At 38.5% G+C, this 50505-nt stretch overlaps 2 protein-coding genes across 2 annotated transcripts; one reads left to right on the top strand and one right to left on the bottom strand.

The window, feature by feature from the left end:
* Positions 1-9211: 9211 nt before the first annotated feature.
* Positions 9212-35999, bottom strand: DCAF13 (DDB1 and CUL4 associated factor 13). Its single transcript, XM_079301407.1, has 12 exons — positions 35842-35999; positions 34657-34856; positions 33467-33574; positions 31657-31746; positions 30613-30768; positions 29845-29922; positions 25939-26021; positions 23996-24160; positions 20797-20932; positions 13116-13279; positions 10459-12321; positions 9212-10425 (listed from the first exon to the last, which is right to left on the bottom strand). The coding sequence occupies exons 1-11, from the start codon at positions 35909-35911 to the stop codon at positions 12234-12236; spliced, it is 1338 nt and encodes a 445-aa protein (XP_079157533.1). The 5' UTR covers positions 35912-35999; the 3' UTR covers positions 9212-10425; positions 10459-12233.
* Positions 36000-36015: 16 nt separating this feature from the next.
* SLC25A32 (solute carrier family 25 member 32) lies at positions 36016-49882 on the top strand. The gene is made up of 7 exons (XM_079301409.1): positions 36016-36247; positions 38942-39092; positions 40326-40411; positions 41628-41788; positions 47223-47336; positions 47726-47871; positions 49284-49882. The coding sequence occupies exons 1-7, from the start codon at positions 36031-36033 to the stop codon at positions 49417-49419; spliced, it is 1011 nt and encodes a 336-aa protein (XP_079157535.1). The 5' UTR covers positions 36016-36030; the 3' UTR covers positions 49420-49882.
* Positions 49883-50505: the final 623 nt, after the last annotated feature.

Genomic DNA, 50505 nt, shown 5'->3' with positions numbered 1-50505 from the left:
CACAAAAAAGTATAAAAAACTGAGTTATTCACTAAAATAAAGTATTGCTTCTTATGTACAAATCACTGGACTCCAAGAGGTGTGTAGGACAAATCAACATTTGACAATTCTGGATGCAGAGGGAAGCACATAGGATGAGGAAAAGGCTGAGGTGCTTAATGCCTCATTTGCTCAGTCTTTGATAGCAAGACCAATTGTTTTCTGGATATCCAATCCTCTGAGCTGGAAGACAGAGATGGGGAGCAGAATGAAGGCCCCCATAATCCAGGAGGAAATAGCCAACAACCTGCTATGTAATTTAGGCATCCATTTAGACAGTCTATGGGGCTAGATGGAATCCACCTAAGTTTTACTGATGGAGCTGGCTGAAGAGCTTGCCCTGCTGCTTTCAGTCATTATCAGTAGTCCTGGGTAACTGGAGAGGTCCTGGCTGACTGGAAATTAGCAAATATCTACAAGAAAGGCTGGAACAAGGTTTAAAGGGACTACAGGCCCATCAGCCTGACTTCAGTGCCAGAGAAAGTCATGGAGCAGATCATCTTGAGCATCATCATGGGGCATGTACAGGACAAGCAGGGAATCAGGCCTGGCAAGGTTGGCTTTATGAAAGGCAGGTCCTGCTGGACCAACCTGATCTCCTTCAGTGATGATGTGACCTATTTCATTGATGAGGGAAAGCCTGTGGATGTTCTCTGCCTGGACTTCAGTAAAGCCTTTTAGCCTGCAGTAGCAGATACTGCAAACAGCTACAACACTGCTGGCTCACATTCTGGGAGCAAAGAGGACATGCTGGACACATGGCTGTTTGCTTCTCTCACAAGGAACTACTTCTCATTTCTAGTCAGAAAGTTGCCTCCTGTGACTTTGTCCACCTGATGTAGCATCTTCAGCTTTCATAGAGTTATCTGCTATTGCCCTACACTGTTACTGTCTCTGATTTCATATTCAGCAAGCATTTAATTCCACTGTTTTATGCCGTGTTTCTTTCTGTTGTTCATAAGATGAGAATGACATGCAAAGATGTCTCAGCTTTGCTTTATTCTCTCACAGAATATCTTAGAAAGAGAAAAAGGTAAACCTCTTCACAAGCTGACTAAACTATTTCATAGAGAGGAGTACATTGTTTCCCTAGTGGATGATGCCCACATGTCCTTCAAAATGATATTTTGTTGTGATCTGACCTTTGAAGCAGGAAAAAAGTAACATGAAGAAAGTATCACAATTTGTTCTGTTTGTGTATCCTTTTTTTTTTTCCAGTTTGGTTCTACATCATGTATATACTGATTGCCTCTTGTACTTCTCCAATTTTGGTACAATGAATTCCACATTATTTTTGAAGAAGAAGCAAAATTAGCACAATACTTTTTTGCCAAAATGGTGACGTTACTTGAAGTGAAAAATATATGACAACAGTGTAGGGTGCAACAAAGCTAATCACTCCAGAAAGCAAGATCTGGGGTGGTAGGAAGCAACATTTGCTTGACTTAAGAAGGTATAGAAATTTCTACAGGTCATGGACTCATGAGTCAGAATCACATATTTAAAACAAGCAATGGTCAAATTTTGATTTACAGAGGTCTTATTCTATTGAGAGTTTGTGTTAAGCAGACCATAAACTATCTGAACTTCACTCCTGTGCTTTATAACATCATTGAGACCTCTTGTTATAGCCCATTATGTGTCTTTATTTTTCTCATGTTCTCACACACACAAACATTGGTGTCTGCATGACTGGAAGGATTACTTAAATACTGAAAGGATTTAATTTATCAGATTTCTAATCACATGCCATTTACAAGTATTTTAATTCAAGAAATTATGTGAAGAAAAAGAGATTTATAAAAAAAAATCATAAAATAGTTCACCAGACAACATATAACAGTCGTAGTAGTTTATATGAAATTAGCTGATGGCTGAGAATCCTCTAAGCACCAGCTATGAACAAATAGAGGAAAAGCTTAATCAACCTGCTTAATTCCAAGTACAGCAGAATACAAATTGCCAGAATTATGCAAAGTACACAGGTGCTCGTGCATGCACATTCACCCCACACAGAGGCAAACCCACATTTCCCCCATTTCTGAATCTGGTACCTTGCTGTGTTGGGTTCCTTAGGAGAATCTGATCCAAAGTTATGTCAGCAGGATTATGTAAGCTCCCGACAGGTCTACCAACATTGGGTAAATCAAAGATAGAGGCCAGACACAAATTTCTCTTGATTCTTCAAGCGTGGGAGTTGGATGCAAGACTGACCACCTTCCTCTAGAAATATTACTGGCTAAGTCTTCACTTTGTCTCCATGACAATATCCATCTCAGTTCCTTGGATTAGTGGATAGCCCCAAACGAATCTGTGCAACAAGCATCAGTCCAATCCCATCTCAGCAAGGAGCTCAAACCTTGAAGTGTCTGCAGCTCCATGTTATGTGCAAGATCCTGGCATGTACCTACAATGCTGCAAGCTGGAAAAATCAGCTCAAGTTAGGAGGGAGATGGAAAATTACAGTATTGATATTCTCAGGCATGAGTGGGTACAGATGGTCAGGAACAGATTGTATCAAATTGAAGAACAATAATAAAATCATGAACTACTGAGGTTCCCCTGCTGGAGGAAAACAGATAAGTTGCACTGATTGTGAGTGACACCACATAAAGAGCCCTGTGAGACTGATGAGGAACCAATTAGCAGCAAAGTAGCAGGTACACAGTCCAAGTCTGTGAGGATGAAAACCCTCCAAATGCTACCATGACACAAAACTATTTTCTGAAACATCTTACAGAACCTTATTAACAGTAGCACACCCTGCCTGACAGGGCTGGGCATAAATGGGGAAGTAGGGAGAACTAATTCTGGACTGAACATGACTTGGGTATCTGGAATCTGTTCACACAGCAGCACCAATAATGACATTATCCAGCTTTGGTAATTAAATTACCTCTTGATGGCAAGAACATGTTCTGCCCACAAAATCACATCAGACTGGTCATAATAAAATATGGGCACAACATGGTTTTAACCTGTAGTAATTTTTATTTGTTCCTCTGAATGTTTGGGCATGTAAGTTTTGGGCTGCCATTGTGGAAAATAAATTTAAATCAAATACTTGCAGAAGAGGTGAATAAAAATTTGGCCACTCAAATGTATGGTGTTAAGATGTCATTTTTTAAAAAGCAATTTTTCCACTGAAAGGCATAATTTTCAGGTTTCAGAAACAAAATTTGAGTATCTTCAGCAAAATATGCTTGTAGAACTAAGATTTTCTGGTATTTTTCAATAAAAATAGAAGGGCTGGGTCACTGCAGTGCTGTGGAGTGGCAGTGTCAGAAAGGGACCAGCAAAGCAGAACTTCCCAAATGGTCAGGACAAAATCCCATTAAAATGGAAAAAAGGAATAAATGTTTATGAAGAAAATACTTCAGTCATTTGGCAAAAGACTGCCAATCATATTGGCAGGTAGCAAAAAGGGGGCTCCTGATTTTAATAGTAGCTAGAATTAACTAATAAAAAACAAAGGATAAAATACCATTACCATAAAAGAAACCCTACCCCAAATTAAAGAGAAGACTTCCACTTCATACTGAAATTGTCCCATCAATTGAAAAATAATCTATTCGGCTAATTTAAATAAGAAAATAACTGTGAGAAAATAATCTTACATTAACATGAAAATAGCTTAAAAGTGAAGAACTAGAAGGCACCACACAGTGTAGGTTAAAACATCAGATCTGCTCAAAGGCAGCAAAAAGAATCACAAAATGATGCTCTAAATCTTGAATTGAACACAAAAAAATGAATCCACTTTAGAAGCAAAAGCCTACAAAACTATCTGAAAGACAATTTTAGTGACTCTAAGACTGTTAAAACATCACAACCCTCTCCAGAAAATTATTCTACATACTTACACTGAATTGGATTTGCAACATCACTGCACCTTCAGGTACCTTAAGAACAGCAGATTACTTCTGGCAGCTGATTCTTGTGCTGGCTGTATTTTCAGGCTGTGCACTGTCACTGAACAGCCAATGCACAGTGGCACACATGGCACACACCAAACAAACCTTGACTGAGGTCTTTGGTATTGACTTTCAGAAAGCTTTCAAGAGGACCTCTGGGTTTTTTTAGTGAATCTGTACAATACCCAGAAAATGTTATGGTTTTCATTAAGACACCAGAAGGACCAAGATCTCTAACCAGCTGGCTTGAAATTAATACTGAATTTATTGTATTTTGGAGGCAATACATCTTCAAGACAGTGAAATTCTGTGGTCAGGTCACGCACATGTAGGTCTGGACATTGCTGATGGTATCTACTTCCTGGAGACATTGATAAAAAACATGCTGCTTAAGAACTGTCAGAACTGAATAAAATGTCCTGAAGTCACAAAGTCGATAAACAAAGGTGGTAAAAACCTGTGTGACCTCAGAGAATTGTATTGCTCCATAAGAGGGAAGTCTGAACTCTTATTACCTCACTAAAACAGCAACTTTTGCACGATTTCAGCTGTGAGCAAATGACTCAAGTGGAAAGCTTTGCTTTGCCATGGCCGGGCTCCAGCAGGGAAATCTAACGCCCTCCATGACAAGCTGAGAGTCTTTTGTAGCTATGCATTAAACATATATCTGCAGGTCAGGAAGGAACGGATGGAAAACTGCTGTCAGCATTGGTATTCCCCTTGGCTACTCAGAAACAGCTACACAGAATAAAGCAGGCCCTGATCTTGGCCTGGACATTTTGGTCAAAGACATCTGACCTTTGGCATCCCCAAAGACAAGAAAACCAGTGAGACATTTTCAGCAGAGTATTCACTAAAGCAGCAGTTTTGCAAGAAAATTTGGGAAATTGTGACTGTGTTGGCTTCTGGCAGTACTTCCTCAAGGCAGTTGAAGTTTAATGCTTCTGGTGATATGAAAAGTAGGTTGAATTAAGACACGCAGATAAAATGAGAACCTGACAGATTTGCTGTTTCTTCCTTCAGGTATCTCTCACTGAAATATTTATCTGGTTAGTTTAGCAACCTACTGCATACTATTTTAGCTTTTCCTATCTTATAAATAAAATCTTTGGTTACTAAACATTTTTATGAAAGTAATTTTAATAGATTTTTCTAAGAATTTTGTTCTGCCACATTTTTCCGTGTCTGCTACTGGGACTGCAACCTTCAGTGTGACTATCCATTTGAGTTTTGGCTCTGTTCAAAATTCACTGTAACATTTCTTCAATATTCTTCAGCTCTGTCAAAATCTCTGTCTAGGTCTCTTCACACAAAGGACTCTCCATAGAATAAGGAACAAAACACATAAAGGTATTTGTCTTTTGAAGCAAATTACTACACATTGCCACAATTTAAAGAATTGTCACTGAGCCAGAATTCTGGTTTTATTCCTTTATTCCTGAGGGGAAAAAACCCTCTTCTGACTAAACCTTAGTTTCAAATCACATTTAGACACCCAATTACTGAATTAAGTTTATTCCAGAGTTTGACATCAGTATCATAATCCAGTTACCTACCCTATGGTGCTTTAACTTGTGATAGTGAATGTTTTCTGTTCGAGATATTGTACCGCAGCTACTGGACAGCCATAACTGATAGGATTATGTAAAAACAGCAGCTTATCACAAATGTCCTAACATTTTCTGATGTTAAATACTCACTTGAGAATGATGCAACTGCAAATATTGCCAGTGGTTTTGTTTGCCAAGGTTATATTTTGCCTTAAGTGATGCAAAAGAACACAGGCTCTATTCCTGAAATAGCTGGTCTATAAATATGATACCTTTAGATACCCAGCTGAGCCAATGATTCTTTTGCCTTCAAACTGAAATGCTGGATTATCCCATTTGTGAGGAAAGAAAACTAGCCATTTTAGATATTTCACCTTACATTCTTATAACATAAGAGGGATTGAATTTTCCCATTCGTCTTTACTCAAACGGAGTGAGTAAACTGCTGACGTGCTGCTTTCTTTTTGATCTCTGCCTTATGGCTCCCCCATCTCCTGCCACGCCAAACTGCACCCCTTTGGCCAGTCTGCAATTATATTCTGTAATAATCTTTCCCCTTTGGCTCTCCTGGTTTCTCATCCTCCACGAATTTTTGAGTCCAGGTTTCCTTCCCCTTAATGCATCTGAAATACTGTGCACACCACAGTGCAGGTTCACAGGCATCTGCAAATGATTAAAGCAACCACAGCTCTTAAAAAGCAAAGCAATCCTCATTTTTGGAGGAATTTGGGGTAATATTGCCCCAAATATTATACAGTAGAAATAACCTCAAGAAAGAAATATGTAAGTTTTCTGATTAGCAAAACCTAAGTCATACAGCCAAGTCAATGATGACCACAGGGAAATTAAGAATTTCTAAGGTGCTATTTTGGGAAGCAGGGATGTGAAGACAACAAAAACAGAAGAGAAAGAAAATCATAATGCTGGAAAAATTGGAATCCTCAGATCAAAACAGTTTTACAAATAGGAAGAAGTGATTTCATCCTCAGGTACTGTTTGATCTCTACCCTAGATCTCAAAGTGCAGAGAAACAGCAAGCAGCTGTTCTCACAGGACAGAGTGAAAGGGAAATGAGTAATGACGAACGCTGCTGCTTAGCTACCCAGGGATGTTTGCCCCAGATAGCAAAAGCAGGAGTGCCCAGACTGGAACTCTGCAGCTGTTGATGTGGCTTGGCTCTGTCATGAACTAGTGAACTTGTTTCCAGCAGTTGTTTGGTGCAATGGCCTCTCTTAGCAGAGTAACAGATCCCATATCCCTTGCTACATCCCACAGCCCCCTCGTACCTTAAGCCACTACAGTTTTCATATGCTGTTTTGTAAATGATTGGCATTTTTCAGGTTGTTGGAAAAAATGGTCATATTCTACAATAAGGCTCTTAGAAAAAAAGCCACATCTTCAAATAATTCCACTCTGACTGAATACAAGTTAGAGGCTTGGATGTCAGTATTGTAATAAATACATGAACACAATATGTCTACTGAATCTATATTAAATCTGTGGGTTTCTATTGTACTATGGTTTTTAATCACATTTTTACAATGACAGTCAAAATACCAACTCCATCCATTTATCTTCTTAATAATCAGCAATGCTCTTTTGTCTGCTGAAAGATCTTTGCCCACACAAGCCATAAAAGCAGAAAACATGATGCAACATGCTATAAGCTCCTGATCATTTCCATCTACCCATTGTTTGTTCCTGCTGAAACTACTCCAGCCCTGGACAAAATGAAATCATTAAGTATACTAACATTCATTAATATAAGAACAATTTTAAAAAATCAATATATTCTACTATGTATTATAAAAACTTCAGATATCATAGATCAAACTTTGAATGCATTGGAAAACAGTAGCTCTGCCATAGTCTAACAGTAATTACTCACTACCTTTGAAAGTAAGTCCTTAAAGTTGTTTCAAACTGTGTATAAAGCACACAGTCTTCAACTGAGAGGAAATGTGTTTTTTTCATTTAATATAGCAAGCAATGACACTTTCAGCAGTTTTTAGTTGGTGGTATTTGAACTGTGATCTTTGATTTTGTCCTAGAATTCTTCACATACCTTCTAAAGCCCCAGAAGTCTTGGGTGAACACATCACAGTCTTTTCTTTGAAATTAAAGTCCCTCTTCTTCAAACACCTTTCCACCTTTGTCTAGTTTAACAACTGAGCTTGTTTCCCACAAACCATTATCCACGGAAATTTCTTTGTCTTCTGTTACAAATCATTCATCTTTCTTAAAACATTTTTAGATTTTTAGATGCAGAATTGCAGAAGGTGCACAAGGTGTTTGCTTGTCACTGGTTTTGCCTAAACCTAACTGCCTCTGTGTGCAATTCTACCCAAACTTAGATACTCAAAAGTTAACTAGTCATATTTCACATCATAATGTTAAGTATAAAAGTAAAGTTTTAACTGAAATATAAATGTCTAAAGCGTGGGATAAACTTCTCCTGAAATAAGTATTTACCTCCAGCTGTTCACTGGGGCTGCATTGTAGACATCCAAGGTTAAGCAAGATGAATTCTACTGCCTCTACCACATTCTTGGTCCAGTCACTGGGAAAGTACTGCAGAGATACTTCCATGTAACAGACTAAGTTACCTGACTAAAGGTTACCAGTTAAACAGAAAGCCACATCAAGGACCAGAACAATTAGCAAAAGGCAAGTGCAGATTCACCAATCCAAAACACATGAAAGGGCAATGATACAGATGACTGCCACTAGTGCAAAACCCACTGAACAAGTATAGGGAACTCCCTAGAAAACTCCACAAACTGAGGGATTACCTAAAGGTTTAAGACTTCAGAGGAGTAAGAATTTAGAGGTTGTGTAAAACTTATTAGAGGATTATTTTTTAGTGGATTGCAGCAGTGTGGAAGTGTGCCAGACTTCCTCTGGGATGTTTAAGGTAACCACCAGAAGTGTGTTAAAGGGAGTGACTAAGGTAGGCTGGAGAGAAAGAGGCATAAAAAAATCAAGGACAAAGAGGATAAAGGGGACCAGTGCCATGTAGACAGTTTACCAATTACACTGCACTGCTGCATGCAGTCCACCCCATATTATTGTTGCACCCTATTTCTCACTAGGCTTGTGTGCATCTACCTTTCAAGGCTAGCAAACCTCAAGTGGGATTAGCCCACAAGCAGGGCAACAGGAGTATGATCCCTGGAGCAGGACCATGTCTGAGGAACTTGAAGGTCCAGGGGCTGCAAAGGGGAAACATGGGTTGGTTGCCAGTCAGTGCCTGGAGTGTCTGGCAGAGCTGCACTGCAGCTGTGTCCACACCACAGGTGAGGCTCAGCCTGGCCAGCTGGAGGAGGAGGGTGGAGCAGCAATACCCAGCACAGGCTCTGTTTGCACAGGTGCCAACACAGGCACTGCACTCTGCCCCTGGGGATTTGTGGCTGGCAGTATTTATTGTTTGCATTGTGTTTAGGTGTGCACACCGCTATTGTTTTATATTGTTACAAGCTTGATGATACAGGAATCACAATAGCCTGGAGTCCTTTAGCTTGGGAGGGGAAATAAAAAAAGCCCTCATGCCAAAAGCCAGGGGATTCTGCTACCATGAGCAAAGTGAAGAAGGGCCACACAGACACAGGCAAAAACCCCTCCTGTTGAAATTTTCAGTTGGTCTGAAAGGTTTATGTATTTCCACACCTGAATGGTCATTTAGTTTGTTTTAGCTATTTGTAACATATGGAGAGTAAAAGAAATTACTTTATTCAAATATCTGTTTCATTACATAGTCTGGCTATGATAGAATGGACATAAAACATTGATGACTCCATAGCTGCTGTATCATGGAACAGCTAAACTCACCAAGGCTATGAATACTGTTTTAAGTATTGATGCAATAAAGGTATTATTTTTCTTTCAAAACACTGCTAAATATCTTCCCAAAGAAAGAACATACACAGAAGTTTTGTTGTTTATTTTTTTTTTAATCAACAGGTCTGTAGGCAATACGTTGGTTTAGAAAATAATCCGTCATCTTCCTTTTTTTCTTTAATCAATGACACCAAAATTTTAAAGGGAAACACTACCAGTTTCCTTAGATTTTCAGTATTTTATCTGGTACTAAGGACTTTATTCTCTATATACCTGGGTACACATACATGCAGATGCATGCATCCATAGTCCTTTTATATACAATAACTTTGATAAATCTAGGTAACTCCATTAAGGTGACTAAGATGAAGTCTGATTACACCTCTGAAATCACTGAGGGGAAAAAATAATAAAAATCCCTGCAAATAAAAAGTGATTAAGGGCTCCAACTCCTTTATTTTAATTTCTAAGCCATTTCAGCAATGGCCTGTAACAGACTTACATGAGCACTTCTTGCAAGCACCACCTGCCAACTACAACACTTAAATAAATGTATTTGAGTATTGTGGCATTATGTACTTTATGTGGATGACCACAAAAAATGTCAAACTGTAAGGATTTCCAAAGGGATAAATCAACAGCAGCTAGCCCAAGAGTGCACAAATCCATGTTCAGGGATCCTCTGAACTGATTGACTGAAACCACCATCTGCAAAATTCCAAATGACTGATTCCCAACCAGAAAGCCCAAGCTCAGATCTACACTGATTTTACAACTAGCATGTTTCTAGAAGTCACAGCAAGACTTGACTTTGGAAAACAGACTTTTTCCTGGGATGCTAAGAGGGTGCCCCACTTGATACCAAGACCAATGCCTGTGTAAAAATATATCCAAAGATTTTGGAAAAGGAATTCATAACTAAATGCACAGACTCTGAGTAACTGTCCTAATGTTAAAATTCTTTTTTTCAGCATAGTTACAACCTTTCTAGCAACTTTTAGCCAACCCTGATCCTTTGAGTTGCACCACTCAGGTCCTCTTTGAAAAAAGCAAGAGTTCACAAGGTCTTAGAACACGAGGAGATCCTTTGGACACAACTCAGGCCAATTGCTCCACACCAATACCACACCAAAACCTAACCAACTTCAGACTGAAAGCTCTCCTTGCATTCAGACTTCTGCACCAAAGCCAATAAATTCCAAGCAGCAGGGCTTGTTCGCATCAGAGGTTACCATGACTCAACAAATCAATAATCAACAACTTCAACTCATGCAAAACTGACAAGGATGAAAATTTTTAATCATCTTTCAGGAGATTAGTCTGCTTTTGCAAATCGTGCAAGACTTGACTACAGCTGTGTCACAAGCCATATTTTGGACTGCATTTTCTCCCTCAATTTTTTCAGTATTTCAGGAAGAAAATAAACTGTATTTGGCACAGAGTGCACTGTATTAGTACAACAGGCACACAGCCAGCATCAGCCTATTTCCTGATCTGTTCCACTTCTTCTCATCATCCTACTTATAGCTCTTCAGATCTGCCTCTCTTCCTGCATCACCCCATAAAGGTAAGTGATCCAGAGAGTCAAAGTTACATTATGGCCTCTTATCACCAAAGAGCCATAATTTTGCCATGATGATTCAGGAATCTTGCACAAACAGTACTGCAAGAGACAAGTTAAAGAGTAAGAACCAGAAATACATATGGATTAGTGTCAGCAGATATATTAAACAGGATACTATCCAAAGGCAAGTGCTCCAAGTGCTCAATTTCCAGATTAAAAAAATTAAGTATTAAGTTTACTCTACTTGAGTTTATCAATTCTTTTTGTACATAAGCTCAGGGCAAGGCATCATTACAGACTGTAGGGTTAAGACTTAAAAAGATCTTTTTGTACAGATGATGTTAAGCAAAAGTACAGTTGCTATATTCTCGTGTCTCTCTTCAGTCTAGACAGCCTAGTTTAATTCCAGCATAGTTTTCTGATCACCTTGGTAGCTTCAGTAGAAGACTGTTTATCCCACTGGAAACGAAGCAACATGTTTCCCAGGCAAACTGTAAAGGAACTTTGGGCTACAGAGACCTTGTAAAGTGTAAAATTTCCATTTTTCTTCTATAAATGTAAAATAGAAAGCTTATAATAAATCTCATCCAAAGGAGTTTCTGTGGTTTATAAAATTGATGTCATTTTTCATCCAGATTTTGCAAGGTTTCAAGAGAAAAAATTATTCAAGTAAGTAATCATCAATATTAGCAACTTCTGAACAGTCTGAAGTTTGGTCAAGTTATATAACAATAGTTAAGAAGACAGAGTAGAATTATAAATATGTTTACAGATGTCTGTATATACAGATGTTGAATTTCTTTTTGGATAAAAGAAAAATAATATTGTACTATAAGCAGTATAATCCAGACAGTTGGAATAATCAAAATCTAGTCCATTGCTTAAGGTCACTTTATTAAATTTGTTTAAATAAAATTTTTTTAAAAAGACAGCGTAAAGACAATTTTTGTAACTCTGTATGGAGCAAGTTTTTTGCTTTGACGAGTATTAACCTATTACATCCTTTTTTTGTAGTAACAGTACCAAGGAATAGAATGGAATTACAGATATTATCCACCAAGTTACCTGCTTGTATCAAAAGGGTCAAACTCCACTGCAATAGGCAGTGTTGGGCCAGTAACATCAGAAAAATGGCAAAAAAAGATTACAGGGAAAATTCCCATGACTACTCAAAGCAGATGATGACTTGAGAAGTCACAGGATGCACAAACTTGGAAGAAAAGTCATGCTTCTGGAAACATATGCTGTCTTACCAAAGTCCATCAAATTTTGTACAGTGTATTCTTTTAATAGTGACATTTTTCTTTTATTTTGTACATGTGAAAACAATTATTTCACTACTGCCACAATATGCTTCTTCCTCTCTGGCACCAATGGCACAGATCCCGGCTTGCTGTGCTTACGACGATTCAGCTCCCTAGAAATAAAACAGAAAAATGAAACTCAGTAGTCAGCACAAACATTTAAGAAATAATGTCTTCCTCCCCAGGCTAATGGAGTTATCCTACAAAGAAAACAAAAAAAGTTAAGAATTGCTCTGTTTCTAATAACCAAAAGCCCTATGCTCCTTTGGGAAGAAGGACCATCCTTTGAAAGTAACTTTGAAGTTGGCTAATTTAGAAAAGTTTCAAATGAGCCTTTCCTTGGGAGCTCAGCTTGATTTTCATGTCAACAGGATCAGCTGCTCAAGTTTGTGGAGTTTACCAGTTAATAAAGATGACAAAGACCCACCACTTAACTGTTAATTCAATGGCTACAGCAAAATATGCCACCTCCTACTCCTGGAAATTCCAATATGGCAATGATCCAGGTGGAATAAAACATGCCCCCTGGAATCTGGCATTATAAAAAATGCCAAAACCACTAACCCACAAAAAACCAATCAAAAACCAAAAATCCCTCCATACACCCCAGAACAGTCCATCCTATTTCCACTGCAATGGAGCATCACATCATGCTTAACAAAGCTCTGTGGCTCTTCCCAACATGGTATCTGCTGCCATGTCTTCACTGTGCTTTTGGGCAGCAGCCAGTCCTCACTGCCACTGGCACTCATCTGCGTTCTCCTCATAATCAACCTGGCAGTTCATGATCACTCATTCAGATGCTCAAAGCTCTACCACTCCCATACAGCACTGCCACAGCAGCACTGCAGGGATGCATTCTATTAAGAGGAAGGGAAAGGAGAGAGAGCAGAAGAGGAACACGTACTTCCGCCGCCGAGCCTCTCTCATGATCCGCTGCTCCTTGATCTGGCAATAAATACTCTTGGGCAAGTGTCGGTGCTGAGCGATGCGCCGGATCTGGGGGTGAAACTGGAACTTCTCCTTCAGCTTCTGATTGTAATTCATAGCTGCCTTCTCTCGAGGTGCAAGCTACAGGGAAAATGACACAGACAAGCATGCTATAAAACAACAGGGATTTAACTGTCAATCTCCTCTACAAAACAAAATTTTCACTTTTCATTCAAATGGCTTCCTTCCAGCAAATTCCTTCAGGACATGGATAGGTAAATATTAAAAAATCTAAAATTCCAACAATATACCATTGCTCAAATACAAAATGTTATCATTTTAAAGCTAATATTTTTAGGCATTTTAATCACTAGCCAATGTAATTATAAATGCTATAGAGGAACTGTCTTCATGACCAGCTTTACAGACAGTTCTTCAGGTGGCCTAAATCTTACCCAGCACCCTGATCCCTTGGGAAGCATAAAGCACAGATCAGATTTCAAGTATTAGTTTGACTTTATGGCACACAGGGAGTTCCAACTTTCATCAAGCAGCTAAAAAACGCCCAGTATCACAAACACATGAAATACAGGTGAGCTGGTATTGACACAACAGACTAAATTTTAATTCATGTTTAAAATTCTGTCCAAGTCACCACTAACAACACTGAAAGTAAGAAACAGCTTCTCCTGACAGCCAATCTACAGAAGATTTTTTTTTAATTAGCCTTTTTTCCTTTGGTCCTACTGTTTATCTATCAAAAGGAAAAAACCCATGTTTCCTGTATTTTTGTTTAAAGCATGCATTGCTTGACGAGGAATAGCAATCTCTATGTATTTTGGATTTGCTTGGATCTTTGGGTATTTCAGCTGCATTTCAGTCTAGTGAGTTTTCATATAAAATAAAATCTGTTAGTATTAAGTACAGGATGATAATAATCCCATCCTCTTTTTCCAACACATTCACACAAACTTTCTAACTCCAATATTTCAGACATCTCAGAAATCCTTCATATTTTCAATTAAGCCATGGCACTAGTCTTTTGCCATCCCATGTTTATGTCACACAACATCTCCTCCTAAAATATTAAAAGTAAAATAATAGTTCAAGTAACTTCTATTTATTCAGCTTTGTAAATGACTCAGTGTCACAAACTTTCAAGAGAAGACAGAAATTGATGCTAATAAAAAAAGCAGTAACAAAACCAACAACTTCATTACACACACGGTTGGAAATTGGACTTATAATATAACAAGATATGTGTCCCCCTCCTCTTGAAATCAGCAATTGGCTTTTTATTCTCCACTCTGGAGATCACTTTTGTGCATGACTTCTGGTAGAATTTTTAATGAATTCTGAATAAATAAATATCACACTCAGATGATTTTGGTTCAGAATACCATAAATGGTCTGAAAACAAGTATTGACAAAAATTACCACAAAGGAGCTTCTGATTCGGGACAATAAAGAAACCAGATACAGAGGTGCTCATGGCTCAAAAAATTCTTATTCAGACATCAGAGACACATGATGCTCGTAACCTGTTTCTCCACACCCTCTTGTCCATAAAATCCAAATCCTTCTGCTTTACTCACATTCATTGTGGCCTCTGAAACTGTGTAAATTTTACATGTTACCCCACTAAATCTCTCTCCCCCTTTTACCGAAATTCCTTACTGTGAGCCAGCCTGTGAATAGCTGGTTCACTCTTAGTAAATCCCAGGTGTTCCCACTTTGCAGAAAACTGCCAACATAATCCAAATTAAACAGCTTTATTTTAATTAAATGCAATGATTTTCCTTTAACTTTAGAAGAGCAAATTGCTGCCGATTTAATATAACCTTGATGATTCTACAGACAAGAGGTGAATCTGTAAATTAAAGACACATCCAGGACACATTATTTAAAATTATATATAGATTAAGAGGTGGTAGAGCCTGACTCCATTTTTATGGGTAATGTGGTGTAGAGAAAGGCACACAGCTGGTGACTTTCCACCCAACTGCCAGATGCCAGCGGCCAATACACCCGGCTGTGCTAAGTGCACCCTCATCCACACAATGGTTAAAGAAAACTCTGCAGCCATGACAAGTTTCCTTTATGAAAGACAGCAGAGAGCTAAGAAAGCACACTGGAATAACACACTGGATTCCAACTCTCTCTTGCAAGTCACTTTACAAAGGTCAGTGTGAACAGCTCAAGAGAGCAGTGTTACTTCCTACTCTGTTTTGGGCAGGAGAAGATGCACAGCATGATTTGCAGGGTTAGAGATTTCATTTATAGGGACTAGAACACTCTCCAATTTAATATACATAATAAATTGTTCAAATAATGAATGTGTAGTTTTTTTCCTACACAATGAAAATGAAGATTATGTGGCAGAAACACAGCTGATTTGTGTCACTACCACAGAAGGACTTCACAGCAAATATTTAGGATGAAAAAAGGGAAAAAAGAACTCTTTAAATGCAACGAAGTTGTCAGCAATAGGAAAATGCCTCCTCGAGTAAACTGCCCATGCCTCTTCTCCTCCCTCCTGATGACACAGACTGCTTATTTTTCCATCTAAGCAGAAGGAAAGTAAGAATTTTTGCAGAGCCCTGATTAGAAGCTAAAACTACCCTTAAAAAACCTCTCCTCTTCAAGAGGGCTGTATTTAAAACTCCACACTATTAAGACTTCTGTAATTCAGCATGAGAATAGGAAATGAATGTTTATCTGCACTCTTCAGGTTGCCCTTCTTGGTTAGGGCAGGCAAGAACACAGATGCAATATATTTTTAGAATCCAGATATAACCCAGAAATTTTCTACACCATAGCTTGCCTTTATTTATTTTTCTATTCCTCTGCTGAAAACATCTTTCTAAATTCATTGCCATTAAGTTCATTATTCATTCTTTCCTGGACCAAAAATTTTGATCTCTTTACCTCTAAATGGATGACAAAAGCAAACCAGAAAGGTAATGTAGGGCAATATGGATGTTAAGAGCATAAAATCACAGCTCCAGGGCTGAAGTTACAGGTGAACTGAATCACAAGCCCAAAATCACTATGAAGAGAATGCCTCAACCCAATGGTAATGCTTGTTATCAGCATTATCTCAGAAAATGGAACCACATACTAGAAACAGATTGAAAGGATAAACAATTGCTTAAGACAGTTTTGATGTGCTCCTGCTAATGCACTTTGCTAGATTAAAACCAAGATTTCTAATGGCACTTTCTCCTACCTCTACTAGCCCATACTCAAAATCTGGTATTTCTGCATTTTTAAAGAAAGCAGTAAATCTATGCTCCACTACTGTTCACTCACTCATCAGTAGTTTCACCAAAATCCTAAACATCCTAACCTACTGCTCTAATTCATAAAAGTAACAGAAACAAAATTTTGCAGCTGTTACAGAAGTAATGTTACTAAGAATTCAAACTGTAAGAAGTGCAGGTATAGTTTCGTTTTTAATGTGGCAGTAGACTGAAGAGCAATACAGCTTTTACAAATTTTACTGATGATTCATTACTTTCAGTGCAATTCAGAGAAACCTAATCTATCCCTTTCTGTCAATCAATTACATTAACTGTACAAGATATTAACTGAAATCTACTTGACAACTTTTTCAGCCTTTCCACTCAGACCAAGCTCTATTTTCCTCCTCAAAAGACAAAATAATTTACCTTCTCATAAATTCCACACTTCTTCAAAAGCACAGGTAAAAAAGCATCAAACAGACTTAACAAGCCATATTTTACATATTTGAACAGTTTAAGAGTTTCTCAAGTCTTAGCTGAGTTTTGCTTCTGGGCATGCTGAGATAGATGTTCACTGCTTTAAAAATAACACTTGTTACATCCTATTTAATAATACATATTTATCAATTAATGAAAATTACTAAAAGCTAAATGTAGAAAATTATTTTGAAGCAAACACTGCAGTAGCTCCAACACAGATATTTGGGTTTTGTTACCCCTACGTAAAACCTGTGCAGACTTAATCATCAGTGGAGTAGAGACACAAGATGCCTCTGGCTCCTCCAGAGACTTTTCTTCTTTCTTTCATGTTTCACTGATTTTGAATAATGAGTGCAGTGCCAAATACATTAAGACCCAAAAGAAACATGCATGTCAGAACTGATGACTGCTCGGGTGGCTATGGTTCAGAAAGTACAACTTTCCAACTGGATAAATGCTCACCAGCCACAACATGAGTACTATATATTCACTATAACTTCCCTGCAACTCAGCAATGCAAAAAACAACTAAGTACTCACCAAGAAAAAAAAAGTTTGATTACTATTTTTCTTTCTCTTTCAGGATGTTGATTTCTACCCACCCCCAGCACAAAAAAAAAAAAATCCATCTTAAAATACAATGTATTGCAAGATTTTAGCCTTATATCAGAAATACAGTGACCTTTGGATGAGTCATTCAATCAAATCTTCTCAGCAAAGAAAAACAGCAGACCAAGCAACTAAGCATTTAAGACATATTTTGACACTTCTGACAGAATTACTGAATGTTCAGCTTTGAATATTCAAAACATTCAAAAAATAGCCACAGACTGTGGAAGAACTGGACATTTATAAAATAAGCAAGCATATGTCTGTGAAGATAAGAACACCAATACTCTAAAAAAGAACACCAATACTCTAAATACAGATACTAAAGAAAAACAGTGGAACCTGCTAAAACAGTCCTTAATAGTTGCATTGTTGAGAATCACAGGAACTACTAGGCTGGATCAAACAGGGACTTGCACAGTTGCCTGAATACAAGCAACATTCCCAAGATATATCCAAGAGCATGATAAGCCATGAAGACTCTTGAGTCCTATTAGCTACAATTGCTCTCTAAACATCTGGAAAAATAAAACTCCATAGTGCTTCTAAAAAATTTTAAAGATCTATAGACACTTTAGATAGTTTCAAATTCTGTGTCTTGCTAAATTCACGGTTTCAACAACACCATGCTTGAACACATTCCCACATAAGATACATGGATGTGAAATACTCTCTTCTTATTATAATGTATTTCTTCACAAATTCATCTCTGTCCTGTGAAGTGAGATCAATTTTTCTACATAAGACACTATGTCTCTTTTAAGTTCTTCCTGTATTTCTAAATAGTTTTGCTTTCCTAAGATGACTGTTGATGTTGTGAAGTATTTTTCTATGATAGGATAATAAAAGATGTGAGGATTTTCAGTTTCACAAAAAACCAAAAACCCAACCAAAAAAATCCCCCCAAAAAAACAGGGCAAAATAATCAAATAATAAGCCAAATGTCACTTGACCTGTGTCATTGATTTGGTTCTCTTTGGAGCTGACAACCCAAGTGCTGTGACAGAAATGCACAGCCTTACACATGTTACAAAAGCTTCACTGGAATGATCCCAAAGAGCAGAACCACATGGGGGGCACAGCCTCCAAGGGGCACGTCAAGCAACAGCACAAAGAAAAACAACAAAGGCTGTTTTGTGCAGGATTCCCATCAGGACAAGGAACACTGGAGTATTAAAGTGCAGACCATACCCCACACCCAGCAGTCACAACTAAGCAGTGCCTTTTTTAGGCCCATCCACGGCCAGTTTCACTGATGCAAATACTACAGGAAACAGCAGAATGTCATTTAGCAGTCTATGTTCTGAACATTTAAACAATAGCTAAATTGTCCTTTTGCTATGCAACATTTCTGCAATGCAGGAGTAGCTGTGTTTGCCTATTACTTCCCAGAGTCAATTACCCTTACTCTTTCATAAGAGGAGCCAATGCCATCTAGTAGTCAATACAGTGAACTTTTTGTTCACATCTGAAAATATTAGGAACCCTTCTACGTGAAAATGGTACTTGTGGCATTCTTATAAACCACTTGTCCTTCACACAAAGGGCTCAGAGTAAAAATGAGCATCAAAAATACCAGACAATTCTGCTGCAGAACAGCATCTTAGAGAGAAACATCACGATCTCTCACTAAAAATATAGTGAGTAAATGGAAAAAGTTTCAGTTAGTATCATAAAATCAGGTGAAAAGGGTGTTGCCATAAGCATACTGATACAACAGGAGGAAAACAGGCAATATTTCTACCCAACACAGCATTATCTAAACAAATTCAACACAAATGCTAAAGTCTCTAATGAGCTTTGCAGAATCTATAAAGTTAGCAACTATGGAATTGATATTTATGTGTTTGACCAAAGCACTACATGGGAATATCCCAATAATCAATGCAGAAGAGCAGGGGGAAAAAATAAATAAAAATAAAAAATAAAAATAAAAAATAGGTATACTTTAAAAAACTTAAATTAAAAAAATTCACCTAAACAGTAATTTGTAATCACAATTACTGCAAAGATCACAAAGCTGTGGGGTTTTTTTTACCTATTGTTCTATAGCAAAACTGAGAATACTAACAGGACTTCCCGAGACCTATAGTGGGCCATGGCTAAAGAAGTACATGTTATTTTAACTGTGCTATTCCATATCCAGTGCCTCAGAGTGCTCATCAGTCTCTGAATTATCCTGTTTCCAGTGTAGCCCTTAGTACTCCCTCCACCTGCCACCTGTCCCAGCTCTGCTTCACTTCCCTCCTACAGACATTTCCAAGCTGCTGGAGCTTCAGGCAATCACAAGCAGTCCTAGACATTAGTATGCAACAGATCTAGCATCTCAGCTGTACCACAATCTTCCATGAATCACAGCTCCTCTTTCCTCTCCCCACTACCTTTCACAAGATCAAGCAAAAATTCCCCCAGACATTATCTGACAGCTCTGCTGATGGGCTCAGAAAAGGCAGTGTAAGCACCTCCAAAATACCATAACAATATAAAGCTACATAAAGGGATTACTCCTAGCAAAGTGCCAAATTCAATCAATACTTTGACACAACTGTGCAGATGAATCTATGCAGTTGGTAACTGAAAGGAACATTTGGGCTTTGTCTGTATATAAACATTTGAACAATTATAACTGAAAATACTTATCCAAAGAGGCTGGGGATTGCTCATACTAGGAACACCTTGACTAAACAGAATTACAATGAATTAAGAGGACATCAGACACCACCCCAGTTTGCCCACTTGGTATCTGAGTTACACAGGTTAACAACAATCTCAGTGTCAAACTAGGCATCAGTGCAAGCAGTGTACTTTATAATACATACGCTTATCACAACATGGATTTTTTACAATTTTTATTCTTTTTTTAAACAAACAAACTGCATGAATGAACACTGTCACATGCCATACAAAATCTTTAGAACTAGTAATTATAAACTTCAACAGAATTACTTAAATATGGCTACACAAAATTTATTGCCTTTTTCCCAGTGGTAAAGAACGAATTCTAACCATTAGCGCACAGGTAAAAAATTTGAATCTAGTTTAGACAGAACTGATGATTATTGTTAATATTAAACAAGACCAAAAAAAGTCATCTTGTGCAGCAATAATGAGGCATGTCATTTTATTATTATTATTATAAGCTGCAGTAAATGCAATGAGCTATACTGCATGTGTCAATCTGCAAATTAAACACAAATGCCAAACTATAATTTTACAGCTTCCCTTCATAAACAAGTTTTTAAAGTTGAAGAGGATAACTGGTTTGTAATAACAAAAATCCCCAAACATCTTGTGATAATAAAAAAAAGCAAAATGCAACTCTTACCACTCCCAGTTTTTCAGAAGCATTAGCTTTCCACAGGCGAATATTCATCTCATCTGAGCCACACAGAATGTATTTGTTATCTGAGGTCCATTTTACAGTGATGACGTGCTGCATTCGTTTGGTATGATAAACCTCCCTAGAGCAAAGAGAAACGTTTTTCAATGATCTATCATCACTTTTCTCACCATTATCTTTCAAATAGCAGAAAGCATTCTGACAAAGGCAATTTTTTTTACATTTTCTTGCTGTTGTTTTTTAAAAAATCTGACTTTTTTAAACACTGTGCTGATCCTATCTTCCTATAGATAGAAATACAAAAAAAATACTGATGAAGGACCACCTTGGAAAGGATGCTTTTTAAAAAAGTGCTTTCTGAGAAATTTTAGTAAAGAGTTATTATTTAATTCTTTTTGCAAAACATGCTAAGGGTATACAGTAGGAAATGCATCTGAAACAGTATGAAAGTGTTCAGAAATAATTTTAATTAATACACTCTTACATTGAGAGTATTACAGAATGAGAATGAAGAAAAATAGGCACCAAAGAATCCAGCTGTCCATTTATGATATGGCAATGGATTTGCTCTCTGAGTTGTGATTTCCCTCCTTTACCCAAAAATGGACCCCCATTTCTCTTTTAATTTCTGCTGATCAGACTCCTGCTCAACAAGTGCTGTAGAAAAATGTTTCTCCATGTTACATTTAAATCAGTATTTAAGTTAAACTCTTGTCTAATTTTCATTAAGTATGTATAAAACAAATCTATTATTTTATTTTTGGTATAAAAATAAAGAATTAAATCCACTTTTTTAGTTATTTCTCAGCATTCTGAAAAGAAGGAAAAAGGCCTATTTATTGTCTACCAATAGCCACATCTTTGATGCAGCAGTCATGCACTACAGCTTACTCTCTTTCATCCACTCAGTTATTTTTGCAAGGAAAACCCAAGTAATAAAATAAAAGAAACATAGAAAACAACATCTATTCAAGTATTATAGAGAAACTAGACTGGGGTAGAGCCAAAGTGGTTGTGAGAAAAAGAAAAGAAAATCAATATATCAGAATAAATAAGATTTAATAAGCTTAAGCACATCTTAATTCACCAGCAAGCAATACTCTATAAGAACAACTATTTGGAAGACTGAGCACAATGCCATCAGAAAACATTAATACTCACATCAGCTTTTCACTGTTTCATGGCACATGTGCACATCTGCACTTTCACAAGAATTTCTATGTTTACCTCCCTTCTACCATGTAACTCAGTAACAAAGCTTGTCTTCACCCACCTTTGGGGAACTAAATCCTTTTTCTTTTCCATGCTTTGAATTTGCAGCCTTTGCCTATCCTGTGGTTGTCATCACAAGGTATTAAATATCATTTTTCAGGGACAGAAAAAACAGAAAAGATGGCCAAATAACCTGGATCTGTCATTTAGAAGTTTGCACAGAAATACAGTTCTGTTTACTAAGCATTCACTAAATTGAATCAACTTCATAATAAATTTTATTTCTTAGGGCTGAAATATTTCATTATTTAAATTTTAATTTAAAAATAAAATCGAACGCAATTGAAGTTAGAAGTTTTGCAGATTGGCATGACATCAAAAGTAAAAACCAGAATAGCACCAGGATCCTTATTTACAGATATTCCTAACTGTCCTTTCAGTTTTCCAAGTAGGATCAGATCTTCTATTTAGAGACTTTTCTCCATTCCATGAGATTAATATAAACTGTGCAGTTCTAAAGAAGCCCAGCTACCAAAGAATTTTAAGTGTACCAGAACACTCTAATCAGCTTACATGAGACAAAATTTTTCATTTGTATGGCTTCTCCTCACTAGATTTATTGCTATAACACAATATGTGAAAAAGTGGGGACAAAGAGAAAAACCTCTTCCATAGGCCTTGGCAGCAATCTGCTAAAGTGTGAAATAAAGCCTTTTACTGTTGTGTTACAGGGTCTGCAAACTTCTTCTCAGTGATATGTGTTAACTTTGAATATCACCACTTCTGTGAACATTATTAATTCATACAAAGAAGCTGCTAACCACATTTAATAATGCAAGTCAGAAAAAACACAAAAACAAACCTACAAAGAAATTGCACTACCTAATTACACATAAAGTAATATAGCAAGACAAAAAGAACATGAAAACTAAAGATTAGATATAGAGGGAATGCAAATAACCCCTCCCACTCTTAAATGCAGCACAGGAGCACAAACAGCCCAGCATGCACAATTTCATCAATCAATAATAAAAATACACCCCTTCACCAACCAGTATTTCAACATGTTCAGCCTCAAACTATCTAGAACTTGACTTAGTAATAACCTTCTGGGGTGACAAGACTGGAGAGAGGAAGTCAAATAGAAGTAAAATAAAGTTAAGAATAAAGAAAAAGGAGGAAGAACCGACAGGAAAGAATAATGAAGGCAAGTTTATGAAGATCTAATGATACCAGAAAGATCAGATAACTTGCTTCAGTTTTCATCAAACTGAAAGAAAAACAAAACACAATGGAGACACACTAGATGCAATCTGAACTCAGGCAAAGTATTTAATACACTGACTTATGAAACTTTACATGAAAAACAATTTCCATGTGAATTGTATTCAAAGCACTGTATTACAAATCAAAATCAGGTTAACAAAATATGAACAAAAGGTAATGTATAAGAGAACTGAAACAGATCACAAAAAAAAACAGATCACCAAACTGATCCTCAGGAATTCATACAGCAATCTACTTTATATAATGTCTTTAGTAATCATCCACATAGATTGAAAACAATCCCTAGGAAATCAAATACTATAATGCTGTAATACACTGCAAACTTAAGTGGTGACAGACAAAAACAGTATAAAGCAACCTAAAAACCTTAAAGATGCATGGACAGGGAAATCAAATGCGATTCACCATGGTAAAATATAAATGAGCACAATAATCCACCCTAATTTTAATTCCATATTTTGGAAGTACTGCTACTTGTTAAGTAGTTTGATTCTTGATCCATACTCCAGAATTAACTCACCTACACAGCTGTCAGCTTCAAGCTACTGAGAGAGTAAGACTTCAACACTCACAGGAAGCAAATGCCCCAATGGAGATGTTAATGAATGAATTAGTAATTCTGAGGATTTGGGAGGAAGTCACTGGAATGAATGACAGCAAGAGAGAAATGTGCAAAACTACTCACCTGCTGTGACCTTTGTCTACAGGAAAAATGCGGATGGACTTATCAAAGCTGGCAGACACAAATTCCTTGCCAGTGGGTGAATAATCCACGTCAAGAACAGCAGACACGTGATCCATATGCACCATCACAGGTGATTCAAGAAAGCGCATATCAAAAGTATATAAGCTTTAAAATAAACACATCAGTAGCTTAATATCATTACAAGTTCTAAGTAAACAGTATATTTTACATACACCACACTTAAGGATAGAGCCATATTGCAGAGGGAATTCCTTAAAACAGCTCATAATGCATGACAAGAAAGAAAACTGCATAGTTTAGGGTTTGAAAGAAGTTTGTTAATCAGAGGATTTAGTCATTGGATCAGGTTTCTTGATCCCTATCAAAGGACATATAGGCTCCACTGTTCCCTTCATCATCTGTCCATGGGTCAGACTACAGGCATCACCCTGGCTCCTTTACTCCATCTTCCAATATAAGTATGCACCCTGAATTTGTAAAAGCATCTCTCAAACTGATAGCAAGCCTATCAGTTCTGAAAGGTTTCTAAATATTCCCATACTGTGAACTCATAGTAATTCAGAGTCCACTCTAATGCTCCATTTGGTTGGCACCCTTTGTTACTGCCTAATTATCTTAGGCCAGTGCCTAATAAGTAAGTACAAGGAAAGCTTGGTGTAGCATGTCTAGGAGTGCAGGGAAATCTTGGTCCTTACACATGGAAATGCTAGTTCAGCAAAGAATTTGTTAAATTTGTTCAGAAAAGCATTATGTTAAAAGTAAACACCCAGCTGCTGGACCACAGCTGGTTTGCCTTTAAGGACTTCAAAGCTCAGATAAGGCCTACCTCTACCCCTTTTGAATAAAGAAACTAGGCATAATCACTGTATATAGATCATCAAATAAGCAGATGTGCATTTATTGAAACCCACTTAAGATATACTATTTAGTGGAATTATGTTAAAAAAATTTAATTCACCAGGTTTCTCACCTTCCTTTGCATATGCAAATACTTGTATATGCATTGTTGATATATGCATTTGCCTTTGCATTCTAAATGCTTTAGGCTGCAAGAGGACAGTTGTCCCTGACAGCAACAGCTACAGATTTTAGTTTAGCAAGAGGAAGAAAAAAAAAATTAAAATCCCTAACCAGCCAAAAAGCAAATTCATGAATCAAAACCCCAGACTTATAAACAGATTAAGGCAGTCTAATAGTTTCACCATACCATAACATAAATACAAGAAAAATAGCACATTGAATATAACACCACTTTCAAGGTCTGAGCCAGATTCCATTTCCTTAGAAAAACAGCCTTAAGATAAGTGATAAAATTCCTATGTTCTAGAAGAAAACAGTGATCTATTGTTAGATCACTGACTTCCTGGAAAAAAGGATATGGAGCACATTTTCAATGGCCTAGTTTTGAAGAGCTTTCTCAATATCAGATTAGCTGTTCGCAAGAATAGTATTGTTCAAAAGTAAAAAACTGCTCCGAGACATTGAAAGGATAAGTACTGCAGTCTCCAGAACTGTCTCACAAAAGATTAATTTATTTTTTTAAGAAATGTTCTCATCAAAATAGCTGATCAGTACAATGTATCAAGCTTCATAAGAGCTGGCAAGAAAATAAACACTTATATTGCCTCAGACTGGACCAATAGTAGTTATTTTCCAGGGCCCTTGCATTGGTTCAGCTGCATTTATTCTAAGTTACAATACTTTTTACCTCTCAAGTACTGACACACACAAAAAGAGGCAGTCTATCATCAATTCCTATTTGTTAAAATCAGTATGCCTAGAATTCTCTAGGCTATTAAGCAATTCAAATTTAGAGTTTCAGTAGTCTTTTAAAAATTTATTTTAGCATGATCATAAATCACCAAGACACAGATGAAAAATATAACCTGTTCATGATTACCAAAAAGCAAGGTTACACTTACTTGTAATCTTCATTTGCTGCAGTAAAAATGAAAGCTTCCATAGGGTTCCAACACAGTGTATTTGTCCTCATGTTCAAGATAACCTGCAATACAGTTACACGTTGCTACCTTGTTACAGGCTGTAAAATATTCACTGTAGTTCAAAACTTCCTACACACCCCTGAAGACAAGCACTTTGTAGACAGAGAATTATGGCAGAGGAATAGTACATGACAGAATGTTTCCTCAGCAGTGTTAGCAGTCAAACCAAACAACCTCCTGTCCCTCATTACACGTTCACTGCTTTGGGCTACACAACAGTTACATCTTCCTCTGTAAATCATCTCAGAATCAAATTCTTCCAAGTGGTCATTTAACATGGCAACCTGCTAGTGGTCATCAAGCAAATCTGGAACTTCGAAAAATTTCAATTCTCTGTCCTATTTACAGGAACCTTTAGTTAAGTAATCTATAGACACACCTAATTAAACGGTTATTTCAAAGGATATAGTCATTAATTGAAGCTGTGAACCAGCATTTGCAAAGCAATTGTACCACTTTGATGTTCTCTCAGTTATTACCCCTTCATTATTTTATGTCTCAAATTGCAGGTCACAAATTCTCCTGGCCAGCTGCCATTTCTTGCAGAAGTGCCAAGCAATGTACACAGAAGTTACTGTGTCCTCACCTACTCAGCACTATCACTGTATCAGCAGTGAATCACTCCTCACACACTGGTAAGATTTGCTTGCTGCTTGTAAGTATATGGCCAACAAAGAGGCCAGTTGGCCCTGGAGTGGGAAGAAGGCAGCTGATAACAGCCTAATAAAACCCTTCTACTCTGCTAACTGCAGACTAGCGAGAGGCATTAACAAGCTGTGTGCTGGATATCCCCACCTTGGAGGACAGCTGGGCCCCCATGGGACAAGGCAAGGCAGGCAGGAAGTCATTTGACACACCAGACACAGCAGCTTTGGCTTCTGCTGGCTCTGAGAGGAACGTCCAACCATTTACTCAAAAATAACAACTATACAGTATGCCTGACACAAAGTGGATGTGTAATTACAGAGCAACTTATTAAACTGAGCAAGTCTAAACAGGATTTTCTACAATGCTCCAGGCCAGCTATAATCCTACTTAAAAATCCTGAAATTTGGGTGTTTAATGCTATGGTACTCAAACCCCATTTTTGTTCTTGGCTTAGTACACCAAACACCATAAATTTACACACACAATTTTCAGAATATAGTTGTACAATTTTAACCCTTACAGTAATGAACACTGTCTCAAAACAAGTTAATACTGATGACTTTACTGAACACCCCTTCAAAAGATTGCAATGAATGTGTGCCTATTCATGTAATCCTAATTCTCCCTAAATCCTCATTTGCTAGGTGATACCATCCTGGTCATTATAAAGTCTGTGCTGCAGAACATCACTTATTTTCAGGAAGTGCATGCAATCAGAGCTGAATGTAATCATCAGATCTCAAAAGCAATCTCTAGTTTAAAAAGTGGACACTGAAATGTGCCCTATTTACACTAATGTGACAACTAGAATTTGCTCAGATTTCAGTATTGTCCTAGATACAGATCTTGCACAAAACTGGAAAGTTAATAATCAAGGACTGTTCTTTATTCCTTCCTATGCAAGTTCATCAGCCACTGCAAAATGAACACACAATTAATGTTAATCCACCATATGTATAAAAAAAAATTAAGTTATGTTACAAAATAACTTCAATATTGCCAAAAAATCCAGCTCTTTCAAAAGCAGTCAAGTTCTGTCATGCTCTGAATCTCTACTTTTTCACCAAAATTTACAAGCCTTCAGTTCATTTCAGCAGTGGCTTTTGGAATTAAAATAGTGCCTAAGAAATGAGATTGTCTCTACAGTTCTAGCATTTGGTTTAGTAACAACTGTGTAAAGCAATCTGGGCTGGAAGTCATTTCGGTTGCTGTAAATAAAAAATGGCATTTCAGAACTATCTAAACCCATACCAGAGCCATTTTTTACTGCTACTTTTAATCTACTATACATCTTCTTATAAAATGGGTAAATTTAAGTCCTTATTAAGTCAAAATTGTGAAGTTCAGGAAGACTTGGTTCTCTGCCTTTATTTTAACTGCAAACAGTTGCTTACAAATAATGTCAGCCTGGAAATGCTAAAATTACTGTAACACAGAAACATTCCCCAAATAATTAACCTGTCATCCTTTACTACCTACTAAGTATTTGGTTGAGATGAACACCTAAGAATGTAACAAGCAAGAGAAAACACAGTTCCTGTCAGCTGTTTAAATGCTAAAGTCTATCTTTAAAACACCCTAAGCTTTCCTGATCCCACAGGTTGCACAAGAATAACTTTTAAAGTCTACCAACACATTTTCCTCTTATCTTTCAAGAGAATTGCTTTCATACATCTTTCCCAGTTTTTTTCAGATTAGTTCTTATTCTGAATCTAGGTAGCATCTCACTATCTCATCCCTCCCTTTTTAAAACTTAAGGCTTTGAAACCCAGACTCAGGACAGCGGGCAACAGATGCTTCATGATGTGAGAAGCTGTACTCCTATTTCCACTAATGAAGGGACTCCCACTGAGTTCCAACTTCTTTGTGGATCAAATCCCAGGAGCACAGCAGTGCCAGAAACCAGTGCCCATACGTAAGCAAAACCCTGCTCTTAAGAGTTCTAGAGCTCTTAGCTCTCAATGCAGAAATAGGCATTTCATCTCCTCTCCACAGCAGAATTATCTCTATCTCAGGAGGAAACCCAGTACTGTGCCCAAGGAAATACTAACCAGTGTTTGATTCCTACAGCAGGAAACACATCTCAGCATGCTGCTTACATGAGATACACAAATACAAACATATGCACAGTCTATAGGAATTCTAGATGCACATGTATGTACAGTCATACATTTAGCATATAAATAATGCAAAACGCTGTTAGATTCAAACTTAGGTCAAAAAGGATCAAAGTGCATCCTTTGACCTTGTAACTGCAGCTCTACAGAACTTGGCTGTGTTCATTTCAACATTCAGGTCTTCACCTGGCATCACTGACAATTTTTTATAAGCACTGCATCAGTAGCCCAAGTGAAACTTCACTAAAAATTGTTGGGGCACAGGGAGAGAAAGAAAGACTACTGTGACAACACCAATCATTTTACAACTAAATACAATTTTGATGTTCTAGTGTGTATCAGATCAATAACACTACAGACAGTGTGTAACACAAGAGAACACTGAGTGCATATTCACAAGCCAGAATACTGTACTTCAAGAAGAATATTGTTAAGATAGTTCTGGGGCTCAGAACTACTGAACTTGATTGAGGTTTGATAAGTGTGCATGAATTATTGGCTTCTTATCTAAATAAATGCAAATATTCTGTTAAATAGGAATCTTTACATCACTGGTACATTCCACATACAAATACTATTTTGATTACACTGCAAAGGATTTCTGAATGGTCATGGTAGGTGCATAGGGAAGGGATTATCTCCCTTTGAAGGAAAAACATCTTTTCAAGAGCAGAGCAAGGCTCTCCAATGGTGAAGTTGCCTTGTTTCCTTCTGGCAAGGAAGAAAGAAAAAAAAAAAAAAGAAATCGCACATAGACAGACAGAATGCAATACAAGAACATAAAGTTCTTACTGTGAAATTGCTGTCAGGTCAGGCACTTGATCAAGAATTAAAACAGAGTGAGCATGACAGCCTGTCTGAATGCAGAAAAAAGCCCTTCTACCTCTGAATTAATGTTGGGATTTAAACAATGCAAACTCAGAAGATTCAGACAATGAAAACTCAGTGAACTCAGAATTCAGAGCTTCCTGTTCTTGACTGTCACAAACAGTTACAGACTATTAACATACTCAGTATGATTATCAGCATCAGCAATTAATCTTAAAAAGAAAAACATTACCTTCTTTAATGGAGTTGATTTTCTCATATCATATAGAACAATATTTCTGTCAGAAGCACAGCTTCCCAAAAGGTAAGTCTGGGGAAAAAAAAACCAAAATCAGTGTGTATAGTCTTGGAAATACTTTTAGAGTGTGGCTAACAGCTTACATCAGATACCTAAGCTATTTCACAAAGCTGGTCATGAGTTTCTTTTTCAGTCAAGGAAACGCATTTATCATTTTTTCTTTGCAGCTAATTACTCAGCAAAAACATTTTCAATAGGTTTCCCCATAAAGATTCAGAATTCATGCAGAGCCCTCTATTTTAAAACTAGCAGACAATTCCTCATAAACACAATTTCTATGAGAACAGCCCAATCAAGGGGTATAAAAGCAAGTTTTGTAAAAGATCAAATGCAAGTATTTTGCCATGGAGAGGGTGAGAAGTCTCAGTCACAGGTAGTAGGATACTGGAACAGATGAACTGTCAGCTCCACAGCCACTTAACTGCCACACTGTATGACTGAGGTACCACGTACATATTGTTGTGGACAGAATGGAGATTGCCCTGCTTTTGTTTCTCCTCTCCCAGACTAACAGAGACAAAAGATAGGAAGGTAAAATTATATGGTACTGCATTCCAAAATAATACAACCATCAAAATCTACACATACATCTCCCTACACATTCCATTAAAACATAAAAACTAAATTTGGATAAAAAAAAATCAAGATAGTGTCATACTGTAAAAAAAATACATAATTTCCAATATATAACACAAGCATTACCTCAATGGGATTAAATTTTACACTGCTTATGCTATCAAAACCCCAAGTCAGAGAACACTTGGGGCTTGTCCTTTGTTCATCCCAAATGTCCACTTGATGGCCACAGGTAGCAAAAACAGGTTCCTTCCAGTGGTGATCAATTCCTGTATACACTGTCTTTAAGGGGAAAAAAACAAAAAACAAACCAAAAATTTAAAAAACCAATTGTATGCATAAATACTCAAGTATGTTCATTTAGAAAAAAAAAACCCAAAAAATCATTGCATATGGAGTCTCACATGGTTTTTCTCACTTATATTACTGAAAATTAATTCATCAGTGCTACCAGAAACTAAGTTTTACTGGATACACCCCTTTCAGCAGGCAAGCCTTCTTTTTCATTTAAGGTGCATGTAAACATTTGTCATTAATTTACAATGGAGTTGGCACTAAAGGGGTATTTACAAAATCCTGGCTGATTTTAAAGCAGATGAAAATTTTAAGAATGCAACGTAAGTCCCCAGCTCAGTGGGGACTTAAATGAATTCCACAGACATAGCAATAACTAAAGAGTTTCAAACTACTTATTTGAAAGAAGCATATAGTGTTTTTCCTAACATAAGCTTATCATAACTTCAAAGGGCCAAAATACATATTTTCAGACTGCTTTTGTCAATAAGAAAGATGAAAAGTTAGTAATTTGCACTGAATGGTTGTGAGGTATTGGCATGAAAAAGTAAGTTATTTAATGTAGACTCAGCACTAACACGTCTGAAGAGATAATAAAGAAATGTCACCATTTTACAGAAAAGGGATAATTAGTACAGATAGAGCTAAGCAGTCTCTGGTGGCATTCGAGGTGTCCTTTCTGGTTAAATGTAAAATAAGCATAATAAAAACATGAAGATACTTTAAAAGTGCCATGATAAAATTTGACATCATTCATTATGATAACAGGTGATAACAAACTATTTCTCTCTCCTTCAAAAGCTAGGTAAGAAATTATTCAAACTTAATTCAAAAAAAAGAGGTCTGGGAAAATCAAAATTCAGATAGATTACTTACCTTTCCAAGAATTGTATGAATAGGTTCTTCTTCTTCTCCATATTCTGGGCTCTCCATTTTCCACTGCTTCACAGTTTTGTCATCGCCAACCTGGAAATATTGGAGAAATCATGCACAGTTTTAATGTAAATATATCCCCTTTTATTTTGCTAGATGGGCTACGCAATTAAATACAGGAATCCTTAAAAAAAAAAAAATATTCTGTGACATACACAAATGCTTCCTCCTGCCCGTTCACTGTTCCATTTTATACCTCCAAGCTAAAGAGTAGCTCTCCTGGTCACAATGTGTTATTAAAATATGTACATGGTCTGGCTGGAGTGAACATTTTTTTGTAGCAGCCCACCTGGAACTGTGGGTTTCTTTGATTTGTGGCTGAAACAGTGCTGATACAGCACCCAGGCTTTAGCTGTGTTTGCTGGGTGCTGAGGCATTTCCTCCTGCCCCTGCAGTCTCCACCATCCCTGTCTCACCCCCCAGCAAACAGCCTTGGGGTGGGACTGGGAGGGGACACAGGTATGACAGATGTTTTTGACTGGCCAAAGGAGTATTCCATACCATAGAACAATGCTCTGCAATAAAAGCTGCAGTACTGGGAACAGAAAGAGGAGGTGGGGCTGGCTCCACAGTGGCTGCTGCTCAGGGATTGTCTGGGGATCTGTCAGCTTTTGTGAGCAGGCAACTGACTCTCAGTTTGTCACTTGTATCCCATCACCACCTTTCCCTCACCTATTCCACTATCTACCTTGATCCACAAAGTTTTTCCAGTTTGTGAAACAGACAGTTGAATAGGAAAAAGGTGAGCTGGAATGAAGGCTATTTTGTAAGGCTACATTTTGTGATTTTTAATGAACTTATACCCTAAACCACAAATTACCTTCTCCAAGTCACTTTGATGAGCCTGCAATCAGTTAAAAAAGGCTTTCCACTTCAGTTGCTCTGGGTGCCTGTTCTAAATTTTGTTCTATCTCTTGCACTAATGCCAGCACAAGCTTTTGCATGGCTGTGCAGTGACCTGGATCATGCTAACAGGCCTAAAAAATGTTAGATTTACAAGTTTATCTTCCTCTCCACAACTGCATTACTACTGTTTCTTCTCTCCCTCTCTCAATTTTCAGGCAGACAGATTGTCAAAAGGGAAGTAACTAACTTGGAGCCACTTAGAATTTTTACTGTGACTTTCCCTATATCCCAACTACTGTCCCTGTGACCTGGTAGAAACCTTAGATAAATATACTGCAGTGATAATGCCTCTTCTATGATCAGTTCAAACAAAGCACAACCTTAGGACATTTCAGTTTCCAAAAACCGTTCTCCTTCTTGTGTTATCTTAGAACTGTTTTAATGCCAACAGGAAGACATACTATTTTCAAGCAGTTTACATGCAACTGAATGTTGTGCTTGCTATGAATTAATAAAGCTTTATTCACACAGAATTATTTACCTTAATCAGATAATTTTAATCATAGTATATGCAAACAGTTACTTTTTAGCATGCTTTTACATCTTTCAATAAACATAATCCATTTACTACTTTAAGGAAAACTAGTTTACTTAAGTTTTAATTACATGACCATCTGTCAGCTATTTTTTGGTATTTATCCCTTTGATGGTCTTGAATGACATCTATATTAAAGCATCAGAAAAAATTTCATTGTAAATAGAACTGTCAGGTTCACCAACACATTTAATAAGCGTATTCATACAATATTTAAATATTCTATGGCAGAGAGTAAGTTTCTCAGTGGAAAACAGATGGTGAACAGGTACTCTCTGCTGCTGCACTGATAGGAAGACACATAATACTTACAGTGAAGAAGGATGTACCACAGAAACGGGCACACATGCCCCGAACAAAGCCTTCATGGGCTTGGATAGTGCGGATACACTGTCGTTTGGTCAAGTTCCAAATTTTAACCTGTTTGACAAAAACAAAAGAGTAAATATTCTGTAAGCTTTCTACAGCCCACAGTTGCAGTTCACAATTCAAGAATATCACATATGTTGTAATGGCAGAGTTGGCTTGGACACTGGTCAGATTTTAACATTCAACTAATTATTTCTTTCTTGAAAAATAATTTTAAAACTGCCTTTTTCATTCCCACCCTCTCCCCTGATAGCTGCATACTTTCTGCATTTTGCACTCTCCTATTTTTGAACTAGAATGCTTGCTAAAAGCAGCAGCAGTTATAAATTTAGCAAAAAAATACACCTTTAAAACAAAAGCACAAATAAATTTGGAACCAACGGAATTTTTTCAGTCCAGTTGCTGTACTACATTTGCAATAGAAATGTATAGAAATTTTTATTTGAAACAAAAGTTTCAGTTTCAAAGCTTTTGGGCTCATTGAAAGAAAGACAAAAAAGAAATGGAGGTCAGGTTTTATATTTTTATATATTTACAGTATCCAGTATTCCACTCCCTGTATCAGTGGGTAACAAATCTGGCTAAATTTTCATAGCATTTTCTCTCTGAAAAATTTAATCTCCCTCATACTATTGAGTGACATAGGCACTCTCTATAAAAAGAGGAAAGCAACCAAATGCCCAGAAAACACCTTTAAAGTATTCAAGTACTTTATCAAATCAGCAATGGAAGGGTGAGAAAAGACAAGGAATTCAAAAAAGACAGATAATTTTTTCTGCAGCTGGTTCCAATTAAAGTGGTGACTGCTATTTATACCAGTTATGTAAAATAAACAATTACATATATAGGGTTAGCCTTTTTTAGGCAGTATGAAAAATTGTTATTCCAAAAAGTTTTTGGATGTGTGCCTCTTCCCCCTAGCTAATCTGACAGTTTAACTTCTTCAGGGGGAGCAGTGTACAGTGGCAGAGTTATAGAGCAGCAAAAAGTTTCACCTTCTGAGTGATGATGAAGGTAACATGCTGAATAAAGACAGAAAATTAAGGTGTGACAAAACCAAACAACCAATCCAACAAAATACAGAAGAAAGAAAATAAGAAATGTGCCTTCTTTGTTGTGGTTTGTAAGCTTACCTCTCCATCACAAGCTCCAGACAGCACTGTAGACAAACTTTTTGGATGCTTGGCCATGCAATTAACTCCATCTCTGTGGCCATCAAGTGAACTAAGAAAGGGTTTTGCAAACACACGTTCTAGCTTTGTGGCATTCAGAGCCCTTACGTACTCTCGTGCAACCTCGAATGGGTGCAATGCAGGGTCATAGTTCCTTGGAACTGCAACAGAAAGAACACATATTAGAAATCCATGCTGGAGTAGGTCCAGAGGAGAGATGATCAGAGGGATGGACTACCTCTCCCGTGAGGAAAGGCTGTGAGAGGTGGGTTTGTTCAGCCTGGAGAAGGCTCCAGGTAGACCTCACTGTGGCCTTTCAGTACTTAAAGGGGGCTATAAGAAAGATGGGGACAGATTTTTAGATGGTCTGTTATGATATGACAACCAGTAATAGTATTAAACTTAAAGAAGGCAAATTTAGACCAGATAGCAGTAAGAAGTTTTGTACAGAGAGATGGTACATGCCCCATCAAGGCTCTGAGCAGGCTGATCTAGCTGAAGATGTCCCTGCTCACCACAGCGCAGGCCGTGGGGGCTTAGACTAGAAAATCTTTAGAGGTAGATCCCATCCAACATAAAAAACTCTATTATTCTGTGTGTAAAATCAACGCACAATTTTTGGCAGTTTTAAAAATAAATGTGCAAGAAGCAGAACTAGATACACCAGGGACGAAACAGCATTAAGTGTAAAAAACTGCAAAGGGTAACCTCGGAAATAGTGATCGCAATCTCAGGTACCAGAGCATGATTAAAGCCCCAGCCTCGCTCTCCTGCTCTGACGCCGCTCCCAGCCCGGGCTCCGCCAGCCCCCGGGAAAGGGAAGGGAAGGGAAGGGAAGGGAAGGGAAGGGAAGGGAAGGGAAGCTTTCCTCCGCCGAGGCACCGCACGCGAATCCCAGCCTGGGACCGGCACCCGGGGGAAACTCCCGGCGCCCGGAAGGAGTGAGGCCCAAAGCCACTCTCGGTGCCCGAGCTCTCCGATCCCCGCTGCTGGCGGGCACCGGCGGGGCGGGGCGCGGACCACGAGAACCCGAACGCCTTCCTGCCTTCCTCCCTCATGCGCCGCCGCCTCATCCCTTCCGGGCGGGCCGTGCCGGGCCGGGCTTGCCGGGCCGTGCCAAGAGCAGATTCCCGGAGCCCCGCTCACCGCGCTGCAGGTCCAGCTTGGTCTCCCTCACGTAGTCATCGGGGTTGCGGCTCAGCACCTTCACCCTCATCGCGCCGCCTGCGCCCGGGCCCCGCGCGCGCACGTGACCGGACGCGCCGCGCGGGCCGTTCTCGCGCGAGGACGCGAGCCCCGCCGCGGCCCCGCCCCCCTGCGCGCGCGCGGCCGGCGATGGGCGCCGCGGGTCCCGCGTGCGCGGCGCGCGAGCCGCTATCCCGGGAGCCGCTATCCCGGGAGCCGCTGACCCGGGAGCCGCTGAACCGGGAGTCGCCGGCGCGCTCCGTGCTCCGGCATGTGCGGCTGGAGAACCTGGCGGCGGGAATGAGCGGCGGCGTCCTGTCCACCCTGGCGCTGCACCCGCTGGACCTCGTCAAGATCCGCTTCGCAGGTGAGGCCGGGCCCGCCGCCCCCGCTGTCCTGCGCCACAGACGCACCGGCGAGCCCGAGCCCGGCCCGGCCCGTGCCCGGTGCCGCCCCGCTCCGCCCGCCCCGGTACCGGCGGGGCAGCCCCGCGGCTTGGAATAAACTGGCCGCAAGCCCAAAGGGACGGTGTCCCGTTCTCTTCCCTGCTGTGCCATTCTGTTCGCTGCTATTCCCCTCTTGTCGCGGGTAGGGGCTGTGAGCTGTGTCCCGAGCTTCTCCCAGGCAGGGCAGAGCGCTGCCAGCCTCTTCCCCCTTCCACCAGTGACCAGCAGTGCAGAGGGCACCGGAGCGCTGCTGCTGCTGCTGACAGCCTTGTCCCAAGCCCCCGTTCAAAGTTCACCGCCGATTTCCAACACTCAGAGTGTAGCGGTGGTTTTGGAATAACCTTGGTTAACAATAGCGGTATTGTTTTGCAGAAAACTCTTAACTAGGTTGTTTTTCTGCAAGTGACTTCTCTTGATATGGTGACTTCCGTTGACTTTTCTGCTTATTTGAGAAACTTGTACACCATTTATCACATTCCCTTTCAGCGGGGTGGTTTTCTTAAATAGACGCACGGATGTTCTAAGATCTCAAAGCCAAGCTATGGCAGAGACATTTCACAGAATGTAAAGCATTGCATGTCCTAGTTGGGCACATCCTGTGCTGCATTATGAAAAGCCAGCAGAAGGGCTCTTTTCTCTCTATTTCTATTTGTAGGACTAGATCAGAAGTACTGTGTCCACTTTGGGGCTCTCCCAGACAAGGCAGTGACACACTGGTGTGATTCCAGTGGAGGCCAGCAGGCTGGTGAAGGGGCTGGAGCACATGGCATAGAACAGGCTGACGGAGCAGCATCAGTTTGGCATCAGAAAGGAAGAGCTGAGGGGAGCTAGAATTGCAGTCTGTGACAATGTTATTGGAAGACAGAGAAGGTAAAGCCAGATTCTTGCAGGCAGTGGGCCAAAAAGGAACAGGCACAAGCGTGAGCATGGAAAATTCTAGTTATTTTATTGTGAGGATGGTCAAATACTGGGAAAGGTTGCCCAGAGAGGCTGTAATCTCTTCAGCCATGGAGACATTCAGGAGTCAACTGGTCATGTCCCTAAGTAACCAGATCTAATTAGATCTGGTCTGAGTACAGGTCTGGATTAGGTGGCTTTTGGAGGTCACGTACTTTCACATTCTTCTTTGGGTTGAAAATAACAATTCCTATGTTTTGTCTTCAACCAGGGAGCAGGAGCTGATACCAGAAATTAATGTTATAAATATTCTTGGCAGCATCATTGACAGAAAGACTTGCATTTGTGTCTCTGGTTTCCCATATTGTTTAATATGTTTATAAACTTGATCTAGTGTCTGCACGGTAAAAAGTTTCACAAAAGTCTTTGGGAAAGGTCTAGCAACACTTATTCAGGAAGGAGAAAAGAGGTGTTTGTGTCTGGTTTTGAGTGGTTGTCAAGGTGTTGAGGCTTTGTCACACTGTACTCAGCAAAATAATTTTGTCTTTAATGCTGAAGTCTGTCACAATGTGCAGTACCAGACACAAAGTTCAAGGGGAATGAATAATAAATGTGGCACTGAACAGAAATGCCTGTTTACCAGGATTAATTTTGATGGGGACACAAAAACTACGTTTCATGTAAAACTCTGAGATCAATTTTCAGTGCAATTGCAGTCTAGCCATATGTCTGTATTAGGAATGAAAGCTGCTGATATGTTGGCATCGTAGAGTAATTTAGGTCAGAAGAGAGTTAAGGAGTTCACCCCCTACTCAGATAAGCTCTGCTTAAGTCAGTTTGTTCAGTCTTCTGTACTGGATTTTGAGTAGCTCCAAAGATGCTCTTCAGACAACTTGTTCAAGTATTTGGCCACTGTGCTGGATAAAAAGTTCTGATCAGAATTTCCTATATTTCAGCTTATGTCTGTTATCTTTTTTCATCTCACCATGGACCATATCACATATGTCATCAATATTCAACTTACTCCCTTGCTGTTATGGTAGGAGCAATAGTAGTTACCACTCCAAGTTTTGTGTGCATCCATGTTCTACATGATCTGTCAGACAAAAACTTGTGTGTTTTCTTTATTGTTGAAGTGACATTTTCTGAATATTTGGACATCTAGCTGTTAAATTAGTAGGTGGGAGAAGAAACCTTTGAGTATTCTGGTAAAAACTGACATGGGAATCAGTAAGACATGACCCATTGCTTTATAGAACATTTTAAAGTGAAGATTTAAAATTAAGGGTTGTTACTTGGGACTTGTCTAAACAACTTAGAGAAACAGGTTGAGGATCCCATATCATGTGACATATGATGCAAAATTGCTGGAGCGCTAAAAAGAAGAGACAGAAATCTTCAAATCTCCTGCTCATCAAAAATGCATGAAAATGCATTTATTTAGCCTTATCAGATTAATAGGAACTTTCCTCTTGCTGAGCTAGGGACTTACCCCCCCCCCCTTTTTATTTTTCCTTAACTTCTTGAACTCTAGACTTACAAAGCTGTACACCCCAACTCTTCAACTTGTGAAATAATACTCTTATAATACAGTTAATCAGTTAAGTTGCATGTTCATTTATTGCTTGCTTAAGAGGCTGTAGACTTCTGTGCTGACTTGAACAGTTGAACTTTATGGCTCCTGGAAAGTTTTTCAGTATAATTTCTTTCTTTTGTAGTGAGTGATGGATTGGAGCTGAGGCCCAAGTACAATGGGATTCTCCATTGTATGAGCACTGTCTGGAAACATGAAGGACTTCGAGGCTTGTATCAAGGGGTAACTCCAAACATGGTGGGAGCAGGGGCTTCCTGGGGACTTTACTTTTTCTTGTAAGTAGAACCATAAAGGTGTCACACCCTGCACAGTGTAATGTTCACATATACACAGCATCCTATTTGTGAGGTACAAAAATGTGCTAAGCAACTTACAAACGTGTCATTCTCTTAGCTAGTCCAGGTCTGTTAATGTTTGTTATGGTTTGCTGTTCTAGAATTTGAGCAATTTGAATAAGAGCCCTGTTCCTTTGTCTGGTACAGTGCATTCCCTTGATGTTGTGAAAATACGGTAGTGGTATTATTCATAAAGAATTATCTAAAAGTCCCACTACATTGTTCTTAAAACCTTGTGAAAAACAAGAATCTAAACTGACTTCTTAAAAGTTAAAGAGCATGAAGTTTTAGTGGAAAGCTAAATGTTTCTTTTTAATCATTTTAGTGACAGTTTTTCACTGTTTTTGTCAGTTGATGGACTTTGCTATTAAAGTCCATTTTTAGTATTTACTTTATTAACTGTGTTCCTATGGCCTGATTTACTGCTTATCTCTATTAATTGGAACATTTTAGTTAGGGACAGTTTAGTTAGCTGGCATGCCTTTGCAAAGCTCACTTGTCAGTTATTTAGACTCTGTTGTTGTACTTCAGTCCTTAAGCTTTGCTGCAGATTACTATTGAGACTTCATCTTCTGTTGACAATTTCTTAATTCACAAAGGTTGCAAACTGGATCAAGAGAAGAAAGTTCAATGTATTACTAAGCTAGAGGGTAGATACCTAGCACTGTGGCTTCCAATAAACTTATTTTAGGAGTTAGTTATTGATCTCTAACTAATTAATTATATATTTGTAGATTATTTTATATATAATACATAGTAACTCTATAATTTATAATAGTATATATCGTTATTATATATTTTATATATGTAATTATATAGCATATAGTTATAATGTGTATGAATTATATATTTACATATAAACATGTAATGTTACATTGTATTAATATGTATTTTATAAATACATATTAAATATATAATTTATTGGTTTTAATATGCAGTCCCATTGATACTGACAGTTTAATTATACAATTTAAATGTATATTGCCATAGTTCACTTTAAAGAGCCAACTGCTCAGAGACCAATTATTCAATTAAACAAAGGTAGTTTGGATACCTTTGCTTCAGAGGCTGTGTGCCACCATGGTCTTAAGTCAGGTATGTCATTCTGGACTTGGATTTTTTGTGATGTAGGTCTGTTTTCACCTTTACTAAATTATGTTGTGTATTTTCCAGTTACAATGCCATCAAAGCTTACAAGAAGGAGGGGAAGATGGAAAGTCTCAGTGCGAGCGAGCACCTGGTGTCAGCTGCAGAGGCTGGTGAGGTTAAATGAAAAGATTAATGTTCTCTTGTAGCCTTTCCATATACTGCTACCTGCCTTTCTGTGTCAGGGCAGCTTTTGCTTACAGGTGGCAAGTGTAAGTGTTTCAGTCCAAATGCAATAGTTTGTTGCCTGTAAATAAAACAAAGATGTCTAGCACAAATAGATGGGTCACTGTGATCCTTCAGTTTTGTACAGAATTAGCAGTTGTCAAAATGTCTTTTGTCCTTGTTTTCATTCTGTATAAGCACTTTCCATATTCAGTACTGTATTGGATCCCAAAATGTAGAAACCTGCTGCTGTCAGATTGTTAACTTGTTAAAAGTTTGGCACTTGGAAAGGGGGCAACCAATTGAATCATGGAATGGTTTGGGTTGGAAGGGACCTGAAAAAAATGATCTACCATCAAAAAAATAGTCAACCATCTGTCTCTGGCTGGGACACCTCCCATAGACCAGGTTGCTCAAAGCCCCATCCAGCCTGGCCTGGAACACTTCCAGAGATGGGGCATCCACAGCTTCTCTGGGCAGCCTGTTCCAGTGCCTCACCACCATCACAGTAAAGAATTTCTACCTCATATCTAATCTAAACCTACTCTCTTTCAGTTTGAATAATTCCCCTTGTCCTGTTGCTACGTGCTATACAGGCAATTTGGAAAACTTTTTACTAGGATTTTGTAGCATTCATTTAATTTTTAAATATAAGGCATATTGTTTGACCTGAAATACAGTAATGGATTCGGCTACAATGGTATTTTTAATAACCTACAAAGCTGTAACAGGTTATTGCTATCAACCTGTTAATATTATTAAGCAAATTCCTCATCACTGATGTGTACATTAAGTTTTGAATTATTGTATATGAAAAATAACTTGGATAATCAGTGGTATATGAAGAAATTACATTTCCCGTCTACTTCAGATTATACTACTAACTGAAATATGAAGCAAAAAAGGGGCTATACTAGGAATATGCAAAAAATACATGTGTCCTGCACAAGTACCCCCAGCAGGAGTGAATTGGACTTCACTGTGGGTTTTGAAGGGAGAGAAAGGGAGCAATAGAGGTCATACATTTCACCTGTTTTAAACAATATGAGTACTCTGGTAGGAGAAGTAGTTTTGTCATTGTGGAAGTCTGTGTTATATTGGATTGAGCTAACTGGGACAATCTGTGAAGTTGGCTAACAAAGAGTGTAACTTGTGTGTTCTCAGGAGCCATGACTCTGTGCATTACAAACCCAGTATGGGTAACCAAGACTCGACTTGTGCTACAATATAACGCTGGCGTGGATCCATCCAAGCGGCAATACAGGGGAATGGTTGATGCTCTTATAAAGATATACAAGACAGAGGGCATACGTGGCTTATATAAGGTAATCACATTTAAGAAAATTTCCAGGATTGCCTGACACCACCCAGTAGCATGGTGAGACTTCTAAATATTTGTCTAAAAAAAAATTTTAATAGCTCACTTTCATTCTGTGAGTCTTTCCCACTGAAGAACTGCAGCAAAAAGGCTTAGTCAGAAAAAAAGCCATTATACTCTTGATGAACTGCTTTGTAATTGTTTTGAATCTTCCTATAATTAAAATTTGGATAAGCAGGGCAGCAACAATGTAACCTATGTTGCTGGTAGCACTTCCTTGCATTTTATCCCTTATCTCTGTATTTCTAACATCTTCTGGAAGATAACATACTAAAGTATTTGCTAATTTTTTCTTCCACAATGTATGGTTTCACAACTGTTTATTTGCCCTCTGGTTATTGGTGTCTGTAATCTGTCAGCTCTGGATACATTAAATTTGCAGACTTCTAAATACGGTCTGCATGTGAGTGGGTTTTTTGTTCCCTTTAATTTCGGGAAACAGATGGCAACAAGATTTGGGCTTTTTGCCTCCTCCTCCCTTCAGGTCATGACATCAAGATGCATTCATCAGTGCCTGGAACTTGTGAAGAAACTTATTTTATTTCAGTCTGGCTCTTCTCCTGCAAGTAATGGTGCAGAATCATAGAATGGCTTGGGTTGGAAGGGATCTTTAAGATATTTTTGTTCCAACACCCCTGCTTTGGGCAGGAACATCTACTAGCTCAGGCTGCTCAGAGCCTCATCCAACCTGGCCTTGATCACTGCCAGGGATAGGGAACATGACCACTTTCTCTTAGAAATTGTCCTGATTACTAAAAATTAGTTTCTTTTCTTTTCAGTGAAAATTGTGATCTTTCCTATTCTCTGAGACTTGTGTGCTTTATGGCAATGAATGCCAATTTCTGACACCAGGAACAAGGCACCTTACTTATTCCTAAATTGAAATTGTCAGGATTTCTGATTTGCCTGCCTGGATGTCTGCTCTGTTCCATGTAGATAAGTTCTGATTTCTTGGATCTGTTAGGTTTTAAGATGTCCTTCCACCCTTCTTTTCAGATTATTCGTGCCTGTAGCATGTGTCGCCTTTGGCACTAGACACTTCTTTGTAGTGTTAATCTGCAAGTGTGGGACTAAAGCAGCTGCTTCCTTTGAAAGAGCAAATTACTTGCTTAAATCTGCAAAGAAGGTGACCTAAATAGGTCCTGAGTGACCTACATAAGTGTGCACACTGAGCAACTTCCATTTGATGTTAGAACTCTCTCAACCTTGTCTATACTGCTGGAAAAGGCACCTCTTCAGGTGGCTCTTTGACTTGTACATGTTTTAGTGTTCCTCCATTTCAGTGTTTGGATGAGTTTTTATTTTTCTTTCTCTGTTTGAAATTGTACAGCTAAAGCTTTGTTAGTTACCCTGAGTCACAGGAGTTGTAGTACACACAATTGTCTTCTTTTTCTCATAATCTTCATTTCATGCAGCATTCCTTATAGCAGATAAGGGGATCTGAGGGGATCACCTTAGAGTAAATGAAGGGATCTCAAACAGAACAACTGTCTCAGATAGAGTTGGAAATAAAACAGGGAAGTAGTTTCTTTCTGATATTTGTCTTCTAAAGAATGGTAATTCTGATCAAGCAATTCAGTATTGCTCTTTATTGCACAGATGCTGTAACTGATCTGAGCAAATCCTTTCAGTCCTTTGAGGTGCAAACTGGTAATGTCAGGCTACATCAATCTTTCTAGCAGGGATCAAAGCTGTCTTTATTAACTCTGCTGGGTATTGATTGTTCATCAAATATAGTTTAGTTTGTCTGAATCTGGGTTTCTCAGTAAGTTGTTCCTCTTGAACTTGGCCCAGTTCTAAACAGGCAGGAGGATTCTCCCTCACTCATTATCCTAGTAATCATCCAGTCAGTAATCTTCCACACCCTCCATCCATTGGGCTTTGTCTTTTGGCCTCCATCCCCTTATGACTGGGGACAGAGCTGCTCTGCTGCACACCAGGCTGGATTAAAAAACAGCTTGGGGTTATGTACTTTGAACACACCCATGGATCTGCTGGAGATCTGAGCTCTAAAAATCACTTTGCTGTGAAGTTCAATGTCATACAACCATCTTCATGTTATGAGTGCTGTTGTTCTTTTCAAGCATAAGAGAATGACCAAACATGGTAAAATAGTTGTAAGATTGTAGGATTGGTGATTTTAGGAAAACATAAAATACCTCTGAGCTCTTGTGAAACTATTGGATGTGTAGTCTAGAGTGACTAACTACTGAGATATCAGTCAGGAATGCAACTGATATCCTTCATGGCCTCCATATTTCTGTATGTGCATTTTTTATTCTCTTTTATTGATGATGTAGAACCAGCAGTTAGAAATAGAGCAATGCTTAATGAACAGGAATAAAATACACAGGAAATGTAGAAGATTTAAGGAGATTGAAGTAAAATCCAGGTTCATCAAGACTGAGAATAATAATGAAGTATGCTGACAACAGCAAAAGTCATAACAGTAACGTGTGCTTTTTAGCAAGTGAAATATATTTGGACACTTCTGTGTTGTTATTTCACCTTTGGTAGGCAGGATTCTGTGCTCTTGGGCTGAAGTACTTTTTCTGGCTCCTCAATAACTAAGGCACTTGGGTCTCTATTTTGCAAAGCTTTTGCTTATGTTATTTTTCTTTTTGTAAATATGAAGCTTGTAAGCTTTCTATATCTTTGTACTTGTACACAGCAAAATGTGTTGAGATTTGGTCATCTTGATTTTAACTTAAGTTGCAGGTTCTACACCAACTTTGAAACACCAACAGGACATTTTATTCTTGTCACAGATTTTCAGCACTTAAAACATTTTAAGCCAACTTTATAATATTTCTTTATTCCCACTCCCTGCTGCTCAAAATTACATCCCATTTAAATTTCTAATTACATATTTAATTTGGTCTACTGTTCTAATCCTTTAAAAGAGAATTCAAGCAGGACTTCTTTGAGAAACCATTCACTTTGTCATGCCTTCATGGCCAAAATCTTCTAAAGATATATTTCAAATATTAAAGTAAAAAATAACAAGAAATACATGAAGTTATTATAAAATGTACAGTCATATTATGGATCAAATTTTGTGGCAAGAAAGAATTTTGTATTAAATTATTCTAAGATTAAGAAAATAGAATATGTTTCAAAAACTTTCTAATCCAAGATATTTCAGTGCTATGAAAAAATCAGTTTTGCCTTGAAACATTTTCCATAAGAATACATTGTTTTCTAAGATCAGCAGAAACTGGGTCAGCTCCTATTTTCCTGAGGCACATTGGCTGACAGTTGTCTCACTCCCTTCTTGCATTTTTTAATATTGGCCCAACATTAAAAGTCTCTCAGTCTTTGGAAGCTTTTCTCATCAGCACAAGACTTAAAGCATGTTGGTATTTGTTTATGAAGTACAACCAGTAGATGCTTTAGGGCTCTTGGGTACAAGTTATCCAAGTCTTCTGGCTTAAATTTAAGAGTTTAGCCCTCTTAAAGGTTGTTCAACATTCTTCTTTTGTTGGCAGGGAAAGTATTACCTCATTCTTCTATGAAATAAATACATCCTTCTAATTCTTTCCAAGTGGAGAACAATTACTTCCACTGTCTTTTATTGGTTTTACTGTCTAATCACTGGAGATGTTTGTGAAGATTTTCCCTGCTATCACTGTCCATGAGTTTTGTACTGTTCCTATTTTTTGCCGACCCAGGCAATTTTTTCTTTGACATTTTTAATAATTTTTTTCTGCTCCTTCTGTTTTTTATATTTTATTTTCTTCTCTAATCCAGAATTTCTGAAAACCAAAGTTGTCCTTTTCCTTCTGTTGAGGCCCTTCGGCTTCAAACTTCACTTTGTGCTTACAGCTGACAAAATACAGATAGGTGGATTAATTCCACTTGTTCTCATTTGGGGAAGCTTTTTTCTGGGATTTTCACTAGCTCTTAATGCATTTCATCAGTTTGTGGTCACTGATGGTGAGTTCATGACCATTATTTCCTACTGTGAGAAGAAATTTATGCTTATGTATTAAAGAAATTCTAAAAAATAATTTTCTGAGTGACTGAAAAACTTTAGAAATCTATACATAGCATTTGGAAAATTTGGAAAGATGATCCCTGAAGTGGTATTTTGTATATTATCCATTCAATTTTTATGCCTGCTGTTCTTCTAGTTGTTGGGGGGGTTTTCTGCAATTTAGGAGTTTTGTTATTTGGACTTGTTAACACTAATTCAGTGGACTCCTTCTGGGATCCTTTCTCTTTTTCACCTTCTCTAGGTTTTTGATTGTATATTGATAAGTCTTTATCCAACATTTTGGGCTTCCTTTTTACTCTAACACAGAGTTTGGCATCTGGGCACATTTTAAAATTCCTTTTTCTTGCCTGAATAGATCATAGGAAATGAAATTGTTCAGCTTTTTTTTTTTTCTAACTTTGTTTCTTTGAGTGCTTTTAACCACGTTTTGATCACTTAGTCCCTTATTTGTCCCCCAACAGTTTGCAGGAAGCTTTTGAGCCCCTTTCTGGCCAAGATAATTAATCTCCCATTTATTTATGTCTTCAAAAAGAGAATTACTGCTTTTCAGAACCCATGCATCTGGCAGCTCATTTTAATGGAGCTAGTCCTGCTCCTGCCTTCTCATTCTTGTGGAGGCACTTCACAAAGTGCCTGCTTTCCCCCTTCATTTAACTTTTTTGAAGCTGAATGTGGATGTATATTTTCATGTGTTTGTGTATGTAAGAAGGACAGTGCTGGAGCATCTCACTCTCTTCTCCCACAGGGACATGGTGTGGTGGTGGACATGGCAGTGTCAGGTTTATGGTTGGACTTGGTAATATTAAAGGTCTTTTCCAACAAAAAAGATTTTCTATAGACACAAACATTTTTAGTATAGAAATATATATCTCGTACGTACACATTTATGTGGAGACACACATGCAAACACATACATATCTATTTCCTGGGCTCAGTCACAATTGTTTGTACCTCTGCTCCTGATGGCCCTTCTCTGAGTTGCCATCATCTGTCATTGTGTTGCCAATCTCAGGTGGAAGCCAGACCCCTCAGTGCCAGTCTGTGCAGAGGGGCAGGCATTGAGCAGCACATTTGCAAGACCACAGCTTGATTTGTGATCTTGCAGTCCTAATCTGTGTTACCAGCTTGTGCTCTGTCAGGTGGAGTCCCTGGCCACTTGTCTTATCTCAGTGACTCATTGGTGACTTTAGGCTGTATGTCAGAAAAGTAGCGTTTAAGTGTCTGTGTGATGCCTGCCTTTAAGAATACCTGAGTCAGACTGCAGCAGCTGGGCAGGCACAGTCTGCACATTAAGGAGGGACAAATGTAGGTGTGTGAGCTGTACCCTGCCAAGTTGTTTAGGTTTTGTGCATTGCCCTTTAACCTTGTTCTATCATTTCTTTAGGGATTTGTGCCTGGTCTGTTTGGAACATCTCATGGAGCACTTCAGTTCATGGCTTATGAGGATTTGAAAGAGAGATACAACAAGTATAGAAATAGAGTATCAGATTCAAAATTGGTATGATGCTTGAGAATAAAATTATGTTGGGGCATGTAAATAAATAGAAGTTATTCCATTTGTCAAGTTAAAATAGCAGCCAAATGTACAAAGTGTTGGACCCAGAGGGGGTGGTATTAAATCCTGGAAAACTGGGTGCAAGTTGGGCAAAGGTAGCTACTTTAGGAAGAAGTGTTTCTCTTGATGGAAATGAGAAGGTACAATATATTTTTTACAGTCAATTACTTGTAACACTGCATGTAGTAAACACTGACACAATTAATTTCTTTTAATGTGTTGTATTGTAAGGGGGAAAAAATCTCGTTTGGTTGTACATTTTAAAATCAAATAAGATTTTGGCTAATTTAAACCATACCTGAGGCAAGCCTGTCATTTTTTGTTGCTTTTAGAACACTGTGGAATACATAATGATGGCAGCTGTATCCAAAATATTTGCTGTGGTAGCAACATATCCCTATCAAGTTGTGCGAGCTCGTCTTCAAGACCAGCATAACACGTACTCTGGGGTGTTTGATGTGATCCGCAGGACGTGGAGGTAGGTGTGCAAAATCAAAATTCTGCCTGTTGGAAACTGAGTTTTACAGAGTCAGAGCTACCTTTACTGCCTTCTGTGCTGACTTGCAGAGCCAGTACAGTTCAGAACAAACAAAGTGTTATTTGTACAAAGTCATACTGTGCAAGATGCCACCAACAGCAGTAAGCTGAGGAGAGAGGAGGGGATAGGAGAGAGTCAATGCCCCCCTGCAGGTTTCTCTTGTTTGTTCTGTCTGCCTTCTCTCTTCTCCAGCAAATTTCACAGGCTAAAGAACAACATTGTCATGGCCAGTTTGAGACACTAAATGAACTTGAACTGCTTTAGCTTATCACATGGGACAGGAGTATTGTGCTGCTGTGAAATGTGGCTAATCCAAATTGCTGGCAAGGTGAAGTGAGCTAGCCAGAGCTGATTATACTGATGTCCCTGGGTTACCCTGGGGCCTGACTGCACTTGTGGTCTAGTTCCAGCTTCCTTTGGAGACCTGTGACCTCACACCTGTTCATGTCTTCTCACAAGCCTTCCCTGAGCTCTTCCCTGAGCTCCACAGTGCAGGGGAGAGTTCTCACACAGACCTGTGTAGTTACTGAGGGTGGCCACTCTTCATGAGCATCCATTGCTTTGGGCAGTGCTGGGTTGCAGCATGTTGCTGGAGAGATGAGGATGGAGTCCTGGGCAATAAGTGACTGAGGCTGTGTTGTCCCAGGAGCACCCCTGATTCTGAGGCAGTACAGCCATTTCCACTGGAGACAGTTCAGAGCAAAAATAGCTCTGATGTGTCAGTGCTGTGCCCTTCAGTGCTGCAGGCTATAGGAAGGCTTATTAGTTCTGGTGGAGTGTAGTGCAGCCAATCTGGAGCCACTACTGTGCTCATGATGAAATAAATGTGACTTAGTATAAACCACACCCAGGCATTTCTCAGGATCTCTGTTTACTCACCCTTCCAGGTGTCCTAGACCTGTGAGGTCTACACCTAAAGAGCTGAGATTTAATGTCTCTGACTTTTCAACAGCCCTGGTATATCACACAGGTTCCAATTGGGTCAAATTAGAGTCTCTTTTATTGGCCAGTAGAATCAAAATTCTGGAGGGGGTGCTTAAACTCTCAAAAAATGAATGCTGACTTTTCTTAGTTGTTCAGCCAGTTCTTGTAGAAGGAATAAAGATAGTTAATTGCCTTCTACTTAGATAATACCCACAAAACACTCAAAGCCTAGGCTAAATAAATGATCTACATAATGCTATTATATGTAGAAAATGATGGGTTAATATTTGATGCACTTTAAACACTCTGACATTATTATTTCTAACCATCTGTCAATGGGAGTGGGAGGAAATAAAATGCCAGGCTTTGTTCTATGATTTTTTTTGCTGTTAAAAGACATTAATTAAAGCCAATTTTTTTCTTTAAAGGAAAGAAGGTCTTCATGGATTTTACAAAGGAATTATAGCTAATGTGATCAGAGTGACTCCTGCCTGCTGTATTACCTTTGTAGTTTATGAAAATGTGTCTGGCTTTTTACTTGGTTTTAGAAAAGAAAATAATTAAAGGTATGAACTTGTGTTCCTAGGAAGGAATCTATCCTTTATTTTTTATATTTATGATCTGGGAGAAATTTAGTTCAGCAGGCTTCTTTGACACTGTGAGTTGATCTGGTATTTTGAGGAAAGAATGTAGAGACAATAAACCCTGCCAACATCTCTCCTGTTGAACATCTCTCCTGTGTCCTGCATTGCTGCCTTCCTCTCTGAATCAGCTGTGTCTGCTTGAAGCAGATGTCTGCAACTGTGGAATAATAGTGCTGTGACAGGGTGAAGGCAGCTGCACAGCAATTCCTTACATCCTGGCCTGCCTGGAATAACCCACCAAGAAGTTTCAGCAAGTCTCAAGATAACAATTGGTGAGATTCTGCTCCTGCACAACTGGAATATTTTGTATGAAAGCAATCCTGGGGCCTGTCAAAACTTTCTTAAATCTCTGAGTCTCATTAAAACAAGGAATGTCGTCTGAATCCACCTCTGTGTTATTTGTCAGATTTTAGGATATGGAATGCTCCAGACTCTGTTGCTCATCCAACACAAAAATGCTGGCTCAGTGGGGTGCAGTTTGGAAACTGAAATTGTTTTTTTTAAAACAGCTGTCTATTCTTGGGTTTGAATAATTGCAAGTCTGATGAAACTCAGCTCTTGTCTCATACCAGGACAGACTTGCACTGTGGTTTTTAACTTGATTTTAGCAGCAGACTGACATGCTAAAAGTGCATGCATTGCTGGCCACTTGATTCACTTTCTCTCCCTTTCATTCTCTCTCTATCTCTCTGTGTGCCAGAGTCTGTCTCCATTAATGACACAGCTAACCAAATATTACTAAGTAAATGCATATTTGATAGTGGGCTTGCATTTTAAAGATGAGGATTTTTTCTAGTAATCCCATAGTGATCAAACCAGTGTAAGTAACAAATTGGACCACACTTACATTTAATAATATTCTCTGGGGGGAAAAAAAAAGCTTCTAGTCTTAAAAAAGTCCTGTGCACAGGGCTTTCTTTAAAAAAGCAAAACAATCCATTACTATCTTCTGATTTAATTTAAGGAAAAGATTGTCAGTATATTGTTTGCTAACTTAATGATAAAT

The sequence above is a fragment of the Erithacus rubecula genome (genome assembly GCF_903797595.1).
Source record: "Erithacus rubecula genome assembly, chromosome: 3".
NCBI classification, from domain to species: Eukaryota; Metazoa; Chordata; class Aves; order Passeriformes; family Muscicapidae; genus Erithacus; species Erithacus rubecula.
The sequence above is the reverse complement of the archived record's forward strand: the minus strand, read 5'-3'. Positions and strand labels throughout refer to the sequence as shown.

What these genes read in the sequence shown, in the direction of transcription:
- DCAF13 (XM_079301407.1), bottom strand. Translation starts at nt 35,911, where the DNA reads ATGAGGGTGAAGGTGCTGAGCCGCAACCCCGATGACTACGTGAGGGAG. An exon ending in CAAGCTGGACCTGCAGCGCG is followed by an intron (nt 34,857 to 35,841) that starts GTGAGCGGGGCT and finishes TTTCTGTTGCAG; the next exon opens with TTCCAAGGAACTATGACCCT. An exon ending in GTGGTACATCCTTCTTCACT is followed by an intron (nt 31,747 to 33,466) that starts GTAAGTATTATG and finishes CAATATTTCCAG; the next exon opens with GTTGGCGATGACAAAACTGT.
- SLC25A32 (XM_079301409.1), top strand. Translation starts at nt 36,031, where the DNA reads ATGGGCGCCGCGGGTCCCGCGTGCGCGGCGCGCGAGCCGCTATCCCGG. An exon ending in TGGGGACTTTACTTTTTCTT is followed by an intron (nt 39,093 to 40,325) that starts GTAAGTAGAACC and finishes TGTATTTTCCAG; the next exon opens with TTACAATGCCATCAAAGCTT. An exon ending in GCATACGTGGCTTATATAAG is followed by an intron (nt 41,789 to 47,222) that starts GTAATCACATTT and finishes TCATTTCTTTAG; the next exon opens with GGATTTGTGCCTGGTCTGTT.